The following is a 72,089-nucleotide window of genomic DNA, read 5'->3' on the forward strand; positions in this document are numbered from 1 at the left end:
GCACCCTTATAGAGCAGTTACGCACATACAGAAAAAACTCATACATATAAAATAAAAATCTCAATTAAAAATAAGTAAATAGTGGGAATGGTAAAACCTCTCTCCTTGCCAAAATGTCACAAACCTTAAGCGGCACCCTTGAACACTCTATGCAGTGTGCAAGAGCCCAGAAGTCTATCCAAAAGAGTCCCAACAACGGCAGGCCCTGCTGCCCCCTTCAGTTCTTCCCAGATTTCCAAACCCATAATTCTACCCTGAAAGATCCGACCCAGATCCCTTTACTGCTGCTGCAGGCCGCTAAAGATAATTATCACAAGAGTTCTGGGGACCAAAATGTTATTAATCCGCACTTCTTTACAGCCCAGCTCAAAGGTCAGTTCTTAACAATTAACGGTGCCTGGGGGGCAGATTCTGACTTACTCATTAAGGTAGAAAATCAGCCCCTAGCCACTGTCCACTTAGAGTTTTAAATGCCAATGATTACAGCTTGCACGGTCCACACCCACCTGCTGACCAGCGGTATTAATTATTTACAGAACGACACTAGTGGCCGTGTCTCTCCTTGAATTCTCAAATTCCCTGCAACGATCTTTGTTTGTACCGCTCATTAGCGGCTCCGCGTAGCAACAACCTGCTGGGGGGGGGGGGAATGCTGGGGGGGGGCGCTTGCTACAAAACAGGTTTCCCTTTGCCAGGAAATTGAGGAAAATCCAGGCGGTTTTCAAAGCATCGTGCTCCCTCTCGTGGCTATAATGTGAACTGCAACGCCAGGATCCAGGGACCCAGGATGCCGCAACTGGCTTTGGAGACATGCAGATGAACTTTAACCCTACAAGGGTTAACCCGACACATGACTTTTATTAAGTTCTTTGTGGGAAGGGGGTAATGTGCATAAACTCTTAAAATAACAAGAATTAGGGTTTGTGCCAAAATAAGGCTACACCTAAATCCTTTCCCTTGGATTTCAAAGCCAACTTGTGCCTCCAGGGGAAGGGGAGGTAGGTGGGGGAGTACTGGGGTTTGTTTACACTGGGGAAGAAAGGTTTTCCTGCTGTAGAAGACCGGATCTGAGCTCCGAGCCTCCTCTGGCTGCCAACATTTTCTTAAGCAACCTCCTTTGATGAGGCTGCAGCCAATTAATGGAAACACACGGAACACACGGGGGTGATTTCCACAGAAATCCACCAGTCCTGAGAACGAAGGGAAGCTTGGCGCTTGGGGCAGAAAACAGAGGCTGCCAAGTCGAAGAGAGAGAGCCTCAGTTCCTCGTGTGCGTGGGCAACCACCTAGGGCCGGGAGTCATTAGGAAGAGGCTCCTAGAGAGACCCACTAAGTTTGAGACCCTCCACAACTTTTTCAATGAACCTGTGTCCCACCGAAACGTCGTCCCGCCCATCTTCCTCGCTAACGCTAATGTTGTTTCCAAGACTTAAAATTCCCCAGCTCTCTTTGGGAGCAGCAGCTGGGTTCCTGGGTTCAACTCTCTGGCGTCCCTTACAGTCCAAAGGGACGCCCTGCTGACCCTAAGCAGAGGAGAACTAGGCAGTGAGCTGAAGTTTGTCTGTGAGAGCGTCAATCTGAAGATTTCATACCCCAGAGTAGAAAAGAGTGTAAGGACAGGTCACAGCCTGGAGGAGTGGCCATGGGTACAGTTGGGGGTGGGGAGAAAATGGAATTGTGGGGAGGACTCCCCAAGCCCCTCTTCCATCATTCCACTCCCACAAGTGGGTATTTGGTTTGTAATATAAACACAAACAGAAACGCTCACTTGGACAATTAACAGTAGCTGCTTCAGGAGGCTGGCGGGGGAGCTTGGCGCTTTCTCCTCCCACTTTAAGAAGGTTAAGAAGTTGGGAAGGTAGCTCAGTGGTGGAGCCTTTGTCTAGCGGACTCGAAGTCCTGAGTTTGATCCCCAGAACCGCCACAATGAATTAATCAATAACTGCAAGAAGAGGCAATCCTTGTGTGGGGCACCTTCTCGAAGCCACTCTCTCTTCCTGTGCTTGGTCCCATAAGTTGGTCATTAGTGTGGATGACGCTCAGCTCTTACTCGCTCCCTAGATTTTGACCCCATGTAAGGAAAGAAGAAATGTCTTTAGTTGCTAGACTCTCTTAGAAGCTCAGAAATAGGGGGATTCACTTCCCCAAGGATCGAAGGACAAATCCCTCACAGCCGGAAATGGGAAGTGAATGAGCAGTTCAAACTCAACGTAAACAAAAGGGCTCCGTGTGCAGAACGAAAACGGCAGCGCAGCGATTGCCTTTGACAACGTGGTCAGCAACAGGAGCCTCTGGGGGGCTTGTTAATCACAGGGCACAGAGCCTCCTAGGATGGCTGCCAGTGGGGCTTCACTGGGACCTAGGATAAAGGGTCTCACATCCTGTAGGCACCTACAGGATGAAGCTGAAGATACCATTTCCATTCTGGAACCACACACTGGACAGGTGACCACTGGTCCTGCAGTACCTACTGCACTTCAGATAAAGGAGGAAACTGAACACGGAAGACAGGTCGGTTCAATAGATCCCAGCTGTGAACCCCCATCCTAAATTTCTGGTAAACAACTCGTAATGCTTACAGCTGCTCTGAGCACGAGACCCTCAGGAGTTCCTGATGGCAGGGGAGTGGTTTCTGGTGCTTTTGGCTGGGGCGTAGCTATCAGTTAAGGATCACTATATAAGCTGCCCCTGGCCACAATAAAGGGGGGTATCCTGGCATCAAGGATGACCTGTGTCTCTGTCTGTGAGTCTTTGTGTATTTCAATCTCCAGCCCCTTGCCGGGTTCCGGTTCATGAACTCTATGGTAGCACATAGAGCGCAGATGGGCGTGGTGCCCTACACCAGACCTGGCTGTGCCTCAGAATGCCTTGCGCCCTGATTGTTAGAATGAAGGTTCTCAGCCGGGTGGTGGTGGCCCTCACCTTTAATACCAGCACTTAGCAGGCAGACGCAGGAGGATCCCTGTGAGTTCGAGGCCAGCCTGGGCCGTGCAGTAAGAGCCTATCTTAAAACTAAAGGGGGCGGGAGTGCAGTAGAAAGCCAAGTAGCCAGTCAGCTTAAAGAGCTGCTCAAGGTGCTAGGAGTTAAGAGCGCCCTCTGGCGGAAGGGACACGAGCACACTGTAGCATGGGACTCTGGCCGGCCTTGCCCATCTCCCCCATTTCCCCTGCCTTGCTAAAAACATTCCTAAAGCCAGCCACCAAGGTCTGTTCCCTTATTTGGCCACTTCCTCCTCCTGCGGCTGACTACCAAAGTCCAACAGCCAAAATTCCTCTTTGGCTCACCTAATTAACACACCTAATTAAAATTAAACACCTCACCCTAACACAGGGTTTCCCCTTTACCTTTATAAACCGCCATTTTCCTGTGGGCCACATCTGTCCCCCATTTATCCAGAGCTGTCCTTTGTTCCTCTGAGACAAATATCCCTGCCACCTTTCCTTTGTCCCCTTCTTCCTGGTCCCCTATCTCCTTTACCACCGCATCTTAGCCCATTCTCACAGAGACCTCCCCTTTTTCTCTTCTTAAGAATGATACCTGCAAGGTTTGCTGCTGATTTTCTGCCTAAGTCAGAAAGCAGCCACTTCAACTTTTCTTTCCCTCTTCATAAAGGGTCTCTCCATTGCAAACAGGGTGTGGTTTGTGCCATCTGGAATCTGGAAGGGAGCCCCAAGCTAAGCCAGAGTACACTTTGTCGGCTGCTTTTCCTGATACCTGGGTTCAGTTCCCAGCACCCACATAACAGCTCACAACAGTCTATTAGCTCATCTATAGAGGATACAGCACACGTTTCTGGTGTCCTTGGGCACTGCATGTTATCATTCATAATGCAGTGACCTGAGGCCTCCGCTGTAAGAGACAGACAGATACACCATGCTGAGACAGTTTGAGTATAGAGTTTATTTAGTGGGTAATGGGAGGGGGTAGAAGGCAGGGAAAGGGAGGAAGAGGCAGAAGCTGCCTCTCCAGAAGAAGGGGGGTGGCGGTAGAGAGCGCAAGGGAGATCTTCTTGCCTGGGGTGAGGGGCTTGGGGGAAGCTTGGCTTGTCTCTTAAAAGGGACAGGGTACCCAGGTGACAATCCAAGCCAGCAGATTGCAACACTGCGTTCATATGCTGCCGCAGAATCCTGTAGGCAAAACACTTGTGTGGGGGCTGGAGAGATGGCTCAGAGGTTAAGAGCACTGTCTGCTCTTCCAAAGGTCCTGAGTTCAATTCCCAGCAACCACATGGTGGCTCACAACCATCTGTAATGGGGTCTGGTGCCCTCTTCTGGCCTGCAGGTGTACACACAGACAGAATATTGTATACATAATAAATAAATAAATAAATATTTTTTTTAAAAAAAAAAAAAAGCACTTGTGTGTTTTTGTTTTTGATTTTTTGGTTTTCCAAGACAGGGTTTCTCTATGTAGCCCAGGTTTTCCTAGAACTCGCTCTGTAAACCATACTAATCTTAAACTCACAGAGATCTGCCTGCCTCTGCCTCCTCTGAGTGCTGGGATAAAAGGCAACACTCTTAAAACATAAAATTAAATAAATATTTAGAGGCTGGGAAATGGCTCAGCGCTGGCAGCTCTTTCTAAGGTCCTGAGTTCAATTCCCAGCACCCTCGTGGTGGCTCACAACCATCTGTAATGAGATCTGGTGCCCTCTTCTGGTGTGCAGGCATACATGCAGGCAGAACACTATATACATAATAAATAAATCTTTTAAATAAATAAATATTTAAAGAGCTGCTCAAATGTTTAAAAAAATTTAATTTCCCCCAGAGTGAGATAGAAAAAGATTTTCAAACACAATTGCTCTATCGTGGCCCAATACAGGTTACTCATGAGCGCCTCTGGGACACTCACAGGGGAATGTCCTGATCCAGTAGTTCCTAGAGGGCCTCTCCCTCACCCACACGTGGTCCTCGCACGGTTTCTGGACCTGCCTCTGCCTGCCCACAGCGTGCACACTGCCCACCACTCCCTATCGCCTTCCGTTCCCCTCTGCCACCCCCACCAGCTTCCTCAATACTCCTGCGCTGACGGCACTAACAACCCACCTGGTGTGTCATTCCACCACCGTGAGAAAGCGCTCTTCCCTGGGGAAAAAGAAGCTTGGGACAGCTTACAAGGCAACAGCAAGTGGCAGACCCACAAGGGAACTCCGGCAAGGCACAAATTCCCCCTCACCCCAACAACACGGGGTCTCACAGCCCAGGACGGCCTAGAGCTCACTGTCTAATCCTGCTCCAGACGGCCGCTGTATAAGAACTCCTCTGTACTGGAAACAGCACCTGTGAGAGAGAGTAGGGTTCAGACCCAGCTTGGGCCGCCCCTCCCTGAGAACACGAGCTCTACTGCCATATCCAGTCCCTGCTGGCGCAAATGCAAATACGGGCTGTGAATGGACCCCCACACAGCACTGTGGGTTCACAATCCCCGCATGGCACCGTGCAAGCGATCAGGAGCTACTGGCCCTGCCTGGGTCACGCCGAGTGAAGATGTCAGTGAAGATGGTTTCCCGCTGAGGTCTCCAGGCCTTCTGAAACAAAAGCCGGGATTTCACCCCTGATGTAACTCCAGATCTGGAGTTACCCTGCTCCACATGCTAAGGGTGAAATCCCTGAAGGTTTAACCAAGTCTGTTCTGCCGCTGTGAGGACAGCCATGAGCTGTATATGTGGAGCCTGTGGTCAAAGGAACCTGGGCAGGAGCTGTGTTTTCCCACCGGGCTGCCGCTCAGACTCCTGAGAAGCCGCCTCTGTGCCCAGGTGTGTTGGCTGAAGGTGTGAGAAAGCGGAAGGCAGACTGGCACAGCAGGCAGGGAAACTCATCCACAGACCTTCAGAATGCTCCAGGCAGGCCCAGCACACGCCCGTGCTGGGATCCTTTTCCCTCACACAGAATAGCTAGGGTCGCCTGACTGAAACACACTTTCTCGTACCTGGGCACAGGATACTGAGGGAAATTCAAAGTTCATACAGATAAGGTGTTTGGTTTGGTTTTGTGTTTTGTTTGTTGAGTTTGTCTTTTTAAAACAGGGTTTCTCTGTGTAACCCCTGGCCATCCTGGAGCTAGCTGTGCAAGCCAGGCTGCTCTCGAACTCACAGAGATCCGCCTGCCTCTGCCTTTTGAGTGCTGGGATTAAAGGCATACACCACCACTGCCTGGTGATAAGGAGTTTTAAATAGTATTTTAATTAATTCTTTGAGAATTTCATACATTTGTTTTTATTTTATGCGTATGTTTTGTCTGCATGCTTGTCTGTGCACCATATGCATGCAGTGCCCGAGGAAGCCACAAGGGGGCATTAGATCCTTTGGATCCAGATGATTGTGAGCCACCCTGTGGGTGTTGGTAACCAAAGCCCACAGGTGGAGGTGTTGAAACTACCTTTCCAATGCGTTTTTCTCCATGTCCATGTCTCGGTCTCCCACTGTGATGGTGGACGTGAGGGTTAAACACATTGTGTACGTTGTCTCGCTTAATTCTCTTAGCAATCACCCCAGTTATCCCACTGCTCCTGGGCCACAGAAGCAACCTGAGCTCAGGGTCAAAAACTTCTCTAAACCCAAGTTCATGGCGTGCGTGCGTGCGTCCGTGTGTGCGTGCGGCGGCCCTGGAGGCCCAAAGCAGAATTTAGCTTTGCTTTGTAAAATTTGTTTCCTCCTCAGGGACCCCTAGGAGTCAAGGGTGGCATTACGAAGTTGTGAAATGGATGCCCAGCAGACTCATGCCTGCACTCAGGACTGGGTCCTATCCTTTCTCTGGTCCTCCTTTTCCTTGTCTTCACACTGCCCAGAATCCAACACACAGCAAAGCCACAAGCAGTGGGATCTTCGCATCCCATCATTCTGCATAGATGCAGTTACCATGATAACAACATCCCCCTCCCCCCAAATGGCTCAGAGCATGAGGTCCTAGCATGTTCCTGTTGTCCTCTGGTCAACGGGTTCCTTCCGTCCCCTCAGTCCCCTCCTTTCTGCAAAACACTCCAGGCCATCCAGGAACTTGACACACACCTTCCTTCTAGAAGGACCCAGCCTGGTAGCACGGGAATATAAACTGCAGTCATTCCTGTCTTTGCCTTAGGATATCCCTGTCCCCTACCCCGGGCGGCTGCTGTGCAGAATATACTCTAAGGATGTCAACAGGTAAGCCATGTGTCAGGAAAAGTGTTGGCACCAGGAACTCTGTGGCTCGCCAGCTCACCCATCCTGTCAGCCACGCATTCGCAGGCTCCGTAGGTTTCCCTTTCTACACCTCACTCGGCGAGGTGGCCTCACTTAACGTCCTTCACATCCCCATACTCGGTCGCTCAAGTCAAACATCTTAGGGTCGGGGATGCAGAGATGGCTCAGTGGTTAAGAGCACTTGCTACTCTTTCAGAGGACCTGGGCCTGGTTCCCAGCACCCATGGGACTGCCTACAATTGTCTATAACTCCAGTTCCAGGGCATCAAATACCATTTCCTGACACTCCTGCATTGCTGGTGGGAATGCAAGCTGGTACAGCCCCTTTGGATGTCAGTATAGTGATTTCTCAGAAAATTAGGGATCAACATTCCTCAGGACCCAGTAATATCACTGTTAGGTATATATCCGAAGGAGGCTCAATTGTGCTACAAGGACATGTGCTCAACTATGTTCATAGCAGCATTGTTTGTCATAGCCAGAACCTGGAAACAACCTAAATGCCCCTCGATAGAAGAATGGATAAGGAAAATGTGGTACATTTACACAATGGAGTACTACACAGCAGAAAAAAATAATGACAGCTTGAATTTTGCAGGCAAATGGATGTTATTATTCTGAGTGAGGTAACCCAGACACAGAAAGACAATTATCACATGTACTCACTCCTAGGTGGTTTTTAAACATAAAGCAAAGAAAACCAGCCAACAAATCACAATCCCAGAGAACCTAGACAACAATGAGGACCCTAAGAGAAACATACATAGATCTAATCTATATGGGAAGTAGAAAAAGACAAGATATCCTGAGTAAATTGGGAGCATGGGGACCTTGGGAGAGGGTTGAAGGGGAGGGAAGAGGCAGGGAAGGGAACAGAGAAAAATGTGGAGCTAAAAAAAATCAAAATAGATAGATAGATAGATAGATAGATAGATAGATAGATAGATAGATAGATAGATAGATAGATAAAAAACAAATACCTTTCCTGGCCTCCTCAGGCACCACGCACACACTGGTATGCATACATATATTCAGGTACACATAATTTTTTTTCTTAATTCAATGTAAGTCTTCATTATGGTCGTTGCTGGGAGTACAACTCTGTTGGTAGAGAGCTTGCCCAGCATGTAGGAAGCCCTGGAAGTTTTCACTGTATAAACCTTAGACATGCTGGTACATGCCTGTCACCTCAGCACTCAAGAGAGAGAGGTTCAGGAGTTTGGACCCATCCTAGACTACATAGTGAGTTTGAAGCCAGCCAGGGCTACATGAGACCAAAAACAACACCAAAAAAATGGGCTGGGCGGTGGTGGTGCACGCCTTTAATCCTACCACTTGGGAGGCAGAGGCAGGCGGATCTATGCGAGTTCGAGGCCAGCCTGGTCTACAAGAGCTAGTTCCAGGACAGGCTCTAGAAACTACAGTGAAACCCTGACTCGAAAAACAAAAACAAAAACAAACAAAAAAAAGGAGCATCTTGATTCATTGTTTCCTCATGGTCCATCTACATGGGGTCTTGAACGGAGTCAACTCTTCTGTGGAGACCTCTCCTCTCCCGCACTACCCATCAGTAACTTCACCCATTGTCACCGCTTCAGTGTGCCCGATCTTCTCCACGGCATGTGCCCTCCTGAAACTATCATTACTCTGTACTATCATTACTCTGTGTGTTTTGCCTACCTGTGTTCCTCTCCCTTTGACATCTGCTCCCTGTGGTAGCAGAGGCCCTGTGCTGTCTCCACCTCCCCTCTGGCGCCCTGGGTCCAGGCTCTAGTTCTCACACGGGAGCGCAGGATTTACCCAGCTTCCTTCCCTTCCCTAGCTCATTGTTGCCTTTCAAAATATTTTGGCATCTCTCGCTGTCAGGCCGGTGGAGAAGGCTGAGAAATGAAGTGGTTAGTTTAAAGTTAGATGAATTGTATTGTTTTGACGGCACTGTTGCATCTTTAAACGTGCTAACAGAAATCGTGTGCCGGTCCTCGGTTCCCTTCCTTCCTTCCCTCTCGTCTCTCTCCTCTCTCTCTGTCTTCCTCTTCCTCTCTCCCTCTCCCTCTCGCTCTCTCTCCTCTCCTCTCTTTCAGAAAAACCGCCGCCACCCACTTGCAAATAAACTTAGGACCACAAGGGGGCACCACCAGGCCATGCGTCTGCTCCGTCTGAGAAATGTGGTTTGGCAAACAGGCGATTTTTAAAGTCATTTCAGTCTGAGACATAAAACTCGAAGTGGGAACACCTATTTGGGGAGGCAAGCCAGGAAGTTACATATCGGGACAGTGACAATATAACAAAGATATATGATTTTTTTTTCTTGGTGGCTGAGGCTCTGTTACGACCATTCTTTGTCCTAAGTTTTTTAAGTCACAGTTGGATGAGCAACAGCAGCGCGCAGCATCGAAGAAACTGAACGTCTTGTTACCTACGGCCTCCAGAAGGTCTTTCTTCATAACAGGGTCTTCAGGAGTCTGAAGACAGGCTGTGCTCATGTGTGCTTGAGCGTTGGTAAACACTCACTGGGAAAGCACAGCACTTGAGATCAGATCCCCAGCGCCTTAGTAAACACAGGCGCAGCACCTGTAATCTCAACTTTGGGACCTGGTGGAGACAGGAAGATCCTTGGGTTTGCCTTCAAGGCATGGCAGCAAGCGCCAGGTATGCCTATACAGAGAAGGAGGAAGGCGAGGAGGGTGGGAGAGGGGGAGGAGGGAGGGGGAGAGAGAGGGAGAGAGGGGGAGTGAGAGAGAGAGTGAGGGGGGGAAAGAAGAGTGGGGAGTGGGGAGACATCTAAACTCTACCCACTTTTACATACTGATTACTTCCAAGGGGATTTCTTGGAAGTTTAATGCCATCCCTAAGTCAGTTGAATGAATTTAGAAGTAAGGAAAAGAGACTGGAAAAGGAATTTTAACGAACATGTCATTGTTACAGATATCCCTTGTGCAGGCAAGGGGAATTAGGCAATTGACATCATAAAAATCCTATTCAGTGTTCACACAGCTATGTGTCATTTAAGAAATGAATCAACTTTTTTTTTTTTTTTTTTGGTTTTTCGTGACGGGGCTTCTCTGTAGCTTTAGAGCTTATCCTGAAACTCACTCTGCAGACCAGGCTGGCCTCAAACTCACAGAAATCAGCCTGCCTCTGCCTCCCGAGTAAATGGATTAAGGGCGTGGGCCGCCCCCACCCCCAGCTGCTGTTGCCCTCCTTATCTCTGCAATAGAGACCCTGGCATCTACTTCCTGAAGCTGAGGTGGTGAGGTGCAGGAAATTGTTGCCTCACCCTGCTCATGCAAAACAGCTGCTGTACGACCTTTATTTCAGGCTCTGTGACTTGGGGAGTGACACCACTTGCTGTCAGTTTTAAAAGTGAGATGACTCCCTATCTGTGGACTATAAGAGGGTCCTTTCATATTCCTCAAAAGGTGCCAGGAAAGCTTGCAGATGATTTGTTCCATTTGTGACAGGTCTCCCTACAGAGCCCAGGCTGACCTCGAACCATCAACCTTCCTGCCTCAGCCTCCCAAGTTCCAGATTTCCATGCCCAGCTTTAATAGAACACTTCCCAAGTGAACCAAGGAAATATTTATCATTTGTGATTACTGCCATTCAGTCCAGGCCTCGTTCCCCTGGGGGTGGATTTAAGAACCAACTTTGGCCGGATGGTGGTGGTGTACACCTTTATTCCCAGGATTTGGGAGGCAGAGGCAGCTGGATCTCTAAATTCAAGGCCAGCCTGGTTTACAGAGCTTGTTCCAGGAAAGCTAGGGCCGCTGCTACACAAAGAAACCCAGGGAGGGGGGACGCAGATACAGGCCTACCCAGAGAAACCCTGCCTCAAAACAAACAAACAAACAAAAAAACAAAACAAAACAAAAAAGGGGATGAAGGAGAAAAAAGAAGAGAAAAAGGGAAAGTCTTCACCTGGAAGAAAACAGACTTCACGTCCTGATTGGTGAAATGGCAGGTTACTCCCCACCAGAGAAAGCCCAGCTGTGCCCTGGTTGTTAAGTTTTAAATCCCCTGTTATTAGATATCCACCACGGCTGATCTAATAAGTCAATCAAACCGAATTAATAAATCCAGAGTTAATGAACAGAGCAAAGCGACCCAGGTGACCCTCAGGGGGGCAGGAGAGGAATCACAGGGCAAATATGGCAGCCAGATCTTAAGTAGCCCATAGGTGTGGTCTTGGGCAGCCAGCCCCTGGGAGAGGAGCTTGGTGGGCTTTCTGAGGGGGTGGGGTTTGGAATGGGAGGCATGAGACCTGAGCATAGAATGGGGCCCCAAGCTGGAGATTCCCAACATCCCAACTTCTTTGGGTACATATGAACTCCAATTGGGCTTCCCCCTAAACACTGGTGGTGGAGGCCCTCTCAGATCCCCACCTTTTTCCTCTCATCTTTATCAGGTTCTGGATTTGGGGGTTCAGGGTAAACATGAGCGGCTTCACATTTCATGAAGAAATCATTTTACATTTTCTTTTTTTTTTAACTTATGTATGTAAGTGCTCTAGATGGATATACAACTTTGTGCCAGAAGAGGGCATCAGATCCCACTATAGATGGTTGTGAGCCACCATGTGGTTGCTGGGAATTGAACTCAGGACCTCTGGAAGAGCAGCCAGTGCTCTTAAACGCTGAGTGTTCGCGAACTGAGACAACCACTGCTTAATGAGTATGGCTGTGTTCGAAAATTAAAAACACTTATTGGGACTGGTGAGATGGCTCAGCAGTTAAGAACACTGGCTGCTTTTACAGAAGACCCAGGTTCAAGTCCCACCACCTACAACTAGTTAGATCCCTAACTAAAGGGTTATCTCCATTGCACTGGCCTGTAAACAAATCTGGAGCATTTTTAGAAATTGCTAATTGATGAGGAGAGTCTGGCCCACTGTGGGCAATGCCATCCCTATGCAGTTGGGCCTAAGCTGTATAACAAATTGGCTGAACAGGCTGGGGTAGCAGGAGCCAGTCAGCAGTGTTCCTTCCTGTGCTCTGCTTTAGTTCCTCCTTGGCTTCCCTTGATGATGGACTGTTACCTGTAAACAGAATAAATCCCCTCCCCCCATGCTACTTTTAGCTAGTTGGTTTTTGTGTGTGTGTGTGTGTGTGCGTGTGCGTGTGCGTGTGTGCCTGTCCTGGAACTAGTTCTTGTAGACCAGACTGGCCTCGAACTCACGGTGATCCACCTGCCTCTGCCTCCCGAGTGCAGGGATTAGTGTTTCATCATAGCAATAGAGAAGCAAACTAGGACTAGCTGTTAGAAATCCTACAGCCAGTAGCCTCTAAGTACCCGCCCACTTGGGTGTGGCCTCTCTATAAATGCTGATGTAAAGGTGCCTCCGGCCTCTCTGGGCTTCGGGATTCCTTTGCAGTTCCCGGGTCGGGTAGAGGACTGAAATCTAAGTCTACCCCTAAATAAATTATCTATCTATTATACTCAATTCTGAGCTAGTGTGGCATTTAAGCGTCCGTCTTCAAGGACATATACTTTACACTTAAATACAGGTGTATGACTTGAAATAGAACATGGCATTATCCAGTACTTCCCTCCTCCACCACAGACCCAGCGATAACTACCACGCCCTGCCTAACCATTTTTTAAGTAATTTAAGTTTACTAGCTTGTTTGGTTTTGCAGGAAATGGGGGGACTGGTTTGAACTATTAAGCTGCTTCAACTGGCAAGTTGAAATACCACAAAGCCACTGTGTATATGAGGAAGCTAAAGGGCAGCTAATAAGACAGGGGAGGCAGCTTTTAAGGTATCAATTCAGAAACTTCACAAAGATCTGCTTGGTAAACAATGGGGGGGGGGTCTCAATGTGTGAGCCACATTCACTATGCTGAGTGCCTTGTATTTGCAAAAATACAACTTTATCTGTGGACACAGGACAAAGCTGCACAGAACTGGGGCCTGACCCCGTGTGCATGTAACCAACTAACACCTACTAGAGCCTGTTGTGGTTCCTAACAGATTGTCCTCTTGTTTTGCAACAAGTGGCAGTTAGGATTCAAACCCAAGGAATCAGAGATTTTCCTTGCCAATGGTGCTACGCTCCATGGGAAAGGGCACTAGAAGGGGAAGGGTGTGACTGAGGGATGTGGAGACAAGAGCACTGGGCAGAAACAGTGCCCTAATTTGTGCTTTTGCTGGGTGTAAATGATCTTTTCCCCCTTTGGGGTGTTTGCTATTCAGAACTGGAGGATGAGAGGGGCACAAAGTCCACACCACACACCTGGAAACTGGGCAGGACAGGTTTGCCAGACTTCATCACCAGAAATCCAATAATTTAAATTTTGCCTTTCTTTTTATGTGCCTAGATGTTTTTGTCTTTCCACCACATGCTTGCAGTACCCAAGGAGGCCAGAAGAGGAAGTCAGATCCCTTGGGAATGCAGTACAGACAACTACCACATGGGTGTTGAGAATCAAACCCACAATTAAACTGAATAAACACTCAAAAATATACTTTACTAAATTTCTGAGTAGTGATGAACCCAAAGACCATAAACTCTAAACTAAAGCCTGTTTCACTATCTACACCTTAGCCAGAAAAATAGCCAGAGAAGCCCAGTCCTGGTAGTACACTCAACTCTACTGGCTGCAGCATTTAGCAGCTGAATCCTACCTGCACGTATAAAGCCACAAAATAAAGGAACTGTAAACCCCCTCTCCAGACAATCATACTTACCATACAGGTGCCTCAAGGTAGGGTTTCTCAAATGATATCAATATGCAGATCAATGCATGCAGACTAATGCCAAACCATGCCAACAGAATCTGCAGACCCGACAAGACCCCGCTGTCCATGCAACTCTGTGTTCTCCTGCTGGCACCCTCAAGCTCGGGTACTTAAGGCATGCATTAAGCTTCTATCCTGTGGATCCTCTCAACTGAGGAAAAATGGGGAAGAGGCAGGAGTGCTAGAATAGTAAATAAAGTAATTCCACACATGAAGACATTCTTCTATTTTACATTTTATTGCATTATGAAAATAATACATTTATTTGGCAAAGTGATCTAGACTCCAAGTTGAAATAAAGGAGAATTCTGGTGTCCGGATTTTTTAAATGTGAAATATATGTATTCTAGCCAATACATACTAGCATCCTTGTTAGGCCAATAACCCAGTCAAGCTAATTTTCATAATTCCATATGAAATTACAAGGTGTTTTTGCATCCATTCATCTTATGGTTAGCATAAAACTCAAGAACTGACCTTCATTTTTGTCAAAACCAATAGATCTTCCAAACTCCTGCTCAGAAGACAATTTGAAACACTACTCAAAATAATCTGCTTTGGCTCTGCAGGTACATTTCCGTCCTCTCAGTACAGTTTTCACATTCAAACATTGCAGCAGCTTTAGGCTCTGCCCAAGTACCGTTAAGTAAACTAGTACATTACATACATTATTTGAAAATTGATTTTACAAATGCATAAATACATGCCTATCTACACTGCAAAATAAAACATTGGGACCTCAATGCTCTAACAGGCAAGCCAGACTTTCTGATCCAGACTTCTGGGATAGCTTTCCCAAGCCGGGTTATAGCTCCCTGACTAATTCCACTGCCCTGGCCACACGTGGGAAATGCTGTAGTTGTGACAAGCAGTAAGTGGATTGAGTTTAATCAAAACTCAAAATATATTTTGACTACTCACTTCTGTTTTGCCACATTCTCAGAACTGAAGACATTTTTCAAAAATGTTCATTTTTTAAAGGGGGAAAAAGGCAAAAACAAGTCACATGTATTGTTTCCTCATTGGCATCACCCAATTACAGTCAAGGTTGGGAATGGAGAAATGGATTAAGAATTCCTTCAATTATCTGAGGGCCAGCTACTTCAGTCATCAAAGCCTTGATGCTCCTGGATCTTCCCATAGGACTCTGCTGGGTACGTCAAGGAAAAATGCCTAAAACTTGCCTTTTGAACAACAAATGACTCAGTTCATGTTAGAACTGACGCTTTCTTTGCACCTAACACTTGTGGAAATGGGCTTCCAAGGGGCAATGCATCTGCAGCCTACTGAATGGCTTCCCAATGTACTGAGTACTGCAGCTGCCCGAGACCCTCCACCAGTATCCTACATGAATCTGTATAAACAGCAACAACTTTCATCTATGATCAACATAGGCATTGCTAATAAATATTAAAACTATTAAACTATAGGTTAAAATGCAGACCTCTCATAGAATTGAGTGATGTGATTTTGGTACATTCACCATTATTGTACTTTATTTAATAAAGAAATACATTTTCCCTTGCAAAGATAGCAATTGCAAGTTTACAAATAAAACCACAGACCTCCACTCACGATGCTAAATCTTCAACTTTTAACCAGCAGCAAACTGATTTGTTTACAAATAGTCTGTGGCACCGTAAAGAAAGACTATCAAAGGTCACAGAAGCTTAGAGAACAGGTTTATTGACAACAATCTCATAAATACCCTAAGGAAAAATCTCAAAATTTCTAAACCTAAAATGTTTAAAATCTGCTCTCACTGGCAATCCCTCAACAAAATAGAGTAACAGGTCACTACATATGAATGTCACATTCAAAATTTGCTTCATTTTAACATTTTTGCCAATTTTTAAAAATTTACACTTGACTTTTTACCCCTTTGGGTGCAGTTAAGTCAACATTCAATTTTATTACAGATCCATAAACATATCGTCTAGCTGCTGTGAACCTGTAGGCTGTCAGTCAGTAGTATATTACTCTATGAACAAACTGAGCCAAATATCTTTATTTTTAGGCATAGTAATGTCTAAGTAGTCAAAATGCAAACGTTGTGGTTTCCCTCCAAATCCCCCAAAGCTTATGATACAGTGTGAGAAATTGTTTGCATCTACTACAAGTCCATCTGTACCTCAGGTGTCTGAAACTAAAAGGGATTCTTTAGTATTTTGATAAAAATGTACTCGAATATTTCATAACATTAATATTTATTGCTTTATATGAATACTGTATTGAAAGCCCAAGCATTCAGTTTACACACGAAATTATACAATTATACCGCTTCACAAAGGCAGTGAACACATTACAGTCTACAAAATCTACTTTACAGAAATTTAAAAATTCTAAATATCAAAAGGTACAGCTGAAGAAACAGGTATAAATTTGGCAGCCAGTAATTTTGACAGGGAGTTGCAGCTTGCATGACTTTAAATACGTGACTTTGAAAATAGTGAGTTTAGAGTAGTAACCATTGTGCTTTGTGTTGATCTGAAAAATAGAACACTGGCTGTCGAAGAAGCATGTTCAAAAATATTAATTCACTTCAAAATGTTATACAAATCATGGTGGTTTCTGTGTACCCCTAAAGCTCTAGTCATTTTAGCTCAGGTACATTACTGAAATGATCCAAGAATTCTTCCAGTACAGTGCTGTTCCACACCAGTGCCATGTGCATATAAGGTAATTTAGAAAGAAAGGTGTAATGTTCACAATGTTCAGAAAAGCAAGTGAAACGTCACAGGACCTGTGGGCGCTTTTGAGATGGTTTCCTGTCAGGCTCCTAAGCACTCATTCTACCAAATGGTGAGCTAATGTTCCTACACAACTCCCAAGATAAAGCACATTTTCTCATAAATAACCAAGTCTTTTTTTTTTTTTTTCAGGCACCGTAGAAGTATACAAAAGAATTTTAGTTTGCACAGATCTCTTGGAATGTGTTTAACCTGGTATTTCAACAGACTTAAAGATTCCCAGGGTTTTTCAGGGGCCAGATTTTATCTCAATTACTCAGAAGAAAAGAAAATGTCTTCTTAAAGAAGTGAACTCAGTCATTACCAATAAAAAAGTATCCACTGTATTCATCTCTTATAGAAACAGAAAAATATAACATCCCCCTTAGAATAATCTATATATGTATATATGACTTAAAGTCCCATTGTACAGTTGAACAATAAAATCTGAAACCACATGAAACCCTATAATTCACATGTTAACATGTTCAAACTATGACTGAAATATGGAAACCGCTAGACACAAGACAAAATCTTCCTTGCGCATGTATAAACCAAATGTGATCATCTTTAAAAAGTTTTCAAAATTATAATTATCTTCCAGTTTAAAAACTTTAATTCTAAATTAAAAAAAAAATCTATACACAAACCACTGATTTGAGTACACCAGGAAAAAAAAACAAACAAAAACCCAACAAAACAAGAAAATCAGCAATAAGCAGGACCCAGAGGAGCCAGTATCCACAGCTCTTCCTCTCACAACTGTCAGGGTTTATTCTTAAGGTTCTTTATTTTACAGCCTGTTTCTCTTGTAAAACTAAAGGTCCATTTATTACTTAAAAGTTCTCTACAGTGTAAAACCAGTACTGTATGTAAAATACTGCCTCTAAGTGTTTCTAAGTAGTTAAGTCTTGCTCCACTGGTTCGTCTGTGACTTCTGTGGATTCGTCACTCTCCATGGATGACACTGAGACACTTTCTCCCGTTTTCCTGGAAGTGGGCCCTCCTGACTCTTCTGTCTCAAGGCAGTCAGAACCACTACTCACAGCCCCTGCACTGTCACTCCGTTCCGAGCGAGGATCTCTCTGAGCTGCAGACCCGTCAGAGTCCTCCATGTGAGTACCCTCCTCTGAAAGCTCTTCATTCACAGCTAAAGCGTCATCAGATTCTTTTTCTTGATTTTTTCTTTCTGGGACCATTTCTCGTGGTGTCATAAAAGATTCTAGAAATAAGCAAATAAAATTTACTTTCAAATTACATGCAGTTGTTTTATAAAATCAGTTATCTATGGCTTGTAACTTCTCAAACCTAGTAACACACAGGTGGTACAAGAGCCCAGTATCAGCATGGTAAGAAGAGCCGCAGTATACTCAGGGGACTCTCTCCTCTCACCTTCCTCCTCCTCTTCCTCCTCGTCCTCGTCGTCTTCTGTACAGTGTTGCCTGCTGCGATTTTCTCTATCCTTCTCCGGAGGGGAAGATGCTGTTTCTGCTTCCTCTGCTCTCTCTGAGCCTTCACTGGACACCGTCTGGCTAGCTGTCTCTCGGACGTCACCTTCTTTGTCAAACCGCAGCCTTTTCACCTCATGCTCCTCGGCTTCCGCAGTATCATCATCTGGATGTTTATTTTTAACAGGGCTCAGTGAAGAAACTTCTGATTCGGAAGCTGGAGAATCACTGCCGATGGTTTTTAAAGTGTTATTAATAAAATTATTTTCCCCGTAATCTACATTCTCATCTGTAAATTGAAATACTTAAACTGCACTGTCAAATTAAATGGAAGTACCGGTGCTGAGGAAAACACAGAACAACCCTAAAGCAATCTAAACCGGTTTCTGGATGTTCCCACTGGGGCCTACTTGACAAGTTCTACCTTTCTAGGAAATTCTAGAAAAGCTGTCTACATTCACCATCATCTGGGCTGAAGAGAAGTCATAGCTCCTACAGCCACATTAAGGCCTGTTCTGTCCCTCAGAACAGTAAACAGGTCCCACAGAAGTTCCAGGACCTGCAGGACACGAAGATCCGAAGACCTCAAGCTGCATGTATGAAAAGCACAGGATGTGCACAGAGCCTCCCACCGCTAGGTGACCTAACACTCAAGGCATGCAAACACCATGGGCACAGAGGACAAAGTCCATACCTAACCAGTACAAAAGCAATCTTTTTCTCAATTACTTTTGATCTTTACTGGTTGAATCTACCAAACCCAGACACGGAACCCAAGATATAGAAGGTCCATGTACCCTGTAAATAGTAAATAGTGCTAAAATAACAGCAATAGCTGTTAAATTTCTATGTGCATCTTTCTGTCTCTTTAAATATGAAACACAAACCTGTGGGCTTTCTCTTCATTTGAATGCAGGTCTGATTCTTTGCTATCAGTACTCTCAGGCAAACCATTTGTTGTCAAGGGGGTTGACAAAGAAAGCTTTGGTCGATTAAGTGGCCTGGGTGTTCCAGGCCCATTTATATTAGACCTATAATGAGATAAACAAACATTATTTTGCACTTTTGGGAAAAATTATATACCTATATACACATCACCCATTCCAAAGTATAGATCACAAGTATGTGCATTAATTCTGGTTTTCAGAGTCTTGTCCTAATTAGCAAATGTAGCCTGGTAGAACATACAACATAAATCTTGTATCCTCCCCATAAAATGTTCAATTAAAAAAAAGTATACTGAGCCTGCTACCTCAAGCACTACCAAGAAACTTGGAACATTCTGGATGGTTTACAAAAAACAAACCACAATATACTCACCTGTCAGTATAGTTTGGTGAGTTTCCAGGAAACATAACACCATTCATTCGGCTTAAGCTATTAGAACTGTTCTTCCTGTAATAAAAGAAAACACTTCAGCTGGGCATGGTGGCACATGACTTTAATCCCAACACTGGGAGGCAGAGGCAAGTAGAGATCTGTGTGTTCAAGGCCAGCACTGACAACACAGCAAGTTCTAGGACAGCCAGGGTCACAGAGTGAGATCCTGTCTCAAAATAAAAGAAATACTTCTTGCCGGGCGGTGGTGGCGCACGCCTCTAATCCCAGCACTCAGGAGGCAGAGGCAGGTGGATTTCTGAGAGTTCGAGACCAGCCTGGTCTACAAGAGCTAGTTCTAGGACAGTCTCCAAAGCTGCAGAAAAAACCCTGCTTCGGGAAAAAAAAGAAAAGAAAAGAGAAGAGGGGAGGGGAGGGGAGGGGAGGGGAGGGGAAGGGAGGGGAGAAGAGAGAAGAGAAGAGAAGAGAAGAGAGAGAAGAGAGAGAAGAGAAGAGAAGAGAGAGTAAAGGAATAGAGAAGAGAGTTTCTTTAGTTTCTTTTGGGGGGGTTTTTCTTTGGCGTCTTTTCTCGAGGTCCCGCTCGTTCCTTTCGTTGGGAGGGGTCTCTTGTTCCTCTCCTCTCCTCCCTCTTACTCCCTCCCTCCTCTCCTTCCTCTCCGAGAAGAGAAGAGAACGGTAAGAAAGAAAGCGAACAGACTTCTTTAATTTTGGGACTAATCTGGGTGTAGGACTGGGGAGATGGCTTGATGGCTTAACAGTTAAGACCACAGGCTGCTCTTCCAAGACCTGGGTTCTGTTCCCAGCACCTGCACATTGGCTCACAAGCATCCATAATTCCAATTCCGAAGAACTGATGCCCCCTTCTGAGCTCCATGGTGTGTACAAGGTATACATTACATCCAGGCAAAAACACAGATAGGAAGCAAAATAACACATTTAAAAGAAGAACTTGTTTTTTTTAAAGCCATTTTGTAACAGGGTTGTCAAATTCAAACACAGATATTGGGGAAATTAGCATGAACATACACACAAGTATGGGGAAAAACTATTAGTGACGCGTCCTTTCGAACATCTTGGAATGTTTTTCAAATATTTTCATATTCATCAAAAAAGCAAAACATTAAATTCAAAAGGAAATCAATTCAGCATCATATTTAACCAAGAAGCAAAGAATTATCTCACTATCTGATTTAACAAGAAAAGTTAAAAACTCTAAAAACAAAATTGTCTAAGAAACAAATGAAACTTAAGATTAAGTCATCGGATCCATGGGAGTAGCAGCCTCTTTTTCCCCACCCTTCACACACCCCAGGGTACTGTGTGTGCGCCTGAGTGCATGCATGGGCTCTCGTGCAATTTCCATGACATCCACACATAACAAAGAATTATACACATGGTCTAAATGATAATAGTACCATGCTTAAACTGATGCCTGGAACCAAATCTTTAATTTAGTCTAAAAATCCTGACAACCAGCAGCAATACTTGTCCATCCTGAAGAACCACCAAAGTATCTTATTCCAAAACTAACTGGCAGCCCTGGAAAAGCATCTAGGTGGCCACAGCTCAGCAGTTAACCCATCTCTAGTCCACATCTCTCTACTGGAAACACTTGCACAGTATTCTGGCAAACTTTCCACCTCAGGGACCAGGTGGCAGATTTCATAATGTATAGAAGTATGTTTAGGTACATATAAAATAAATGTACTACTTTACCAAAATAGTAAAACAACTAGAATATAGTAATTGATATCAAAAGCAGAAAAACATTATATACTTACTCTGAAGAAGGACAAACACAGCTAACAACCATCACATTCTGAAATAACAAAAAATGATGACTCATGAGTGAAGGAAAGGCACAGTAACACAACAGCTAATACCTCGTTTCAAACTCTCAGAATCACCCACACGGGTTAAGCGGGCATTTATTGCAACTGAAAGCAACTGGATAAAAACAAACCAACAACAACAAAAACAAAACTAAGAGCAGTAAGACTTCAGGAGGGTCTGTGTGTCTTAGTTCAAGTCAGAACCCTGCACCACACTGGTCTCAGGATTAGGCCTGGGAGATAGGTGATTTGATGAGCAGAGCCACCTCAAAGGGTCTGACTCCCACGTCCACTCCTCACCCCTCCTCCTTCCTTTTAAGCCCTGGCTGGTCTGGAATTTATCACTATGTAGACCAGGCTGGCCAAGAACTCAAGAGAAGAACTTGCCTCTGACTCCCAAATGCTGTACTACCACGAGAGCCTGAAGTGTTTTCTTAATTCCAATAGTTCTGATAATTTAAATCTGATAAATAGTATTACAATTCCTGGAAACTCACCAAGCTATACTGTGAGAATGTTGGTTCACTTTTAATTTCTTCTCACTAGTTTTTTTTTTTTTTTAAAACCATACTGGAACCCAGGCACTGTGGAGTATGTGTAAAAGTACAGCCTGTTTTCCATTTTCCTGTGCATACAAGCACTTAGATATGCAGAATCCAAATGCTTTTTTTTTAAGATTTATTTATTCATTTATTGTGTATATAGTATTCTGCCTGCATGTACATGTACAGGACAGAAGAGGGCACCACATCTCATTACAGATGGTTGTGAGCCACCTTGGGAACTGAACTCAGGACCTCTGGAAGAACAGCCAGTGCTCTTAACCACTGAGCTATCTCTCCAGCCCTGACCCAAATCTCTTACACCTCATTGTACAAGACAGAACCTGTTAAACCCAGAGCTGATAGCCAGCTTGCTCTGTGGATTCCCTGCCTCTATCTTTCAAAACTGAAATTCATTACAAGCAGGACAATGAACTGAAATGTGATGGCTTGTATGTGCCAAATCCCCAGTCTCTTCTAAAACCATTTTGAAATTCAAATATTTAGTCCAAGTGTATCTATAAAGCAATATTCAACCCAATGAGAGACCAAACCCATTCTTTGGAAATTATACAAGAGTACTTTTAAAGAAGGTCTCCTCACAGCCCGATCACTCCAATTCCAGAGAAAACATTTTGTTTAAATCCCTGGCTCACAGCACTGAGCTGGCAAACGCAGGCAGTGATAACCTGTCTGTCCATCAAAAACTTCCAAAACACAATTACTAAGGGTCCTTAAGTTGCAGTACTGACGAACCCTGCAGCTTCCTGCCCTTCTGAATCTCACTAAATAGACAACATAAAGGATCAACAAAACATAAGACCCAAGAACTATGCCAAAAATTCCAGAGTTAATGGTCTTGGACTCCCGTTCCCAGAATAAAAGGAGTGATTTTAAAACAAAAAATCGTAATATTTACTATGCTTTAGGGTCAACTACTCTAAGAATTAGCCATCTGTCCAAATATAGTTGATCCAATTACTTTTCTAGCGGTGATTCAACATTTTGATAATTCAAACACTTTGACACTTTTGTGTATTACTTCATTCTCCAGAATGTTCTTTCTTTAGTACCAGTACCCCACCAACCACAATGTGGATTAGATCTTTCACTAACATGGTTTACACACAAGTTTACAAGGTCGTGTGCCTCTGAATTCCAGTGACATTTACAACGTACTGCTAACACATCTTTCTGGTGGGTTTTTGTTGTTTTGTTTCTAAATGCTTAACAACAACAACAAAATGTTTGGAAAAAAAAGCAGGAAGTGGTGGCACAAGCCTTAAATTCCAGCACTCATGAGGCAGAGGCAGATCTCCAGGTTTGAGGTCTGCCGGGTCTACAGAATGAGTTCCAAACCAGCCAGGGCTACACAGAGAAACCCTGTCTCAGGAAGAAAATTTAAAATAATAATAATAATAATAATAATAATAATAATAATAATAATAATAATAATAATAATAATAATTTAGTTAATTTAAACATTTTAATAGAAAAATGAAACTGGCTAAGTAGCTTCCCTGAAACTTAAAATAATGGCTGTCTGGGGCCTCTTGGGCCTTTTTCTGGCCCTGCCTATAAATTTCTCTCTGAAACATAGAATGTAATTTAGAAAAGAAAACAATTCAGTAAATAGTCTATGAGACAACTCTTGTAACACTTTAATTCTTGTGATAGAATACATACCTTTTCTACTCCTCTGAGAAATTTGTCTGTTCCTGTATAATTTCTTCTTGGATCTGTTAGCAATTCACATAGTCGTTGAATAGTAAAAGGGATACTGCAAAAGAATAATTTTATAGTTGAGGTTATAAGTGTAAGAAGCTAGGAGCTATGCTTCACAGTGAAAGCTTTATGGAATGAGTCACCCTGTGTCAAGTCACAAAGAATAAATGCAGGAGTCACTTAAAGCAATATCAAGGAACACCGAAAACAATGTGTCAAAACTAATTCTGGAAAAAATTTAGTGAAATAAATTCTGACTGCTCAATTTGCACTTTACCAGAGGTAACACAAATAATGCTTGTCAGTTTATTTACAAACAGGATGTTTCTTCAAGCATTCTAATGCACCCAAACATTTTACCAAACAACTTTGTTACTGAGATCAAGTATGACAAATTAGTCTAGCACTAAAGTATTTTAAATATGACTCTGCTCTTACAACCACTTTAAAGAGAACCTATAAATTTAGTCAAACTTATATTATTTTGGTAAGAATATTGGGGTTAACTATACCAAACACTTTTAACCAGAATGTAGTTTTCCCTTAATCACAGCAAATATAAAAGAGTAAAAATCTTGGAACAGTAATCAAAGAGTTTTGAAGAAACCAGAAAGATGGTTCAACAGTTAAGAGCACTGGCTGCTCTTCCAGGACTTAGGTTTGATTCCCAGGACCGGATCGAAGACCATCATCTGGTCTCCATGGGAACCAGGCACACAGGGGGTAATAAAGACATGAATGCAGGCAAAACAACCACACATTAACAAAAATACATTTTGGGGCTAGAGAGATGGCTCAGAGATTAAGAGCACTGCCCACTCTTCCAAAGGTCCTGAGTTCAATTCCCAGCAACCACATGGTGGCTCACAACCATCTGTAATGGGGTCTGGTGCCCTCTTCTGGCCTGCAGGCAGACACAGAAACAGAATATTGTATACATAATGAATATTTTTTAAAAAATACATTTTAAAAGAAGGGTTTTGGCTCAGAGTAGTTAGCAATCATCAGAATTACAGCTAAGTGTAATGTAGTAAACACTAGATGTGACAAATGCTGAGAAAATACACATGGAGTGAGTCTTTGAATATCAGTGTTTTCCATTAAAATCTACTTATGCAGCTTATGAAGAGAACTGCAAAGCCTCAGATTCACATAGAATATCACAGGGCCTTCATTTTCATACAACAGTCCACCCTACAGCAATGTAGCTAGTGTGTAGCACACATATCTGATGGAAATCACAGTAGTTTCTTACTGGAAAAACTACTTAAAGCCGACTTTTTTGGGGGGGCCTCTGGAACTCACTCTGTAGACTAGGCTGACCTTGAATTCAAGAAGATCCACCTGTCTCTGTCTCCCAAGCGCTTGGCTTAAATCTCACTTTTTAAAAAGAGAAGACAAGGTCTCATTTTTGTAGATCACTGTGACCTCGAAGCTACTTATTCCTGTCCAGTTCTAAGATTAAAGATAAGTGACACCACACTCAGCAAATCTCACATTCTTAGCACAACAAACACTATTCCTGCATTCTTACATCAGTGAAAAATTTTAAAAATGTGTAAAGGAAATGTTGTTCATAATAAAACAAATGTTTTCTGATTTAGATCCAAGGCTCTAAAAGCGAAGAGTATTCTGCTAAGGAATGTAAAATAAAAGGTGCAGCATCTGCCTGATATATTCAGAAACAAAACCCACAAAACAATGCTATGTACAGCAAAGATACAACCTGAATAAAGCTAAACAGACATCCTATTAGAAAACACCAATAATAGTAACAGACATGTAAATCTGTGGGACAAATCAAAAGACTAAACCGTGCACATGTAATTACAGCCATCCTATAACTGACAAAGATGCCAAAAAGTACACAATAAAAATGAAAGATAGCATATTCAACAAATGATACTGGGAAAACTGGATACCCCCATGTAAAAGAATAAAATTAGACCCATTATTTATTACCCTGCTCAAAAATCAGTTCCAAATGGACCAATGACCTCAATGTGAAGCCTGAAATGCTAAAACAACTAGAAGAAAACATAGGGATGTCTACAAGATATAGGTGTAAGCTAAGATCTTTCACTCAGAAATTCAGGCCAGTAACTGATAAATGGGACAAAATCAAGTAGCTTCTATACAGCAAAGAAGAAGCCCATAGGGTGAGAGAGAATTTTTATCAGCTACACATCTGATGGAGAATATCCAGAATATATGGGGGGGGGGGGAGCCCAACACAATAAAACCCCAAAGAATCAAGAAAAATGGATCACGATCTGAGTAGAGGTCTCAATAGAAAAACTAAAATGTTTAGAAATATCTTTAAATGTCTTCAATATCTTTAGCAACTAGGGAAATGCAAATTAAAAGAATTTTGAGTTTAATCTCACCCCAGTCAAAATGGCTATGGTTAAGAAAACCACTAACAAATGCTGGCATGGATGTGGGGAAAGGGAAATCCTTGCTCAGTGTGGGTGGGGGATTGTTAACTGGTACAGCCTCTATGGAAATCAACATGGAGGAATTTCGTAAGCTAAAAGTAGATCTCCACATGATCCAGCTATTCTACTCCCCTTGCCTATGTTCAGAGGATGCAGCATCCTATGCCGAAGTGAAAAACACCAAATGATATCCCTTCACTGATGAACGGATTAACAAAGATGTAGTTAAGCATACACAATGGTATTCTCTTGGGTTGTACAGAAAAAATAAAATCACAACCTTTGGAGATAAATGGAACTAGAAAATACAATACTGCATGGGTTAATACAGAGAAAGGCAGATGTCTAATTTATATTTATGGATCCTAACTCTTTAGATGTGAGTATATAAACTGGAATAACCACAGAACCAGGAAAGGGGACCACGAGTGGGGTGAGGAGGAGCTCAGGGGAGCACACTAGGACACAGGTGCTATGAAGAAGGAAAAGGGAAGCATGGAAGTGGCTGGGATAATGTGACTTTAAAGGAGAGGGGGTGGAAAGGCTACACAGAAGGAGAGGGAATAAAGAGGGATGAGTAACACTAAGAATGCTCAAAAGAGACATGAAATCATTTTATTTACTTAAAATTACAAGTAACCAGTCATCAAGATCTATTTGAAATGAGAGAAGTAGAGCTGGAGAGATGGCTCAGTGGTTAAGAGCACTGTCTGTTCTTCCAGAGGTCCTGAGTTCAAGTCCCAAAACCACATGGTAGATCACAACCATCTGTAATAAGATCTGGTGCCCTCTTCTAGTCTGTGGGCTTACATGCAGGCAGAACACTGCATACATAATAAATAAATCTTAAAAAAAAAATCTATGCAGGGTGGTGGTGGCACATACATTTAATCCCAGCACTCAGGAAACAGAGAAAGGCAGATCTTTGTGAGTTCAAGGGCAGCCTGGTCTACAGAGGGAATTTCAGGGCAGGCTCCAAAACTACAGAGAAACCCTGTCTTGGAAAACAATAAATAAATAAATAAATAAATAAATAAATAAATAAATAAATAAATAAAATTGAATAAAAATGAGATGAGTATACTAATGAGAAGATCCTCAACTAATGAACAGAGCTGGGGAGATAACTCATAAAGCGTTTGCTGTACCCCGACACTTGGACCTGAATTTAAATGCCTAGCATCCTTATAAAAGCTTGGATAAAACAGCACACATCTGTATCCCAAATGCTGGGAGGCAGAGACAAGTGTATCCCTGGGACTTGAACACTGGCTAGCCAATCTAGTAAATTAATGAACTCCAGGGCCAGAAAGCAATGGAAGAAAGACAGTATGACAGAATGTTTGGTTAGCACAGGCACTGCACAGATGAGCACGTGGCACATACTACACACAAAATGTAATTTAAAAATAAAACTGAATGGAAAGGAAAAAGTATGATTTTAAAAAAAAAGTATAAAAAAACCAACAAAATCTTTATTCAGAACTTGAAAACAAAGACGGTCACGTTTCAAATCAGCATATATAATAATAGACCAAAAAGGAAGATATGAGAATACCTAATGTATCACTAATTAAATTTCAATTCTGCCTAATTAGAGTAAATAATCTAAACAGCCATTCTGAACTGGAATTGAAATACTTATGGCTCAAAGATGAAAAACACCTTAAGAGCAATTATATTTAAGTGTGCTTAGGCATTTAATGACTGTTCAAATCACTTAAAGGAGATAAACACGTTTTAGCCGGTTAAGAAATTATAAATATTAACTTTATCTAATAACCTACTTATCTGATATCTAGTCTAGTAGAATTAATTATGAATATTTGTTCTTACTAACTTATAAATTAGCTCAATATTCAATATGCAGTGGTATAAATCATTTTAACTTCTATACATTTGGAATATCTACTCCGTATGTTTGTATACTATATACAAGTATTCTACAAAGGAAATCTGTTTATGCTGCATACATCCAGTTCATAAATAAATTTTATGCAGCATATAACACGTGGCTTCTTTCCCATATGTGTTTTTAAAGAGCCTTTGCTGGGTGGTGGTGGCATACACCTTTAATCCCAGCACTTGGGAGGCAGACACAGGTGGATCTCTGTGAATCTGAGGCCATCCTGGTCTACAGAGTGAGATCCAGGAAAGGCTCCAAAGGTACAAAGAGAAATCCTGTCTCGAAAAACAAAACAAAACGAAACAAAAAAGAAGTCTCAACTAAACTCATAATGAACAAGCATATGGTTAAATAACTAACGGGACAAGGAAGTATCTTCCCAGACAAAAGTTTCAGTAATAGACCTCATGCCAGAGCATAAACTTCTGATTATTGTAGGCAAATTCCTAAGCTTAAAATGAGAATAATACGCTGAGAATGGTGGTGCACACATCAACAGGAACCAAAAGGCTGGGGATCTCTGTGCATTCAAGGCCAGCCAGAGCTACATAGTAACACCCTGTCTCAAACTGCAGCCCCCCCCCCCAAAGAATATGGTTTATGGCATAAAAGCATACAATTAGGGCTGGAGGGATGGCTCAGCAGTTAAGAGCAATGACTGCCTATCCAGAAGACCAAGGTTCAATTCCCAGCACCCACATGGCAACTCACAACTGTCTGTAATTCAAGCATCCAACACCCTCACAGACATACATGCAGGCAAAATGCTAATACACATTAAAAAACAAAACAACAAAAAACCATACAATTAAAACCTCTTCACTCGGCTCGATAGCGGCGTAGGCCTTTAATCCTAGCACTCTTTGGCAAAGGCAGGTGGATCTCTGTGAGTTCAAGGCCAGAGTGGTCTACAAAAGCTAGTTCCAGGACAGGACAGGCTCCAAAGCAGAGAAAGCCTGTCTCGAAAAACCAAAACACCCTCTTCACTTAACACCTACCATTAAATAGGAATCTTATTACTAGAAACCCAATTCACTGTATTTCATAATGCTGTCTCATTCCTAGTGCCAAATGCAATACTCAACAAGTCAATTTCACAAACGCATCACTCCTTCAGTAAATACAAAGTTCTAAATTAGAACTTAATGACTAATAGGAAGCACAGCAACATTTTTAAAGTAACACATTATTTAGTGTTCCTGGTGTTTTCAATGTTTTACAAAAGATTAAGAATGTTTAGTTACTGGGGAAAAGGCAGGTTCAAACTCTAAAATATATAAACCTCTTACATATAATTAAGTCTTCAACAAATATCAAAAACAAAAAAAACAAAGTATCTTCTGATAATGAATGTCGCTTCTACCTTGATAAATGCATGTATAAAGTATGAATACCCCTGAAACTCATAAAACCAATTCAACTTTTTTAAATGAAGACTGTAAACATTTAAAAATAACTATAAGCCAAAATTTGGCAAGTACAGCAAGGCAGGCCATGGTAGCTCATGCCTTTAATCCCAGAGCTCGGAAAGCAGAGGCAGGCGAATCTCTGTGAGTTCAAGGTCTGATGTAGGAGAGTCTTCTGTCTGTGTTGATTTCATTCGTTAATAAAGAAACTGCCTTGGCCCATTTAATAGGCCAGCCCTTAGGTGGGTGGAATAGACAGAACAGGAAGAAGGAAGTGAGATAGATGGCTTAGTCAAATGCCATGCCTCTCCTCAGTGAGACAGATGCGATGGAGCCAGCCACCAGGTCAGACATGCTGAATCTTTCCGGGTAAGACACCACTTGGTGGTGTTACAGATTATTCGATATGGGTTAGTCAAGATGTGAGTAAGAGGCTGAAACTAATGGGCCAGGCAGTGTTTAAATGAATATAGTTTGTGTGTTGTTATTTCGGGGCATAAGCTAGCCAGACAGCCGGGAGCCAGGTAGGACAAAAAGCAGGCCTGCCCACATCTCATTACTACAAAGGTCAGCCTGGTCTACAAACAGAGTTCCAAAACAGCCAGAGCTGTTACACAGAGAAACCTTGTGTGTGTGTGTGTGTGGGGGGGGGGGGGGGGGGGAGAGAACAGCAGGCAGGCAAGCACTAGAGATACAAGAGTTAATTATCAACCAGACATAGCAAAACTTAAAGAAATAGCATCTACAATGTTAAAATTAAACCTTTAAAATATTATTAAGTGCATACCCATTAAATCCAGTGACAATTTTCAGTATTCTTTCCTTCATTTCATCAAAGGGAATATATTCAACATTAGGATTGGGAGGACCTCTTGGTTCAGGAGCCGAAGTTCTGAAATCATCCATCACTTTCTCCAGTTTGAAAATAAAATAACCTTTAAATTGGGACCACTGAATCCTATAAAAGAAAAAAGTCAGAAAACATTAATAATTACCCTTGCAATTACTTAACACTAAGCACAAACACAGATATTATAAAAATGCTTCATAATTTCCACATTATAATGCTTATGTGGACTAGGAAAGTCTTTTACCATTTAAAATACAGAATAAGACAGGCAGTGATAGTGCACATGATAAAACCCAGCACTCAAGAGGCAGAGGCAAGAGGATCTCTGTGAGTTCAAGGCCAGCCTGGTCTACAAGAGCTAGTTCCAGGACAGGCTCCAAAGCTACAGAGAAACCTTTTGAAACCCGCCCCCCCCCCAAAAAGGAGGAGTGATGTAGGTGTGTCTTCTATCTATCTGATGATTTCATTGGTTAATTAATAAAGAAACTGCTTGGCCTAATAGGTTAGAACATAGGTGGGTGGAGTAGACAGAACAGAATGCTGGGAAGAGGGAAGTGAGGCAGATGCCTAGGGCAATCGCCATGCCTCTCCTCTCTGGGACAGTCGCCATGAAGCCAGCCACCAGGTCAGACATGCTGAATCTTTCCCGGTTAAGACACCACTCGTTGTGTTACACAGATTATTAGATATGGGTTAGTCAAGATGTTAGTAAGAGGCTGAAACTAATGGGCCAGGCAGTGTTTAAATGAATACAGTTTGTGTGTTGTTATTTCGGATGTAAAGCTAGGTTTCTATTGCTGTGAACAAACACCATGACCACAGCAACTCTTATAAAGACAAACATTCAATTGTAGTGGCTCACTTACTCAAGAGGTTTAGTCTGTAAAGGAAACAAGGTAGTTGATGCAGGCAGACATGGTGCTGGAGAGGGAGCTGAAAGTACTACAGCTTTTGCAGGCAACAGTAGTGGTCTGAGTAAAGCTTGCACATCTGAGAACTCAAAGCCTGTATCCATAGTGATACACTTTCTTCAACAAGGCCTCATCTCCTAATGATGCCACCCCTTATGATCTTATGGGGGGGGGGGGGGGTTACATTCAAACTACTAAACCAAGGCAGGATCTCTGTTAGTTTAAGGCCAGTCCTGTCTACAAAGTTCTAAGCCAATCAGGGACCACAGAGTGAGATCTTGTCCCCCAAAATAAAAAACAAACAAACCCAAAATAACTAAGCTCTTTTCCTCCTTTCCTTTTCAGTCATTGTCATTTGAGGTATTCAGAGTACTGCTACCAGTCTATCACTAAACAAGTAAGGTGGAGAAAGAAATAAATTCCAACATAATCCTTTGAATGCAAAGAAAAAGCTACACATATACACAGGTATACAAACATGCACACACACGAGAAAAAATAACAAAGTACCCTACTTTTTTTAATCTCTATTCAGTGCTGGATAGCAATTTTCTCCAAGATAAAAAGCTAACACCGACCAGCTCACTGCAACCCATCTTCCCCAAGCTCACATAAACAGTAAGAACTGCTGGTCTGTTTTTTTTTTTTTTTTTCCAGTGTGTGGGTGTTTTGCCTGAATGCTTTTGGTCAAAGAGGCCACAAGAGTGTGGTGTTTCAGACAGTTGTGAGTTGGAATATGGGTATGGGAATCAAAACCCAAGTCCTGTGGAAGAACAAGTGCTCTTAACCACTGAGCCATCACTCCAACTCCCTCCCACCCACAGATACTTACTAAAAAATTACAGAAAACAGAGTATTAATTTGCTTTATAGCAGCCCTATAAACCGAGAGTAGTTCCCAATTGCGATTCAAGAGATCAGGTTTGAATCAGAAGTCAGGAATCTTCACAGTGATGGCAGCTGTGCTAGCAGCACTGAAAGCAATGGTAGATGGAAATAATGATAACCTAGCAGCAATCCAGAAGCAGCACCAAATCACACTAACATTACTATCAGAACCTCAGTTTGTTTTGCTCTGTGTTTTAAATCTGGAGCTAGAGATGTAACCCAGTTGGTAAAATGCTCACCTAGCATAGATAGTGTGTCCTGGAGCTTGATCCCTAGCACCACATAAATTGGGCATGGTGATTTTATGACTGTAATCTAAGCAGTTGTGAGAGACAGATCAAAATTCAACAAGGTCAGCATGGGCTAACATGAGATAAGCCCCTCCACCCTTTTTCATTTTAACAACCCACAACATCAAGTTCAAGAGCAATTAAAAGGTTCTGAGGAAGAATAAGTGATTGATTCCAGCTACTCAGAGGCTGACACACTGGAGGACCACTTGGACCCAGTTCCAGATCACTGTCTCAACATAAAATTTCCTGAAGAAAGAGGAAGATCCATGATCAACAAAATTAGTTTCAAAAGACTTTGGATAGTAAATAGAAAATTTATGACCAAGATTTTTGTTTATATACAAAACCTACAGGACAACCAGTTCAGAACTGTTGACAGGAGGACTCCAGGACAAAGATGGCAAAGTTGAAATAAGCTAGACCTGAAAAAGGATAAAGCCAGCAGTACAAGAAGAAAAATGTCAACAAAGAAAATTTCTCATACTCAGCATCATGGGACACAGAATCATGTCTTGTGGCAAGCTGCTCTATGTGCTTTAAATTTTCTGCAGCATGGCCAACCACTATCCACGTGTGCCAGGAGCACCAGCCACACTCCTCAGAAGGAACAATCAACAGTACCTCCAGATATTACCAAAATGAACTGCCACTAGGTAAGAAACACAACTCTTTAATCCCTTCTGCTGAGGACTGCAATAAAAAATGAAACTAGAAAACCTAGAACCTCAAACCAGAATCTCACAATGAGACATAAGGTTTACTTAAACTCAGTCTAGCACTGTGACCGTGGAAGGTAAACATCCAGGTTAGTCTTGTTAGCAGCTGTGCCTTTGGCAACACCACAAGCAGTGTCACTATGAAACTGTAACCCAAAATAAATCCCTTTTCCTTCCAGTTGCCTGTGTCAGGACATTTTATCACAGTAATAAGGAGTCACCAAGACAAACAGCACACAGGAAGATGTCTACAGGTTGAACATAATAAATATTAAGGAACTTAAGCATGACTTGGGATCAGGAGGGCTTCTATATACATATCCTGAAAGCAACAAGGGATGACTATTATTTTGCAAATTCAAAGAGCTCACAAGGGTAACTGAAAGCAGCCATCCTAAGAATTGACAAGACAGATCTGTATCAAGGTATAATATAGAGGAAGTGCATCAACTGAGCAGTGGTAGCACAAGCCTTTAATCCCAGCACTCAGGGAGACAGACATAGGTGGGTCTCTGCGAGTTCGGGGCCAGTCTGGTCTACACAGTGAATTCCATGACAACCAGAAATGCAGAGAAACCCTACCTCAAAAGACAAAAATAAATAAATAAAAATTTAAAAAGGAGAAAGCACATAATCTCAGAACCAAAGAGAAACACATCAGATTTATTAAAGTCGGTATCATAAGAGCAATAGGAAAACATCTTTAAAATCTGAAGGATGAGAATTTAACTATATGCCCAAACTATTCATCAAGTAGGAGACAGCGACAGTAACACATTTTCAAACAAAAAAAGCAAAATTAACCAGTTTGTTGCCCAGCCTTCCCTTACCCCATGAAATCAAGCAAACCAAGAAAGGATGGCACAGTGTCTAGAAAATGAAGATCACAAATAAATCAGAATTAGAAAGAGGAAGATCCCTCATTAAAAGAACTACGATCTTGGTGGTAAGATGTGAAGACTCCTATCTTTATAACATGGTAAAATTAAAAATCTATGGGCAATCAATTTAGAATAAACAATCAAGAATGGCTCCCTGGGCTAGGAGGACGACTCAATAGGAGAAGGAGCTTATTGCTAAACCTGATGACCTGAGTTCAATCCATGAAACCCACACTGTAGGAGAAACAAACTTGTGCAAGTTGTCCTCTGACCTCCACGGGCACTGATATATTATGTCCATCATAAAGTACTTTTATGGTTGGGGTCACCACAACATAAGGAAGTGTATCAAAGGGTTACAGTATTAGGAAGGTTGAGGATCACTGCACTGCTCTAAGGAGATATATATGCACCCTTTTTTAGCTGTCACACTATTTGACACTTGCTATTCTTGCACTCACATTTATGCTCACAACCACCTGTAAATCCAGTTCTAGGAGATTTGATATGCTCTTCTGACCTCCAAAGGCCTCTTCTGACTTCAGAAGTACCAGGAATGCATGTGGTATACATATATACATACAGGCAAAACACCCCACATGTTACTTCCCAACATTTCTATTTATTTAAAAATAAAGAAAATATGACAATCAGTATAGAAAATAAGGGGGGAAATGATCACTCAGCTTTGTCAAACTCTAGTGCGAGTTATTATTACAGTACTTGATGAGGGAAAGACATTTATGTAACTCACATTCCCAAAAGTCTGACTCCCCCAGGATTTCCACCAAACTCACCCTTATTCTTCACTCTCTTCAATATAACAATGTCACATCAATGACCTCACTTCCTATTTCTTTTCTAAAACTGAAGCATAGGGGGAGAATGCCCAGCTACTTTCTCATATTTTCTCATACCTCCTGATGAACAATCTATATGCTCATGCTCACCTACACACAATAATGAACAATCTACATACACATCTTCCTGGTACATTATCCCACCTCGTATTTTTCCCATCTTCATGATTTTTTTTATTCCTCCCCTTTTCTAGATCTAACCTCATTTCTTCACTGTCCTATACAGTAAAAGTCCTAGTGATAGCTCCCAATCAGACTTTTAGTTCTATCACTAAATATAATTGTCCCTATCAAGATCATCTGTGACCTCCATGCTGCTGCATCCAGTGGTCAACTCTTCTCACACCTTAACTTCCCCCAGGAGCATTCTGAAATGTTACCATTCTTCATTTTCAACTGCTCAATTCGGCAACTCAGAAGTTCAACCTACCTCTTCTCTATGTACAGCCAGTGGTTTCACCCACTGTCATTTTTACACCTCTGTATGTCAATTAGATCTTAGACTCATTTATTCAACCATGTACTTCATGTTTACATTTGGCTAACAATATCCAATACTGAACTAATTTATTCCAACAATAGTTCCTGCCAGATTTTTCCTGGCCCCTGCCAAAATATCTGTGATGTGATGAAATTCCTCCCCCACATCTTCCTGTCAATAAAAAATTCTATTGTATCTTTAATATATATAAAGAATAACAGCTGGGAGCCAGGCATGATAGTGCAGGCCTTTAATCCCAGCCCTAAGAAGGCAGGAAGGATTTCTGTGAGTTCAAGGCCAGCCTGGCCTAGTATAAGATCCTGTTTCAAAAATAAAACCAAAAGCTGGGTGTGGTAGTACACACCTTTTAAGCCCAGCACAGACAGACAAGAAAGACAAGGCCTCCAAGAGTTTGAGGACTGGACTACACAGCGAGTTCCAAGGCATACAGTAAAATCCTGTCCCAAAATAAATTACTAGTTATTCCAAAGCACCACTATTCCTTAGCCTGAACTAAAGCTATGCCTCCATGGGGCTTAATGTGTAAGCATGGGTTAATGGTGGAGCTGTACTTGAGTGCTGGGCTGAATCATCCATTCCAATGAAGAAAAAAAATAAGAAAAAACTGCACCCAACTCTCCCTTACAATGCCCAAAAGATTTCAGCACAGTTACCCACAGAACAATTCCACTGGCAATCTATCGTTATCTCTGCTTCAAACCTGGGTTTCACCAAGAGTAAAGACTAAAGTTTTCAAAAGGGCCAAAATAATTCATACGGAGAGATGCATCTGGTTCCCTTGTCACCTACCTCTTCCAGTCCTTTGTCATCCAGTCATCCCACTCCAGCCCCTCCCTAGTGTGAAAATGCTACACACCCCACTACTGTTTAAGTACCAGGAGAACGTCAAAACAAAACATTAACTAAAGTATGTACTACATTACCATGTGACGACAGAAAGGTCAAAGGGTCCATCTAACTCCATGGAACTCCAAATTACACAAGACTAAGGAAGTCATCAAGTGTCATAAGCACATTTAACATGGGAATGAAGATTTTTCCAGAGGGGTATTAGAAAGTCTTTAGAGGAACATGAAGTCACCATGACGAGGGAACATTATCTACTAGAGAACTAATGAATGAAGTGAGCAGAAAAACAGGGCCACAGCTTAATCAGACATATATGTTCACAGACGCTGAAACTTCACTGGACCTTACTTTTTAAATTCAACAGTAGAAGCACATGAGAATTTTCAGTATGTCTAAAGAGAGCAAATAAAACTGTAATTCATAAAAAGTCTACAATGAAATCCAAAAATAATGAGAATAGTATGTAGATAATGAACCCAGATAGAAAACTCAAAATTGTCTGAGAATCTTATAACCCCTATTCCAAGTTTCATTTCCTCAAACTTACACACCACAGTAGTTTCCTGAGGGATTTTCCTAGCACTCCTGAAGTTTGCTGGATTTCGCAAGGGTAAATCTATGATTTATCCCTCTTGTATAAAATCCTTAAGTAACCACTTCCCATCTTTCTACACTGAAACATTCCACATCTTGCCAGGCAGTGGTGGCTCATGCCTTTAATCCCAGCACTCCGGAGGTAGGCAGATCTCTGAGTTCAAGGCCAGCATGGTCTACAAGAACGAGTTCCAAGACAGGCTACAAAGCTACATCAAAACCCTGTCTCAAAAAACCCAAAAATTCCACATCTTAAGTAGTTTCTGATTCCCACAGCAACCAGTAGTCTTGAATTTCATGACTTCCTTTGATCACTGTAATACCCCCCCTTTCCTTGTACAACTAATAAAAACTGCTAATCCCTTCCTAGGCACTTGATCTAATTTACTTATTAAAACATACTTTGTAACTCTGTTAAAGCATCAGATACCTTGATGCTAAAACGTATAAATGAGAAATTACCTTTCTTAGTTATTCCCAGTGCTAGGAAGGCAGAAAGAGGGGCTGGCGGAGCTCTGATTTCCAGGCCAGCAAGGTCTACATACTGAGTTACAGAACAGCCAGAGCTATATAGTGAAACCCTGTCTACAAGGGGGATGAGGGAGAAAGAGGGAGAAAATACCTTTCTTTTTAGGGGGTAACATCCTTGTCCTGCAAACAAGTACACAATGTATCTAGATGCAATGCAGAAGCTGTCCCCCACCCCCAGCAGAGTTGTAATTGCAACCTACTATTGGAGTTTACTTAGTAACCAACTGAGCAGACTTCACGGCTTGCTGGCTACAGTGTATAGGTAAAGGAACTGGTTCCCTAATTCTTTTGTACTCACCACTTTTCCAGAAAAGACTTCAATACGGGGATGGCCTCTCCAGCTGTTTCTATTTTCTTTTGGTAGGATGGAGCCCACCAGGACCGCTCAAAAAAGTAGATTAATCCAAGTGGATCAGCAATACACTCTCCCTCCCTCAAAAACATAGAACAGAGAGGAAACTGGAGAGGAAAGCAATGAAGCCCACATAACTAGTGAGCCTTTCCACAACAGCCCAAGGAGCAGCGTCAGCAATTTCGGCAGTTTAGTCTTCCACAGGTGCCTTATCCTCCTACCCAAAGGCCAACTGGGTTATTAACTCAACATCTTTCCCACAAATGGATCCTTTTGTTTCCTTTTGGGTTTAAAGCAACATCAGTTGCACAAAAGACATTAAACATATACTTTCTAAACCCAAATACCCTTTTAGAATGAAATCTAGAATGCATGTTTCAAACAGAAACTAGAGATAAAGGGGTCTCTTCCTAATTTCCCATTATAATTTAAATCTTTCATCTTATAGCGTAAATGTTATGGGACTAGTACATTAATGCAGGTCTTTGAGAACACTCCCAAAAAGCTATTTAAATATCCATCCTAGCAGATTATCCAATACTTAAAGGTTTGCTTCAGCATTTAGAGAAATCTGGGCTTTAATGTAGTACTCTATAAATTCCTCATAAACTAGTAACAAATTAAGATGATTTTCCCATAAGCTCTATTAACACAAAACAGTACACATATTTTGAACACCCCTAAACAAATAAAAATGCCCTAAAATCTGAAAAATTTGACTATCCTGTCAGCTTTAGATTTTAGAGCATTTTGGGATTTGGAGTTTCACATTAAGGAAACTTAACTGGTAAAGTCCAGAAACTTTTTGGACAAGGAATGTTGGATTATAACAACTATCCATTTCATACCTTTTTTGTTCATTTGTTTTTCAAGACTGTGTAGCAGTTCTGGCTGCCCTGGAACTCACTCTGTAGACCAGGCTGGCCTCAAACTCACTAAGATCCACCTGCCTCTGCCTCTGGAATGCCGGATTACACCACCATAGACACTTTTCATACTTAAAATAAGCTAAGCCCAGGGAGATGGCTCAGCAGCAAAGGCACTCACCCTATAAGCTGACAACCAAGTTCAATCCCCCCAAGACCTACATGGTGGAACCCTCCCGCAAGCTGCCTTTTGTGAGGTACATGATAGAGTCCTGAGAGTATGTATTGTTGACATAATCATGGTCAGGCTCACAAAAAATGTCAAAGTCTTTGGCCTTTAGCTAAAAGCAGTGTGTCCAGACCTCCTGCTGAGATTGGCTTAAGCTGCCCAGCGGGCTGGAACTGTGGTAGCATGCCTATCAGAGCACCCTCCACCTGATCCCAGCTAGCTTGCAGGTATGCTTGTCTGTGGGGCTGTCCTTTCTTCATTTCTAGTCATCCCAGTCAGGTTTCCAGGACCCAGCTCACTGCACACACAAAAAATATCCTTTAAGAGCGAATGCTCTTTTAAGCTCTAGAGCTATCAACAGTACAACTAAATACATGCTTCTGGGCTGGAGATATGGCTCAGAGGTTAAGAGCATTGCCTGCTCTTCCAAAGGTTCAAACCACATGGTGGCTCGCAACCATCTATAATGGGGTCTGGTGCCCTCTTCTGGCCTGCAGAGGACTGTTATCTAGGACAGTGATCTGTAAGTCTCCCCTAAATAAATAACCCTTTAGAACACTTCTGCATTGCTGGTGGGAATGCAAGCTGGTACAGCCCCTTTGGATGTCAGTGTGGCGATTTCTCAGAAAATTAGGAAATAACCTTCCTCAAGACCCAGCTATACCACTTTTGGGTATATATCCAAAGGATGCTCAATTGTGCCACAAGGACATGTGCTCAACTATGTTCATAGCAGCTTTGTTTGTTATATCCAGAACCTGGCAACAACCTAAATGCCCCTCGACTGAAGAATGGATAAGGAAAATGTGGTACATTACACAATGGACTACTACACAGCAGAAAAAAAAGACAGCTGAATTTTGCAGGAAAATGAATGGTGCTAGAAAACATTATTTTGAGTAAGGTAACCCAGACACAGAAAGACAATTATCACATGTACTCATTCCTAGGTGTTTTTTTAAAATATTTATTTATTTATTATGTATACAATACTCTGTCTGTGTGTATGTCTGCAGGCCAGAAGAGGGCACCAGACCTCATTACAGATGGTTGTGAGCCACCATGTGGTTGCCAGGAATTGAACTCAGGACCTTTGGAAGAGCAGGCAATGCTCTTAACCACTGAGCCATCTCTCCAGCCCCTCCTAGGTGGTTTTTAAACAAAGCAAAGAAAGCCAGCCTACAAACCACAATCCCAGAGAACTTAGACAACAGTGAGGACACTAAGAGAGACTTACATAGATCTAATCTACATGGAAAGTAGAAAGTAGAAAAAGACAAGATCTCCTGAATAAACTGGGAGCATGGGGACCCTGGGGGAGGATTGAAGGAGGGAGGGGAGAGGAAGGGAGGGAAGCAGAGAAAAATGTAGAGCTCAATAAACATAAAAAAAAAAGCTGGTCTAGATTGGAGTACATGGAACCCTGCCCCCCCCCCAAAAAAAAAGAAAAAAGAAAGGGAGAGAGAAGGAGAGGACAGGGAGGAAGAAAGGGAGAAAGAGAAGGAAGAGACAGTGTTGGAGATTTCTGAGTGCTTGTGAGAAAACTCCAAGAAACCAAAAGAAAAAAAAAGAGTTGCCGTGGGTGTCTCTTCAGTGATAAACCCTAAGACACATCCATACTTCAATTTAATGAGTAAACCTGAGATTCATTTACTGCACAAATCTGTGGAAAGTATCAACTCAATTTGATCTTAAAATATTCATAATTTGAAACCCTCAACTTCAATGCAATGACTAGTGGAGATGGTGCCTTTCAAAGGTAATTATGGCTACATGAGGTCATCTACATGGAACCTTCATGATAGGTTAGAGAAGCTGACATTCTCTCAAGTGTAATGAAATATTAATAAGGCAGACAAAGTTTCAGCATCGCAGGGCCTTAATGATACCTGCCGTAGGAATTTAGCAGTCACTGTATTTGGGGTAAACATGAAAGTGAATAGTTGTTTTCTACAAGCACTCTGACCTTGAAGAATCGTTGTCGAAAACAGTGATTGCCTGTTTTCTGTAATGTGCAGAATTGTTTTTCTGAGGGCGCTTTACAGTCGTTGCATGCCTTTGGTCACAATATGATTCTGGCACACCTGAGGCGCTTGGATTATTGTGAACTATGCACAGTACACAATAAAGGAATAAAGTCATGTTGGCATTTGATGCTTTCCTTTAGAGAGACATATAAATTAGATTACAGATCTTGGTATGAGGAAATACTGTACAAAAACTTTGTATAACAATCAATAAATAAACCTTTGTACATCTGTTTGAGGTTCTGTTCAGTTCAGTGAAGTTCATCAAAGGCTAGACTTTCCTGCTGCCACATAAGCCTTAAAATTCCATCTTGGAGTGACCTCTTTCTTTTACCAACCCATACAGAACACCCCAACAGATACTCTCACTTTAAGACTTCCCAGTCTGAAAAATAGGGAGAAAAGACCTGCTCACTAAGCCACATACATAGTCTCTATATTATAACAGCAGCCCAAGCAAAAATAGTTAAGAACCAATGATACAAAATGCATGATCCCAGGTAGTTGTGGCAGTGTGTGCCTATAATTCCAGCATTTGAGAGACAGCAACAAAAGCATAAGTTCCAGGCCAGCCTGGCAGAAACGTAACAGGTGCCAGGACTGCTGGGCCTACAAAACGAGTCCTCATCCCAAATAAATACACATGCAAATAAAGTGGGGCTGGAGAGATGGTTCAGAGGTTAAGAGTGCTGCCTGCTCTTCCAGAGGCTCTAAGTTCAATTTCCAGCAACCACAGGGTGGCTCACAACCATCTATGAGATCTGGTTCCCTCTTCTGCCATGCAGGCAGAACACTGTACACAGGATGGATGGATGGATGGATGGACGGAGCGAGCGAGCGAGCGAGCGAGCAAGCAGATGTGGTTGCTCAGGCCTATAGTATTTGGAAGCTGAAGACAGACTACAGGTGCAAATAAGGACAAAAAGTTCAAGCTCTTCCTGGGCTAGAGACCTGTGTCCAATTAAAATTTTTTAAAAACTAAGCAAGGCAGTGCATGCCTTTAATCTCAGCAGCACTTGTTAAGCAGAGGTAAAATCTCTGTGAGTTCCAGGCTAGTCAGAACTAGATACTCCAAAATAATAATAATAATAATAAACAAACACACAGAAGACAGAGAGAGACAGATGATATGTTCAGATAACCAAAGGTGCCTGGCTTGGCATGACACCTGTTTTTAACAAAATATTCATAATACAGAATAAAAAATAATAGTAAAGTAAGATTTTAAAAGTCAAGATCACTGTTTTCTTTGACAATCTAAGGTCTAAATGGCAGCTATTCTGACAAATAATGGACAGATTCTGGACATACAGAAATTAAAAAGTAAACAAGTCGAACTTATCTCCAAATAATTACATACACATAGTCAAGGTTCACATATTTTCTAAAGTTAAGAGTATTGTCAAAGCAGGGCAGCGGTGGTACTCGGGAGGCAGAGGTAGGTAGATCTCTGTGAGTTCAAGGCTAGCCTGGTCTACAGTGTGAGTTCCAGGACAGGCTCCAGAACTACTAGGAAATCCTATCTCAGGGAAGGGGGAGTGGGGGATAGAGAGTTGTCTTGTGTCTGGAGAAAAATCTAGGCACGGTGATGTGTATCTGTAATCCCAGTGTGTATAGGTGAAGACACGATTCCTAGGATTTGTGGTCAGTAACCTAACTTAATTGTTGAGTCCAGGGTCCCAGTAAGAACTTGTCTCAAAAATCAAGGTGGCCAAGTGTAATGGCACAGACTTTTAATACCAGCACTTAGAAGAGAGAACCAGATAATGCTTTTTGATTTAGGCCAGCTTGGTCAACATACTGAGTTCCAGTCCAGGTTGAAGAAGAGAACCTTACTATACCTATATCTATCTACCTCTTTCTCTACCTACCTACCTACCTACCATCCATGAATAGCTACTGAAGACCACCTGCCCCAACCCCTCCCCCTACCTATCTGCACTAGCATGCACATAAAATGAGTTTTTGTTGTAAATAAAAGCTTTTCCTTTTGTCTTTCAACCTAGCTCTTTGTGTGCCACAGTGGGGAATAAGTCTAGTTCTGCCCACTCAGCTACAAAACTGAGTAAAAACAAAGCATACATAAAACATCAGTTTCTATGGAGAAAGACATGAAATCATGAAAATTTTGCATATAAAATATTCATTCTACAGTACATAACTATATTTTGGCCAGCAACAGAACACTAAGAGAATACAATGGAAATAAAAAAACTCCTATTGCCTAGTTTGATGGCACAGCCACACCATCAAAATAACGTGCTGCAACAAACATTATGGTATGTACCTTGTGAGTATCCCCCAACAACCCACCACACTGTGTATTTTAGAAAAGCAAAGCATATGCAGTTCACAATACTTGGTATGAACATGTGACTCACTGATCTACGTACATTTTACTGCTGGAGAACATCTAGCTAAAGCAAAGTCGACTGTGTAACAGCAAAGTGCATGGCGTCAGTTGCAGCCTCAGACACCAAGAGGACCCACTGACTGCAATCACCAATGTTTGCAAATAATATCAACTTTCAACAATGTTCTCCAAAATATCCCTATTTTGTAGTGACGTAGAAAGCCCTTTGAACAGTCTAAAAATGACAAAAACTGAAATTACCCTATGAAGAAAAACGTAAAATATTATCAGCATACATTTTTAATTTTTTAAAAAAGTTTTATCAGTATAAATGTTTTTTGTTTGGTTAGTTTTGTTTTGGTTTTCCCACATAGGGTTTTTGTCTGTGTGTAGGCTTGGCTGTCTTCTATGGAACTCACTGTACAAACCAGGTAGGCCTCGAACTCAGAGATTCAACTGCTTCTTGCCTCCTGAATTCTGGGGTTAAGGGTGTGTACCACCACTGCCTTACAGTATGAATATTTTATCTGCATGTATGTAAGTGCACCGTGAGCATGCAGTGCCCACGGAGGTCAGAAGAGAGTGTCAGTTCCTCTGGAACTGGAGTTACACAGATGGTTTAAGCCACCATGTGGGCGCTTAGAAGCAAACACAAGTCTTCTTAACCACTGAAACATCTCTTCAACCCCATCAACAATGTTTTTAAAGTTGCCACACTTGGGCTGGGCCACTGATTTCCTACAGTGAATACGACAGCAAGACCATAGACCACAGAAAAAACAAGAAAGGCAAGCAACAAGGTAGTTATGAACCTACTAAAATAAACAGGGGCAAAGACTAAAAAAAAAAAAAAAAACAACAAAAAAAAAACAAGAAAAATCAAAATCTTTGAATGAAGACAGGAAAGACAACAAACCTTTAATCCGAACACTACACTGCTGAAAGCAGGAGAACCAATCATTAGTTGAATGCCATCCTCAGCTACATATAGAGTTCAAGGCCAGTCTGAACTACAAGATACTAAACAATGAGACCAGTCTCCATGACAAGAACCAGTAAAAAAGAATGTAGTAAATTCAGAAAAGAAAAAAAAAAACTGCAAATCACTATGAAAAGAGCCCTACAACCGAACCAGAATAAAACAATCTAGAAAAACAAATTTCATTTAGCATGAAAAATTTAGAGACAGCTTGATAACTCAGATACTAGAATAGTGTAAAACCCAAGTACCAGTAAAACCTCTCATACCCCTCAAATTTCAAATACTTCTACAATATATGCCTTTTTCATATAATAAAGAAAAGGCCAAGTTTATGTACTACAAACCAAAATTGAAGCTCTAGCACATTCCAGCATGGTAAACATGGCTCTGGCCAGTCTTGCCCTTCCCAATTCCCTCTTCCTAAAACCATTACATTACACTCTTAAAGCTAGCTACCAAGATCCATTCCCTTTGGAATCCACTCCATTTGGCCACTTCCTCCTTCAGAGACTACCAAGGTCCAGCTATCAAAAAGTCCAGCAACCAAAATCCCTTTAACATGTCTGTCCAATCAAAATACACTACTGCCTCCTAGTCCATTCTAACCCAGACCCCTCCCTTTTTTCTTCTTAAAAATTACACCTGCAAGGTCATTTGCTGTTTTTCAGCCTGGGTCAGAAATCAGTTACTGGGTCTTCCCTGCTTAATAAAGGATCTCTGTGTGAAAAAAGATCCTTGGGTGTGGCTTATGCCTAACTTAGGGTCCAGGAGGGAACACTCTGAGGTGTGCAGGTCCCTTCAAAAATAATATGTATTGACCACGCCCAACCATAACTGCATCATTTACCATCTGTATACTCCTAAGCTTTGTAAGTCTTGCCCCACTTTAAACAGAATATATACTTCACAGAGAACAGTGACAAGGATTAAAGCAGGGTATGAATAGGAAATATTTGACATCTTATACAAAATACATTCTTATCTGTCTCTCTTGGGGTTTAGTGGGAGACAGTTAACAATCCAAAGCAAAAGTTCACATGTGAGCCAGCCATATGCACATCTGCAATTTCAGTACTAAGAAGACTAAAGACGACTAAGGGCAGGCAGCCTGAGCTACAGAGCAAGATTTTATCTAAAAAAATTTTGCCAGGCAGAGGTGATGGCACATGCCTTTAATCCCACCACTTGGGAGGCAGAGGAGGGCAGATATCTGAGTTCAAAGTCAGTCTGATATACATAATTAATTCCAGGTCAGCAGACCTACACAGCAAGATCCTGCACACATAAACCTCATATTGAAGCCAAGCATGGTAGAGCACACATTTAATCCCAGCACTCCAGAGGCAGAGGCAGGTGAATCTGAGTTCGAGGCTAGCCTGGTCTACATATAAAGTTCCAGGAGAGTCAAGGCTACACAAAAAAAAATCCTACCTTTGAAAAAAAAAGTACTGAAATCCATCCATTGTGTATTAATATATGCTAATAAGAAAACCTTGGGGGGGGGGAGAAGGAGATACTAGGGAGATATGAAGGTAAGAGTGTTTAAAGGACCTAAATTTGAATTCTCAGCATCCACGTAAGAAGCAGGGTGTGGCTTTTCATGCCCGTAACCCCAGCATTACAGGGTGGAGATGGGGGATCCTGAGAGCTCCAATCAACCCCACTTAGCCAAAAAGGTGAGCTTCCAATTCTGGCATCCACGCGTGTGCGCACAGGCATGCTCCCAAAGTTCATACACACAAACAACAACACAAAAGCAGTATTACTTTAGGGGTTATAAGTACAGACAGTGAAATTAACTTACAAAACTAAAGCTCATACAACAGACCAAGTTTCAGATGCTACACCCTTAAAATTAAAGGAGAAATCAGCAGTAGTTAGACCTGGGGAAGGGGGGAAAAAGTCTTTAATCTGTAGCTTCCACCATTAAAAAAAAGAAAACAAAACAAAACAAAAAACACCTGGGGCTAGTAAGATGGCACACAACCTGACCTGAGTTTGAATCTGGGACCAATGGTGGAAGGAGATAAGTCCTGCCAGGTGTCCTGAGCTCCACACCTGTACCCAGACACACAAAAGTAAGAAATAAACATGTGCTCCGGGCTTCCCGGATTTTGTGAACTGACACCCATGCGGAGGCGGGCTTTGGTGATGCAATTGTCTCTTGAGTCATCTCCACTCCTATAAACAACTCCTCACTCATATCCCTATAAGTATCCCCAATAAAACTCATTAGCTCACCAAGTCCCATACTTTGGTCAGTCATGGGCTCCCTATCTGGGGTGAGTGGATGAGTGGAGAGTGGAAAAAGACTACACAGCACTGGTCTAGCAAGGATTTAAGTTTTTCTTTAAAAATGGAAATCAGAAAGAATGGTATTCTTGGTTTTAGGTCATTTCTCAAAGCACCATCAGACAGACTAGACAATAAAATAAAAAGCCCAAGCAAATTCCCCAAAGGGTGAGGAAAAGCTGATCACTGGGACCTACCTGTTCAAGAGGAAATAACAGTATAGAGGTCAAGGCCCTAAACTAAAAATCACCACAAAAAAAAAAAAAAAAAAAAAACCCACCAGGAAGCATGGCAGCTCAACTTGAGAGCAGCAGTTAAAAATGAAATGCTCTTGGCCACTGTGCCAGTGAGTGAAGAGAAGATCTGAAGGGACCACTCAGCTCACACTGAGCTCCTGAATGTGGCACAACAGAGATTATGTCTAGAAACCAAACCCCCATAAGGAGACAGCTATGGCTACAAAATGAGACTCAAAACAGGGGTGAGCACTACAAATTAGGTAATTTTATTTAAAAAAAAAAATTTCTTAAGGGTCACATTGAACTACTGCTGCTCCAGGGCAGTCTTTAGGAGTCTGCACCATGGCTGAAGACATCAAGACCAAAATCAAGAACTACAAAACTGCCCCCTTTGACAGCCGCTTCCCAAACCAGAACCAGACTGCTGGCAGAACTATCTGGACTTCCACCGCTGCGAGAAGGCAATGACCGCCAAGGGGGGTGACGTCTCCGTGTGTGAATGGTACCGGCATGCGTACAAGTCCCTCTGCCCCGTATCATGGGTCTCAGCCTGCTCAGCCTGGGATGACCGCAGAGCAGAAGGCACATTCCCTGGGAAGACCTGATCTGGCTCCACCCACCTCTCCTGATGGTCCCTACTCTGGGACCCTAAATCATGATGCAACACCTAATAAAATTTCACTGAAAAGTTAAAAAAAAAATTTCTTGGGGCTGAACCTTGAGATACTTCAACAGTTAAGGGTACTACTAATAGCTCTTCCACTAGGCCTTTTCTAAACACAAGACAACTCACTACCGTAATTTCACACAGGCTTCTGATCCTGGCAGGCATGGCATTCACACAGTGCACAGACATATATGCAGGCAAAATACCCATACACATAAAAAACTTAACATAAGCATTATATCCACCTTCGCGAGTATGTAATGATAGATCCATGTAATAATTTCGGGCTATACTAATCCAATCATTTCATCTCCAAAACCAGGGATTTTTGTTGTGGAAAAAGTTCACTAAAAAACTCCACATATTGGACTGGGGATGTAGATGAGGAGTGAAGCACCTACCTAGCACACAGAAAGGTCTGGATGTGATCTCCAGCACCAGGAAAACAAAGTAATCACTATCTGGTTCTGCAGCTGTGACTCAATGGCTGAGCATGGAGCAAGGCCCAGGTTCTACTCTAGGACCAGGGAAAAACAAGCAAGCAAAGGCCACACCTAATTTGGGGGGGGGGGGGGGGGAATCATCCAAACTTCACCAAATGTAAAAAAAAAGAATATAAAAGCACCAATCATTTAATACAGAACATCTAAATATACAACATCTAAATGTAGTAAGCAGAGGATTCAAAATCTGGTGACCCAGTAGGACAGGATAAGACAGGACATTAAAGTTACCTTTCAGAAACTTTCACTACAGCAACGTGCTTAACAAAAAGGCAGCCGGGCGGTGGTGGCGCATGCCTTTAATCCCAGCAATCGGAAGGCAGAGGCAGGAGAATCTCGTGAGTTCGAGGCCAGCCTGGTCTACAAGAGCTTGTTCCAGGACAGGCTCTAAAAAAGCTGCAGAGAAACCCTGTCTCGAAAAACCAAAAAAAAAAAGGTTAAGGCAATTTGTATACACCAGACTAATAAGCAACACAGTCTCTAAAATACCCGCCCTCTTTTCCAAGAAAGGGTTTCTTTGCATAACTTTGGCTGTCCTGGAACTTACTCTGTAGACCAGGCTAGCCTTAAACTCAAGAGACCTGCCTGCCTTTCCCTTTCAAATTCTGGGATTAAAAGCATGTACCACTAACACCCAGCTAAAACAATCTTGCAAAAAAAAAAAAAAAAAAAAAAAAAAAACCCCAAAACTTGAGGAATTAAAATGCTTTTCTTCTAGTAATACAGAAATAGCTTAGTTCTGTCAACAACACAAGCAAAAGAGGCAATGATATTTTAGGTAGTCATTTATTTTTAAAAGATGGCACCTAGTCATTTTTAAGCTTTTCTAAATAAGTAAAACTAGTGATTTGCATCCATTTGGGGTGTTCTGCCTAAATATAATGTGCACATAACATATAAATGTGCACCTGTGCCCATGGAGGCAGAAGAGGCCATCAGCTCCCCTGGACCTGGAGTTACAGAGAGTCGTGAGCCTACAAATGGGTACAAGAAATCAGAACTGAGTCCTCTGGAACCACTGAGCTATCTATCTCTCCAGCACAGCAAATAATTTTTGTTTTTTAAGAAAGGTACTTACTGTGTAGCCTTGGCTGTCCTGGAACTGGTTATGTACACCAAGCTATTCTCCAACTCAGAGATCTGCCTGTCTCTGCCTTTAGCCCTCTGCTGGGCCCCACCATGCCTGGCAAAGATTCCATTCTTAGCCCTGAACTCACAGTGATCCACCTGCCTCTGCCTCCTGAGATTAAAGGCAAGCACCACCACACTCAGCTGTTTCTGTTTCTGAGGTTTTTTTTTTTTTTTCCCCCTTTGGAGCCTGTCCTGGAACTAGCTCTTGTAGATCAGGCTGGCCTTGAACTCACAGAGATCCAACTGCCTCTGCCTCCCGAGTGCTGGTATTAAAGGCATGCTAAAGGCATGCGCCACCGCCACCACCACCGCCTGGCTCTGAGGGGTTTTTTTTTTGAGACAGGGTTTCTCCCGCAGCTTTGGAGGTGTCCTGGAACAAGCTCTTGTAGACCAGGCTGGCCTTGAACTTCTGCCTTCTGAGTGTTGGGCTGGGATTAAAGATGTGCACCACCACCACTGCCCGACTGTTTTCGTTTTTTTAAGACAGACCATCCAAAAACACACTGGATCAGGCTGGCCTTGAATACGGAGATCCACCAACCTCCCAAATCCTGGGATTAAAGGTGTGAGCCACTTACCTCCCGGCCATGATGGATGTATTTTAATAGACCACTGAAGAGGTTCTGCTTGTATAGCTACTAAATTATGCACTACACCAGGTATTTTTCCTTCCTGAAATCCAGCTACTTATTAGAAAGTTAAACTATAGTCATAAGCAAATCTTGTAAGAAATGGAACACTTGTTAACAAAGAGCTGAGCATGTTGGGGCCTGCATGTAAACCCTGCACTACATAGATGAAAGCAGAAAGAACCTAAATTCAGAGTCAGTGTAGGTACCTTAAAGAGACATCAGCTCAAAATTTTTAAGGGAGCTGAGAATGTAGCTCAGTGGAAGAGCTCTTGTCTAGCACATGAGATACTAGGTTCCAGCTCCAGTGCCAATAGTAATAACAACAACAATATGACGTCAACAACAACGAGGAATGCTGAGGGTTCAGCTCCCATCTGTAACCCCAGTACTTGGTGGCTGAGATAGGACTGTCTAGAGTTTGAGGTCAGTCTAGGCTACCTAATAATTCAGAGCCATCTGAGCTGGAGCTTGAACCTGCCTTAAAAAATAAAAGTAAAAACTGCCTGGCTCAGCTGCCCAAAACTTTAATCCTGAAAGGCAGGGACAGTAAGAATTACTGAGTTCAAATTCAACCATGGCTACAGAATGAGACCATGTCTGAAAAATGATAACGGCAGAGAAGATACATAATTATGTGCTGAATGTAACTAAAACTAAGCAGAGCTCACTAACACTGAACCCAAAATACCCTTTCCTCTTGCCTGCTCCTCACCTGACCATCCTCAGTTTACAAAGACAGGCTGTCTTACACAACGTACCTGAGCCAGAGAGTGAAAGCAACTTCTAGTACACCAACTACAGAACAATAAACCACATTTTTCCTTTTGAAAAATACAGTATAAGTTCAGATTAACAACATTTAGAAACAAGCCTAGTAAGATATTGGGTATATGTAGTTAAGTTAGCTAACTTAGATTCTGTCAGGACAGAGACAACATCTGGAATGTGTCATGTAATCACCCTAATAAATACAAGTTAGACGTCAAACAACCACAAGGGTAAGTATGACAACAAAAGACTGGATACAGGACAGCACCAAAAAAATGCCAACAACTCTCTAATAGTATCAAAGCCACAAAACTGTGGGAATAAACCTGTTTTCTATAATCAAGAACACCATATTGAAACATTCTTTTCTATGGTTCTTTCAAGCTAGCAGGTTCTCCCTGTGCCAAAGCAGATAGCCAGAAAACTGATAGATTCTTAACAACTGTTAGGCTACACACCAGGAGTCTTGCCTTCACTGTGATCTTTAACTAAGGCATCTCCAATTTTTTACTAAACTTATTGATTTATTCTTATGTATGAGTTCGAAGATAACGCATACATAAGTCAGTTCTCGCCTTTCATTAAGTGGGACTCCCTAAGTGGAATTTCCAGACAAAGCATGTCTTCAGGCCTGGTAGCAAACACCTAAACCAGTTGGGCTGTCTCACCCACCCCCAGGGTCGCCTATTATGTGAGCGTTCTGAAATCCTCTTTTCCCACCTTCTTAAACAACTCTAAACATGAACCCATGCTTCAACTTACATGGTTTCTCCAGTCTTGGCTACGTGACAGAGAAACTGATCCAGGACAGGACAAACTTCCTTTTTCCCCCTCTTCTCAAAATCTAGATGAGGGAAAGAAGAGAAAGGTTATCGGTACGTCCTCTCCAAGAACACTTCATTCACAAAGTCACAAACTCTTTCTCTACATTAGAAAACAATTAAGAAAATTGGTCTCTGCTGGGCGTGGAGGCGCACGCCTTTAATTCTAATATTCAGGAGGCAGAGGCAGGCGGATCCCTGAGTTCGAGCCCAACCCGGTCTACAGAGTGAGCTCCAGGACAGCCAAGTGTACAGAGAGAAACCTTGTCTCGAAAAACAAAAACAAAACAAAAACGAAAGAAAATCTGCCTCTCATCCGAATACCCGCAGCCACCCGAGTTCCTACCTCCGTGTCACCATTTTCCACCGACAACGCGAATTCTCCTAAAGGGGGCACTCCACCTCACTAAACCATCCTTCACAGTGTTTCCCCAAGAGCGGTGCAGGGGAGCCCCAGCATCCGATCCCAGCCCCGATCCCCGCAGCATACATCTGAATGCAGCTACTCCCAAGTCACCCCACTAAAGCCACCATCACCCAAATGCTCCTGGATGTCAAAAGGGGGTTCTCAGGACGCCAGGACCCCGCAGTTCCAAGTTTGGGAAGCAGTGTTCTCGAGCCTGTTGCTCGCCAAGCCTCGGTCCCGGCGTGGTGAGGGCGAGCGGGGCTTCCCAGGCCCAGAGGCCGCCGCCGCCGCACGACGAGGCCGCGCCGGTGCCAGGCGCTCCCCTCCCCCCATCCCCGCGGCCCACACAAAGCCCGGCGCGGGGGCCGAGGGGAGACGCGGGCGGCCTCCGCCCGAGCGCGCGGCCGGCAGCGCGGCGACCCCCACCTTTCAGCGCCTCCTGCAGCCTCTCGACGTCCATGGCGCCGCGGAGTCCCTCGCCGCCGGCGCCTCCCTCGGCCGCCGTCCCGGGGGCCGCGGCGCCCGCCCCCACCCCCCCGACGCCCGCCCCCGCCCTCGCACACACTCCGCCACACGCCGGCGACCGGGCAGGGGGGGTCCCGGAGGGAGCCGGGGGGGAAGCGAGAGACGGAGCGAGACCAACAGAGCGAGAACCTCCCCGAGCCGCTACCACCAGCCCTCCAACATGGCGCCCGGCACGTCAGCGCGCGCACGCTCCCCCGCCCCCCCAGCTGTCGTCCTCGCTCCCGCCACGCGCGCGCGCGACTTCGCACACGCCCGTGTGTGCGCGCGCTCGGCCCGGCCCAGTGCGCGTGCGCTGCGGGAGGCGCGAGTTCGGAGCCCGCGGCTGCCTTGCGCTCTGGAGACTCAGCTGAAGCCATGGAGTGCGTGTGATGTGTCATTTCGCCTCTCTGAACCTCGGTTTCCCCATCCGTACACTGACAGCACTGGTGCCAATCAGTGTACTACTACAATGATCACTGGAGCTCAGAGAATACGTTTTTCCAATTTTGGGCTGGTTGTTGTTGTTGTTGGTAGTGGGAGAGGTGGTTTTTCAAGACAGGGTTTTTCTGTGCCTCCCTGGCTGTCTACTCGCTCTGTAGACCAGGCTGGCTTCGAACTGCCTCCCAAGTGCTTAAAGAGATTAAAGACATGGGCCACCACCACCAGGCTTCATTGTGTTTTGTTTTTATTTCCAAGGATCTATGTTTCCCAAACTAGAAGATGACTTTATGCTATTCATTCTTTTGACTTCCCCTCCCAAGTGTTAGGGGGATAGAGGTGTGCCATCATTCCTGGTTTTATGGGTGCTAGGATACAAACCCAGGATTAGCAGGCATTTTACCAACCGAACCACATTCCAGCCCAGTATGCCTTTTCTTTTTTAAATATATAGTCTACTGACTTCTGTACTCGGGAGGGAGTGTGTCACAGCGTGCATGTGGAGGTCAGAGAACAACTTTTTTCTTTTTACCCCTTCCATGGATGAAACACAGACCCCTCAGGCTTCCTGGTAAATGCCTTTACCTGCTGGGACCTCTCCCTGGCCCCTATGCATTTTCAAAACAAAACAGACTTACTATTGCCTGCCTGAGCCCAACTTTGATATTTGGTGAGAAGTGATGGCTACAACGGAGTGACCAAAAGCCTGAAAATCTAGACACTGGATTTTTATCTCATCTCTTCTCCCTGTGTGAGCTTGGGCTAGTAACCTAAACTCAAGAAATTCCGCAGGCCTCAGTGTATATGTGAGCACCCCAGAGCCCTGCACATGCTGGGTAAGGCTCTACCACTGAGCTAAGTCTTCAACCCTTGAAGCCTTGCTTTTTTCATTGTAAGTAAGGTCAGGAAGATGGTTCACAGGTAAAGGCACTTCCTACCAAGCTAAGACCTAAGTTGATTTTCTGGGGCCTCGCATGGTGGAAGGCGAGAACTGACTCCCACAAGTTGTCCCCTGATGCTTAGACGTGCCCACTGCCACAAACACACAATGGAAAGGAAGGAAGGAGGGAGGGAGGAAGGGAGGGAGGGAGGGAGGGAGGGAGGGAGGGAGGGAGGGAGGGAGAGAGGGAGGGAGGGAAGGAAGGAAAAAAGGAAGGAAAAAAGGAAGGAAAAAAGGAAGGTGGATATGAGGCAATCAACACATTGGCTACGATTCTGAAGTGTTCAGGCAGCTGCTGTTTTATTGTCATAGGCATCAGTTCTTACAGGACAAGGAAGGAGAGGACAGGAATCTGGGAGGGGCTCTTCAGCCCTGACCAAAGGAGACAAAGTACATCAAAACAGTTCCCTGAACTCAGAACCTAATACATCTGGCTCTTACCAGCATGAGCTGTTTTATACTTTTACCTTCGGCCTTTTTAAAAGGTAGGACCAGCAAGCTGATGCTTGGAGCCAGAGTTTGATCCATGGTACCCATGTGGCAGAAAGAGAAAAGCTGACTCCCTCTGGTTGTCCTCTGACTTCCACGATGCACACGCACATACACGTACAATAAAATAAAAATGATTGCTGATTCAAGCTTCTTTTCCCAAGGCCCACTGACGACGTTGTCAACAAAGAAGGGAAGAAGCCTGTTGCTTGTCTTGTCTGAGACAAGAGACAGAATCTGGACACAGCCATTACAAAGTTGATCTTAAACAAGCATGGCTCAAACACTTAACCCTAGGCAGTAGACACAAGCAAAATACTCCCATACCCAGAATACCCCTGTCAATTTTGCTGACAAGTTGTCTGCATCTTTAGGCCACCACCGATCAGAATATGCATCCAATCTCAAGAAGGTTTTGGGGGAGGTCAATGTTGAAACCGTTGGCCGTCCCTGCCATATGTCGTGTGTCCCTGCAGCTCCGAATGGACCACTAACTCCACAATGAAATTTAACTTCTCCTTTCTGCCACCCTAACTACCGTAGAGCTGAGTCTCTGACATCAAAGCATTCTGCACTGCACAATATAGCTGCCATGATCCATGGGCAGATATTTAAATCTGAGTCAAACTCAATGAAATTTAAAATTCAGTTCCTGGATTCGTCAATAGAAACCAGTTCCTCGGGAGCCAGCCGCGTTTCAGGTGCTCAGAACCAGAAGTGGCCAGTGCCTCTTGTATTCCACTGTTACAAGGTTACAGGGAGTTCTACTGGAACCTTCCTCTGGAGAACAAGCCAAGTCCATTCCTGTCACACTGCTTTGTCCCTTGCATCACTCTCGACTTGGGTCAAATGGAACATTTTTTTGTGGCTCTTCAGAATTCACGTAGCTCTTTCTTTTCTGTGTGCTGGGGATGGAACCCAAGGCCTCTGGCATGCTAGGCAAGCGCTCTCCTGCTGAGCCCCACCCCCTCTATTTATTAACTTGCTGTCCTATTCCTTCCTCCTTCTCTCCCCTTCCCTCCTTTCTCTCTCTCTCTCCCTTCCTTCCCTCCTTTCTTCTTCCCTCTCCTGTCCTCATCTTCTCTCTCCAGTCTTCCTCTAGCTCCTTTTTCTCTCCCCTTCTTTTCTTCCCTCTCTCTCCACTTCTTCCTCCCTTCCCTCTTTTTTCTCTCCCTTCCCATTTCTTGTCTGCCTTTTCCCTCCCTTTCTTCCTCCTTCCTCTCTCCACTTCTCTCTTTTCCCCTCTTCTCATTTTTCTCCTCCTCCCTCTTTTTCTCTCCCTTCTGCCCTCCCTCACCTGTCCTATTCTCTCTCTCCTCCTTCTCCCTTTTCTTCCCCAACACCTCAAAATTTTATGGACAAAATTGCACTCTGTAGACCAGGCTGGCCTGGAACTGGCTATGTGGCCCATACTGACTGCCAGCTCACTACCCTCCTGCCTTCTTAGCCTACCGAGTGTTGAGATTACAGGCCTTAATCACCATGCCCAGCCGCCACGGGCCGTTTCTCCAGCTTTCTCCTTTAGGGTTTTCTGTTTAAGGCTCCTCCCCTGTAGTAGTTCACTGTGCAGCCTTCCTCATACATACATTTCTGGTCTTGTGTTAAACTCCACTTCCCCCTGTTCCCTTAGGCTGGCCTTGCTGCATGCACTTCTCTTCTGTCTTGTGTCCTATCTGGAGGTCAGGCTTGCAAAGAGAATAGAGGCAAAGAGGAGCCCGTGTTTCCTTTGGTTCCTACATCCTCCTGGATTTCTTGACTTGCCAGCCTGCAAACTCCCTGGGAAGAAAGCAGGACCAAGATGTGACCGCCGATCACAGAACTCCCCAAGATTCTTGGGATCTCGCCTATGTAAGATCTCTCTCTACATTGAATCAATGTGCGTGGTAGAGGGCATGGCCTGTACCATAGAAGACCCTGGGGACTTCTGCCTGGGGGGCTTGATGGCAGAAGTCAGTTGTCACTCATGAGAACATAGGTTAGACTATCCCAGCACTCAAGGAGGCAGAGGCAGATGGATCTCTGAGTTCAAGGCCAGCCTGATCTACATAGTGAGAGTTCAGGACAACCAGGACTACACAGAGAGAACCTGTCTCAAAAATTAAGTAAATAAATAATAATGGGCCTGTAGAGAGTTCACTGAGAGGGCTCCTGTCCTCACCTGGGTTCCTCAGACTTCAACCCCCTTCTACTCCACAACTGATCCTGATCACGAGGCTGTCAGGCAGTGGTGGTGCATGCTTTTACTCCCAGCACTAGGGAGGCAGAGGCAGAGGCAGGCAATGGATCTTTGAGTTCAAGGCCAGCCTGGTCTATAGAGTGAGTTCCAGGACAGCCAAGGCTACACAGAGAAATCCTATCTTTTTTTTAAAAGATAGATAGATAGATAAACTAAATAAATAATGCTAGAAAAAATAATTAGAATCTTCACCATAAAGAAATGATAAATGTTGCCAGGAGATAGCGGTTCACACACCTTTACTCTCAGCAGTTTAATCCCAGCCAGAGCGGGCAGATTTCTGAGTTCGAGGCCAGCCTGGTCTATAGAGTGAATTCCAGGGCAGCTAGGGATGTACAGAGAAACTCTGTCTCAAACAAACAAACAAACAAAAACAAATAAAAAAGATAAATGTTTGTGAAGATTGATAAGATTATGTTGATTTAACTATCATACAAAAGTCAGGTACAGTGCCACAGGCCTTTAATCTCAATAACTGGGAGGTAGAGGCTGATGAATCTCTGAGTTCAAGGCCAGCCTGGTCCAGTGAGTTTCTGGACAGCAAGATCTAAATAAAGATTCCCTGTTTCTAAATAAATAAATAAATGGCATGATATGTAGATTATACCCATAAATGTATATAATTTTTATATCTTTATGTGTCTGTTAAAAATGAATTAAAATTAAAATGCACTGTATAAAGTCTTAGAAGTCCTGTGATTTCTGTAGAATTTATTTATGCCTTTGAGTCCTTACTTATAGCTCATAAATGATATGAAGATAGATCTGAAAGCAAACTGAATACAATGTTCTAAATAAGTATGAAGGATACTTCACAAACTCACTGGGTTTCCTGTCCTTTCTTCAGACTCTCAAAAGCTAACAGGTTTTAGTGAAAAGACAGGTAACGTAGGATCTGTTGTTAAGACCCTAGGCTGTGCTCTGTGGTGTCGTGACCACCATGATCATCACATGCGGTTGGTGCTCGCATGTGGTTGCAGCTAGGGAGTATGTTGAGAAACAATGGACAGACTGGATAAAGGTCTGTCTTCATTCAGCCATTGTGGAAGTGGACTTCCAGAAGTTTGGAAAAACACAAAACCGGAGGTTGCTGGGAGAGGGCAGCGTTCTATGAGCTCAGGACATCCTCTCTACCCAGCCATGCATTGCCCCAGCCCCGTCCCTCTTGTCCTTTTTACCTCTTTATTTTTCTCTCTGAATCACCCTCCCTGGCTCAGAAGCACACACCTTCATTCTCATTGGCTTGCTAAGGACAACTGCCGGTGCAACTCAGTTACAAAGTATCTGATTGGTTGACTCAGGTCAAGCCTTCATACCACTCTACCTAGGCACCAAGGCCTTGTAGGCTTCTGGCTGTTGCTGGCCGCTAAAGCAGACAGGCCAGGGGTGGAAGTTCCCAGAGAAGGGAGGATGGTAGACTTCAAGCACATCTGCAAGTGAGTTTCTACATTGGATGTCTGAGAACAGCTGGCCTTCCTCAATGTGGGTGGGCCTCCTGCAGCCAGGCTACGGCCTCAATACAGCAAAGTCTTCCTCTTTCCCAAAATGAGAGCAAACATTTTCTATCTGATTGCTTCTGCAGGGGACCTGACTTGTTAAGTCACCCAGTAGATTTTAGGATGGGCAGCATCCATAATCATAAGAGCCAATACTGGCAATACTTATAATAATTCTCAACCTTTCTCCTCCCTCTCCTTCTTGTCCTCTTACCCTTTCCCCCTCTGTGTGTGTGTGTGTGTGTGTGTGTGTGTGTGTGTTTGTGTGTACAGCACACTTCTAGGGACACATGTGGGTGTGCTGGAAAAATGGACAGGAAGATCTTTGGGGCTCACTGGAATCACTGGGTTCAGGCTTAGTGAGAGACTGTGTCTCTCTTTCTCTCTTCCATACACACACACACACACACACACACACACACACACACACACACACATTATTTCTGTTTCTTTGAAAATTCTCAGACATACACATGTAAACGTACAGATACACATACACTGTCAGTAATATGATAAAATTGAATGTGCTGGTTTAGACAAAGGTCTCAAACCTGACACCTAGGTTTAACTCTCAGCTTCTCACTTCCTGATTATGTAAGCTCAGGTAAATCATTAATGTTTAAAATGCCTGTTTCTTCAGCTGTGACCTGAAGCCAACACAGGTGACTTAACCAGTTAAGCGGGTGACTTGCCTCAGTGACTATAACCTGATGTTCTTATTTAGGCTAACTGATAAGAATATCTGTGATTTTGCTTCCTTTGTCTTTTGAATAATTTCAAATGCAAAGAGTTACAGCACTAATACAAGAACACTTTCTCTGAGCTGCCTAAGACCAAGGTGCTTGAGGTACCACAGGCTCCTGAAATTTTACTGTAAATTCCTACCACAAAAACAACTTATTACTATTCATTTTATCAAGAAATGAACACTGATATACCTCCATCCGACAAAGTCCTTCATAAAAATGGACCTTGCTCAACATCATTCAGAAGTACCTGGCAGGAATGCCGTGAAGAGATGCTGTCTTCCCTTTCCACCCTATAGCATGGTAAAGCGTCAAGTGTGTCCATCGTTGTGACATTCAATTTAATGGTGGCATCAAGGGAATGCCGCAGATTTTTCCTGTGTGCAGTCCCCTTCCCTCACGCCTTGATTGTATCTGTTTTCTATAAACTGCAGAGGCAATTTACTAACTCATTGATGGAAATGTAGCCTTCTGCAGTTCTGGGGCAGGGAGGAGAGGGCAGGTCTGGTCACTGCGGTGGAGCTGAGTCCTCTGAAAGCTCTCAGGTCAATTTCAGGCCATGTTCCTTTCAAATAAGGCTTCTCCCTGCCTCTGTCTATCTCTGTCTCTCCCTGTCTCTCATCTCATCTCATGTAGCTCAGGCTGACCTCAAACTCATGAATGAGAAGATGACCTGGAGTTTCTGATTATTCTGACTCCTCCTCCAAAGCGTGGGAGCACACCACACGCCCTGGTTTGTGGGTTTCGTGAAAGCAAGCATTTCATCAACTGACCTTACCCCTCTTTGGAGTCTTAATATTTTTTAAAGATTTATTTATTATGCATACAGTGTTCTGCCTACATGTATTTCTGCATGCCAGAAGAGGACACCAGATCTCATTATAGATGGTTGTGAGTCACCATGTGGTTGCTGGGAATAGAACTCAGGACCTCTGGAAGAGCAGCCAGTGCTCTTAACCTTCGAGTCATCTCTCCAGCCCCTTCTTTTGATTCTTTTTTACAATCTTGTGTACCTCAAGCTGGCTTCAAGCTTTATACATAGCCCAGGATAACCCTGAACCCCTAACTCCTATCTCTACCTTTCTCACAGGCTTATTCCCTGACTGGTTTGGAACCCTCACCCTTATTCTTTAAAGAAAAAATTTTAAATTGTGTGTGTGTGTGTGTGTGTGTGTGTGAGAGAGAGAGAGAGAGAGAGAGAGAGAGAGAGAGAGAGAGAGAGAGAGAGAGAGAGAGAGAGAGAGAGAGAGAGAACGGCATGCATTGCCACTACACACCTTGGTGTTCAGGGCACACTTGCAGGCATCAGTTCTCTCCTTCTACCATGTGAGCCCTGGGGTCAAGCTCAGATCCCCAGGCTTGACAGCAAGTGCCTTTGCCAGCTGAGTAATCTCACCAGACCCACCCTTAGCCTTAAAAGAACACTAGTTGGGGGCTGGGGATATGGTCAGTTGCTAAAACTGAACTGTTGTGGTTGCAGACATGGAAGAAAGGTTGGTGACTGATGTGTGAGGGAAAAGAGGAGACAGTGCAGCTAAGGCATGCCTGTGAAGCCATGCTAAAGAATTTAATTCTCAACTCTCACTGGACATAAAATGAAAAGTTTGTTTATTTAGGTGTGTGGGTGGGTAGGTGGTGGGGGAGAGACTGCTTGTTGGTTCCCGGCTGCCCAGCCCCGAAATAATCACACAGAAACTGTATTAATTAAATCACTGCTTGGCCCATTAGCTGTAGCTTCTTATTGGCTAACTCTTACATATTAATTTAACCCATTTCTCTTAATCTGTGTCTCGCCACAAGTCTGTGGCTTACCGGGAAAAGTTCCAGTGTCTATCTCGGCCCCAGGATAAATGGCTTTTCTTTAACTCTACCTTTTTTCTCCCAGCATGACATTTAGTTTCCCCGCCTACCTAAATTCTGCCCTATCAACAGGCCAAGGCAGTTTCTTTATTCTTTAATGTTAATCACAGCACACAGAGGGGACTCCCCACGTGTGTGTGTGTGTGTGTGTGTGTGTGTATGTGTGTGTTTGAATGAGTGCCTGCACCCAAGCATGCAAATGCAGAGGTCAGAGCAGAGCCTGGCGTGTCTTCTTTTCTTAGCCTAGTGACTTGAGACAGGGTTTTTCAGCGAGCCACTGGGCTCAGGAAATACACCTGCTCTCGCCTCAGAGCAGGGATTACAACTACATGCAACTAAGCTTTCTGGCATGAGTGCTGAGGAATTCCATCTTGGGTCCTTGTAGTGTCAGAGCCAGGCATCTTACCCACTGAGCTGTTCCCAGCCTCCACAGTAGAATGGGTTTTGTTCTGATTGGTGGGGGTTTTGTTTGTTTGTTTGCTTTAGATAAGATTTTACCATGTAATCTGGGTGACTTTGAACTCATTGAGATCTGCTTGCCTTTGCTTCCTGAGTGCTGGGATTAAAAGGCACGTGCCATCACGTCCAGTGACAGTGGAATGTTTTACACAATCAAATGACAAAATCACAGACACTGATTTATGTTTGTTAAAATTCCCAGTGTTCAACCAGGTGGTGGCGCCTTTAATCCCAGCACTCAGGAGGCAGAGGCAAGTGGATCTCTGTGAGTTCAAGGCCAGCCTTGTCTACAGAGCGAGTCCCAGGACAGCTAGGGCTGTTACACAAAGAAATCCTGTCTCAAAAAAAAAAAAAAATCCCAGTGTTCTTATTGAATCTTCTTTTCCTGGACTCCGAAGAGAATACTCATCTTTTTATTGTTGTTTTTGTTTTTTGAGACAGGGTTTCTCTGTATGACAACTCTGGCTGTTCTAGAACTCACTCTGTAGACCACAATGGCCTCGAACTCACAAAGATCCACCTGACTCTGCCTCCCGAGTGCTGGGATGAAAGGTGAGTACCATCACTGCCGGCCTGAGAACACTCATCTTTCAGAGATGCCCAGGTCCTGACACATTCTAAAATCTGCCATTGGTCACACACCAGACTGATAATTCTCAAATTGCAGAGAGATATAGAATTGCCTGGAGAAGCTTGAGGAAAGCCAACATTTTGAATCTTAACCCCTAAGATTCTCAGACAAAAGGCCTCAGAACTGAGTAGGATAGAGGATTTCCATTTCAGTAAGTGTCTACATCAGTGATTCTTGAGTTACCCGAAGGGTTTGTTTAAACACGGAATGTGGCCATTTGATGGAGTTTTGAGGCAGAGAGCTTCGGAATGCCTGAGGCTGTAGTCTTGACTTTCAGCACTACTAAAGCCAGCACCACTCAAAGCCAGCTGTAGAAGTCCACATGCAGGTTTGAGATTCAGTTAAATCTAAGGCAGGATCCCAAGGATGATCAATCATTGCTATCAAGTTATTGGTAATTCTGGTGAGCTGGATCAAAATACACACTGTAGGAACTATGGTCCAAGTGGGGCGGGGGGGGGGGGGAATACTAACAAATGTGGCCTCTGAGACCACAATTGGAGAAATATAAACTCTGACAGTAAGTGGTTTGCCAGAAGTAGCCGATACACATGTTTAATCCCAGCATTCCAGAGACAGAAGCAGGTGGATCTCTGTGAATTCAAGGTCAGCCTGATCTGCACAGTGAGTTCCAGGCCTACTAAGCAGACAAAGTGAGCTGCTAGCTGTTCAAAATAATAATTAAAAACAAAACAAAACAAAGGTGTTACCCATGGCAGATGATAAAACAAAGATTTGCATAAGTGTTTTCCCTGGGGTCCAAGACTGCGGAACTGTGGGTTGAAAGATTAGGGTAAAACAGAAAAGCAAGGAGGCCAATAAAGCACCTACAATCAAGGATGTTCCTATTGCTGGCTCTTTGGACTTCTTCCACTGGGGGACTCTCGGGTCAAATTGTGGAGCAGAAAATTCCATTACCCACCTGCCAAGAGTCAGCCAGGGTATAGACACACCACTCCAGTCAGGCTATTTAGAAGAGTATACCCAGGAAACGTTCATATTTCGGCACCTTCAGCATGCCATAAAGCACCTGAAAAACAGGTGGGTGGCAGAGGTTAGCCTTCAGGCAGCCAGGGCTGGGAAGTGGAATGGGAAGTGCTTTGCAGGCAGCTCGTGTGTGTGTGTGTGTGTGTGTGTGTGTGTGTGTGTGTGTGGTGGAGAACAACACAGAAAGCTCAGTGATAGCTGTATGCACAGAAACTGTGAGAGAGAGAGAGAGCAACTTTAGAAAGTTTCAATCCTAATGTACAACAAACCAACTCCTTTAATTCTTTTGCTTGCTTGTTTATTTTTTTGTTTGCTTGATTTTTCAAGACAGGGTTTGTCTATGTAGTTCTGTAGGCTGTCCTGGACTGGATGGAACTCACTCTGTAGACCAAGCTGGCCTTGAACTCAGAGATCTACCTGCCTCTGCCTCCTTGAGTGCTGGGATTAAAGTTGTGTGCTGCCACCACCTGGCCAATTCTTTCCTTTTTTTTCAACCTATATTTTTTATTAATGTGTAAGGGTAATATGCCTGTATGTATGTATATATCTTCAGAATATGTTCTACCTCTTAATTCCCCCTGGTTGTGAGCTGTCATGCAGGTGCTGGGAATCAATGGTCCTCTGGAAGAGCAGAGCCATCTCTCCAGCCTCCTAATTAAAACTTGACTTTAAACATTTTCCCATTTGAATGTATCTCAGTTTTGTTAACTGTTGCGTACAGTATCACACATGTGACAGTGTTATGTCCAGATCACGGTGTTCCCCCCAAACCAACTAGGAGACTGAGTCCTGTATGTAAAAGCAAAGAGCCTTTATTCTTTCACAAGTTTGCAAACTCAGACTCTCCATGTGCCCAATGTATTAGATTGATTGGAGAGCCACAAGCTCAGTTAGGGTTAGATTTTTATAGTAGCAAACGTGGGGGTGTGTGTGAAAGATTTCTAAGGTTCAGGACCCCTGATTGGCTGACATTTGTCTAGGGATGTCCAGATGAAAAAATAATGGGCATGTGTAGTAAGAGGAGCAGGTCATTTGTTCCGTCCTGCCCGGCTCCTGGTCGCCTGGCTAGCTTATAGGCGAAATAACCACACGAAAATTGTATTAATTAAATTACTGCCTGGCACATTATTTCTAGCCTCTTGTTGGCTAACTCTCACATCTTGATCTAACCCATTTCTAATAATTTGTGTGTCACCACGAGGTCATGGCTTACTGGGAGAGATTCTAACCTATGTCCATCTTGGGCTGGTGATTCATGATGTCTACCTGTCTCTGCTTTCTTCCTCCCAGAATTCTGTTCTGTCTTCTCCGCCCACTTAAGGGCTGCCCTATCAAAAGGCCAAGGCAATCTCTTTATTCAACCAATGAAAGCAACACACAAACAGAAGAACCTCCTACACCAGGTGTGTGCTGGCAGGTGATCCTATCTATAATGGTTGGAATGTTAGGGATTTCCTTTGGATGGTCTGTTCCTGGGTGGTGCCTGGGTGGTCTCAGTTTGTGGTCTTTCCTGGAACCAGGTATTGTGTTAGGGTAACCACTGAGACTCAGGTCTCTTTTGAGCTTGTCATGGCTGGGTCCTACATCAGCAATAGCAAACCATCCGAGTGTTAGTTATTGCCTATATTACCACACATGTGCCAGCAATAGCAAACCATCAGAGGACCTGTTCTAATCACTGATCAGGTTTCCAAATGATGCCAAGGGAAATGTATCTCTTTCTTCAATGCCTTTGTCAACACTGGTATAGTCAAAATGTTATAATTTCTTAATTTTTTTAACTCTGTATTCTTGAAAAAAATCCTAATTACAACTTAAATGAAAAATCCAGTTTCTAAGGCAATGAGATGGCTCAGCATGCAAGGGCATTGCTGCCAAACCTGATTACCTAAATTTGATCCCCTGGGGCCCACATAATGGAAGGAAAAACTGATTCCTACAAGTTGACCTCAAGTTCCACAAGTGTACTGTAATACGTGTGTGTGTGTGTGTGTGTGTTACATGCAGATAAAAATAATTTGTAGAAGAATCCAATTTTCTAACATGTCATTTAACCCAACATGGCAATCCCAGAGAAGGGGAATGTTATTGTGTGTTCAGTAAGAACAAGTGTTCCCACAAGTTCCTCTATAGTCACACTCTCCGTACCCTAGATGACATACACACTGCAGAAGTGAGGAAGATACACTGACACTCGTGACTTTGCCTACAACTGTAGGGGACTTCTAAACTGCTCTTGTCTAACAGATAAGGCTTATAACAAGATACCTCTATTGTCTATTTGGTTAGATTACTGAATTATTTCTGAGGAGGTCTCTATGTGGCCAATGGTTGTTCACCATTCAGGGAAAATGAGTTTTTTTAATTATTTAAAAACAAACACTAGGAGAATAATCTTCTTGGTGCTTTGGCCCAGCTTGGCAATGTCATTTTGTCATCTGGACATGGAGACAGTTTCTGCAGATGGAAAGATGCTATTGAAAGGACATGAAAATTTGATGGCTGGAATCCTAGAAGGATGTCCAATGGTTTTCAATAAAATATTCATGACAAAGGCATTGAAGAAAGAGATCCATTTCCCTTGGCATCATTTGGGCCTTTGAATATACACAGATTTTTTTTCGGGGGAGTGGGGGTGGGAGACAGGTACCTTTTCACTTACCAAACCAATCCAAGTTCATATTTTGTCTCCTTGTCTCTCTCTCTCTCTCTCTCTCTCTCTCTCTCTCTCTCTCTCTCTCTCTCTCTCTCTCTCTCTCTCTCTCTCTCTCTCTCTCTCTCACATACACACACACACACACACACCTCCACACTAAATGAGCTATGTTTGCTGTCATTTACTATTTAAATAGTTAATGATGAAATAAATCGGTACCAGGAATAGGGTGGTTTTCAGGAAAAAGCCCTCCATACAGTCATACAGAACAGTCTGTGGAAAGAGTGAAAAATTAAGCAAGCAGAAAATAATTAAAAATGGTCTCTGCCTTAGTCTTATCTTCTTTTTAATTTTATTTTATTTTAAAAAGGAAACAAACTATCTTTTTTTCATTTTACATACCAATCCTAGTTCCCACTCCCTTCCCTCCCCCACCACACCCCCCATCCAGTCCTCAGAGAGGTTAAGGCATATTGCTTTGGGGAAGGTAACTTTATCTTCTTATGGGTAAATAAATCCCTAAGAAATGAAACAACTCAATAAACTTTCAGTGAATAGGACTTTCTACTTCTGCACCACAAAGATGTATGCCACCACTGCCCAACTTAGGTAAAACCGTTTTTAAGGGTAACCAAAATCAATGTTCTGATGTTTTGTTGATAGGACTGGGTCCCAGATGAGCATGTAACCAAATAATTTGTTTCTTCAATTAACTGTGATGAGGAGTGTATGTGTTCATCATCAATGTCCAGGACAGAGAACAGGATAGAATGGATTGTTCCTTTAAGGTGTATCTCTACTGGGGAAGGTAGTCAATAAACTAAGTATGACACTAGTATTGTATTGTTACCATTTCTTTCTTTTGATTTTTTTTGAGACCAAATTATATAGAACAAAGTATTCTGGAGCTCACAGACATCCACCTGCCTCTGCCTCCTAAGTGCTTGGAGTAAAGGTGTGCATCACCACGCCTGGATTACTGTCATTATTTCAATAGACAGACATGACAATGTACAGGGTGACACACACAAATGAGTGTACAAGAAGGCCTGGCCATCCTTGGGGGATCACGGGAAGCTGTTAAAAAGAAATGCCTCTTTCATTAAGATCTGAACAGCGAGGCAAAGGGGATGCTAGATGGAAAGGGCTTGGAGAGAAGAATGGATGTTAGAAAAGAAGTGGGGAAAGAGAGCCAGGAGGAAACCCGGGGATGGATGGCACAGAGACTGCTTGGGATCTGAAAAGCGGCTTGGGCATTATTCTAAGAGCAAAAAGGAGAAGTAAAGGAGCTTCCCAGGGAGGAGTGGGGCTGGGAGGAAATCAGAGCCAAAACAGGCAGGAGGGTGAAGATCTGGATCAGAGGACTTGGATGCAGGAAGTAATAATGTTTTGCATGGAAGTAGCAGGGAAGATAAACAGAGGAAGCTAACTCAGTATCAGGATCTTGATACAACTCTGTGTGTCTTACACACACACACACACACACACACACACACACACACGACATGGTCTCACTAGCTTCAAACTCAAGATCCTCTTACAGCCTCTTGAGAGCTGGAATTACAGGCATGCTCTGTGGTGCTTGACCTAGAATGTATCCTTTTTTAATTTTTATTTTACTTTATGATTTTTTAAAATTCTATTTTAAAAATAATCTTCTTTTACATATCAATCCGAGTTCCCTCTCCCTCCCGTCCTCCCGCTTCCACCATCTCTTCCCCACCCTACCTCTCATCATTCAGAGAAGGTGAGGCCTCCTATGGGAAGTCAACAAAAAGTCTGTCATATCACCTGATGCAGGACCAATGCCCTCCTCTCTCTATCTAGGCTGAACAAGGTATAAAAACCATCCTAAGTGAGGTAACTCAATTCCAGAAAGACAAACACGGTATGTACTCATGCATAAAAGGATATTATATATAAAGCAAAGGATGACCAGTCTACAGTCTACAACCCCAGAAAAGACAGGAAATAAGGAAAACCCTACGAGAGACTGCTGTGGGACAATGGTCTGTACCCTGTCACTTGTATTTTAAATAAACGCTGATTGGCCAGTAGCCAGGCAGGAAGTAGAGTCAGGACAACCAGGCAGGAAGTAGAGGTGGGGCAATGAGAATTATGGGAAGAGGGAAGTTTCAGTCTGCAATTGTCACCCAGACACACAGGAAGCCAGATACAGAGCAAGCAAGATGTGACTGCCTCAGCAAAAAAGGTAGCAAGCCACGTGGCTAACACAGACAAGTATTATCAGCTAATTATGTTATAAAGTTAATAAGAAGCATGAGCTACTAGGCCAATCAGTTTATAATTAATGTAGAACTCTGTGTGTTTTCTTTGGGGGTGAACAACTGCGAGACCAGGCAGGACAGAAACCTCAGTCAACAAGAGAGAGACATGGATCACCCCAGAAGGGGAAGTAGAATGTATCTTTAAACATTATTGTTTATTACTTTCTATCATAGCATCTTTCTTTCCTTTTTCCTTTCCCTCCTTTTTTTCTCCTCTTCCCCTCTTTATTTGGGGATCAGAGGCTGGGGATCGAAACCAGGACCTTGAGCATGCTAGGCCAGTGTCCTACCCTAAGTTACACCCCCAACTTCAAGTAGCACTTTATTTAGTATAGTTTCCAAATCCTCAGAATGAGACCTTGGGAAGACATGCCAGACTTGTTTCATGGTCTGAACTTCCATCTCCTTCCTAACTGTATGGCATCATAAAGGAAACATATTCTGAAAAACATCCACTCGTTCAATAAACATCAAGAACCACGTAGGTATTGTGGTTCTACTGGTCTGGGTCCTCACACCTTTGCTTTCACCCCCCTTAATATTTTGGCCTTATACTACCTTAATATTCACCGACTAAAATGAGTTTAAAGGCACTTTCATGAACTCTCAGATGATGACAAGTGAGATGTACACAAGTCAACATCCCATCCCATGCTATGTAGGTCAAAGGCCAGCCTTTGTTTGGATTTGGGTTGGTACAATCGAGCTGGGTTTTTTGTATCACAAGTTCCTACTTCAGTACCCAGGTCCCTGGTAGCAGCATTAGTTAGTGTTTACATAGAGACCAAGTGTTTATCATGTGCCAAGTACTTAATGTACATTTCTTCAGTTATTCCTCGGAACATTACATAATAGGAGAGTCACCTCTTATTCTCTTAACACAAAGAGGCTGGCAAGGTGCAGAGAATTATGGTCTATTATCAGATGATGGTGCCACAATTTAAGGATCCAACGCCCTCTTTTATCCTCCACAGCCAATAGGCACAAAATAATAAAAAGCCAATAAACAGTGTGCACAAATAATAGCTTTTAAAAATTAAAAGAATAATAATATGTTAAAGACAGACAAACTTGGAGAGAATAAAGGTCAGTGAACCACAGTCAAGATTAGATTAGACATAATCCTACCAACCCCTGGAAAAGGTTGTCACCATTGTAATGGATTTCTTTCCAGACTCTTTGAGACTTCCCTGACTTTTGTGTTTCCATTGTAACACATTTAAAACATGCGTCCTCGGTAAAGACCAGCCTCTGTGCTAAGGTTTCACCTAGGAGACTAAAAAGCCAGACGAGATAATTACGAGATAATTTTGAGGGGCTGGAGCCTCTGCTCTTGCAGAGGACTAAATTTGGTTCCCAACAACCATATTGGGCTGCTCACAACAGCCTATAGCTCCAGCTTCAGGGAATCTGACTCCATCTTCTGGCCCCCACAGGCACTCTACTCATGTGCACATACCCACAAACGTACACACATAAACACATTTTTAAACATTTTTTGGTTTCTTTTGTTTTGAGACAGGGTTTTTCTATATAACCCTGGCTGTCCTAAACTCACTCAGTAGACCAGGCTGGCCTTGAACCCAGAGATCTGACTGCCTCTGCCTCCTGAGTGCTGGAATCAAAGGCATGTGTTACCATGGAAGCAGTGCCTGGTCTACAGAGCTAGTTATAGGATAGCCAGGGCTACATAGAGAACCCTGTCTGGGGTAGGGGTGGACACTTAAAATATTTAGTCAAATATGAGGGGAAAAATTCATTAGATAAACTGAACACCTTGTGCTGATTTTAAAAAGAGATGACAGGAAAAATACTTCTATCAGCTTAAAACCTTTGAAGCATTTCGGTTCCTTTTGTATGTGCTATAGCCAAACAAGTCAAGCACAATTTTGCTAAATACAACAAGGGATTATGGAGAGATCATTCTTATATTCTTTAAATTCTGTTCATTATTTCTTGGACAAAGAAGACAACTAAAAAAAAAACTTGCTGGGTGGTGGTGGCGCACGCCTTCAATCCCAGCACTCCGGAGGCAGAGGCAGGCGGATTTCTGTGAGTTTGAGGCCAGCCTGGTCTACAGAGCGAGTTCCAGGACAGGCTCCATAGCTACTGAGAAATCCTGGCTCAAGAAACCAAACCAAAACAAACAAAAACTAAAAAAACAAACAACAACAATAACAACAAAAATCAAATAACTTATGACACTATCATAAGCACAGTAAATTTTTTTAATGATTTTTTAAAAATAAACTATGCTACTTATTAAATACTCTTTACTAGTTATACATACTTAAGATACACTTTTAGGCTTAACATCTTATAAAGAAAAACATACATACATACATAATTCAAAAGTAATATCAAATAACACATATTTAAAGCTTTTAGTTTAAAAAAGGTAAAATGAGAGATGACATTTAAAAAGATGAGATTGTTATTTCATCTTGGTACTCGTCTCCTACTTTACTCGTCGTAATAATTTTTTGTCTTTGGATTATTCTTTCTTAAATGCATTTCTTTGCAAACAAAACGTACAACCACAAAAACATCAGCATTTTCCAATAAAAAAATGCACTCAAGGACTCCTTAGGAGCTCTGAACAATGGACACAGTTTTTCAATGACAACACAAGCATGTCAACCCAGTGAAGCAAAACTGCACCTGATTCTCGTATGTTCACACATGTAGTGACACATAAGTTTTCTGTTGAAGTCTCGGGAGACTGTTTCCAGTTTTGACCTGTGAAAAACAAAAATGAGAACAAAGCGCTCTCTCTTGCCCGAGAAATCTTGTCGGAGTTAGATGGCAGCAGGGTTCTTAAGAAATGACCTAAGCGTTGACCATGTATAATTCTTCTGCTTACAGATACAGCCGAAGTTGGCATCTCTTTTAAAAGGCATGTGATGGCCGGGCAGTGGTGGTGCACGCCATTAATTCCAGCACTCTGGAGGCAGAGGCAGGCAGATCTCTGTGAGTTCAAGGCCAGCCTGGTCTACAAAAGGAGTTCCAGGACAGCCAAAGCTATACAGAGAAACCCTGTCTTGAAAAACCAAAACCAACCCCCCCCCCAAAAAAAGAGACATGTGATGTGTGTGCATGAGGCTTGTGATGTGCAGGTGTAGACTTTAAAAACGCCCAAAAGGTCCCATCTAGATGGACTTCTCTTCTGCCTACACAGGGTCCCCAAGTTCTGTCTCTTGGTCCACTAAAGCCCAGGTTCTATACCACCCAGATATTTATATCAGAGACAGAAAGAGGAAGACAACTATGAAAAAAGCAGCAAGAAGCCAGGTGGTGGTGGAGCATGCCTTTAATCCCAGCACTCGGAAGGCAGAGGCAGGCCAATCTCTGTGAGTTCGAGCCCAGCCTGGGCTACAAGAGTTCCAGGACAGGCTCCAAAGCTACAGAGAAACCCTGTCTCTAAAAAACAAAAAAAAAAAAAGAAAAGAAAAGAAAAAGAAAAAGAAAGTAAAAGCAGCAAGAAACAAAACTATAAGAATTCTTTGCTCTGTTCTATGACACAATTACACTAGCAGTGAATTTCTGAACGTGATCATAAAACAACGTCCATTTTGGTTCATCAAACATATGGCATTCATTCTTTATGAGCAAATGCCAAATAATATTTACTGTAATTCTACATTTGTGTCACAGGTGTCCTGTTCGCAGGGCAGGCTATGATTTTTAACTTACTGAGTCACTCCCATGATCAGTCACATAGCTGCACTCTGTTTGGAACAGTTCTCTCTCTCTCTCTCTCTCTCTCTCTCTCTCTCTCTCTCTCTCTCTCTCTCTCTCTCTCTCTCTCTCTCTCTGTGTGTGTGTGTGTGTGTGGTGTGTGTGTTGTTTTGTTTTTGAGAAAGGGTCTCACCATATAGTCCTGGCTGGTCTGGAACTCACTCTGTAGGCCAGACTGGCCTTAAACTCACAGAGATCCACCTGACTGTCTCTCAAGTGCTTGGATTAAAGACATGAGTTTTGAATTTTTAAAAATTGTATGTGTGGGTATTTTGCTTGCATGTATGTCTGTGAAACGCGTGCATGCCGGGCGGACATTAGATCCTCCTGGAACTAATTATTAATTATTAATTGGAGTTACAAGTGGTTGTAGACCACCACGTAGGTAGTAGAAATTAAACCCAGGTCCTCTGGAAAGTGCTGTCAGAGCTCTGAACCATGGAGCCATCTCTCCAGTCCCATCTGACCGGTCCCATTTTTGCCTGAGAAAGGCCTGGCTGACTTGGTACTCACCATGTAGTCCTGGCTGGCCTCTGAGCACAGCCATCTTCCCAAACACTGGGATGACAGATGTGAACCATCATGCCCAGAGCTACTGCTGGGAGCTACAACTGATTATTCATGGTTTGGTTTGCTTGCTTCTTTTTGCTTATGAGCACTAGAAGTGCAGTCGTAGAAATGCTGGCCAGCCCTTGGGAGTGTATAAATGCCCATTTCAGCAGCAGACAGTGGAAGCGCAGACGGCTCACAGCAGAGCACTGAATATGAGATCCAAATGTCATGAAAGGCTGAAGCTTAGAGTGTTGTACCCCAAACGCTAAAATGCAATTGTCAAAGTCAAGGAGACACTCAAAGTGATTTTGTCGACAGCACTTGTTCAAGTATTAGAATTTTCATGTAAGTTACAATTTCTCAGATTTATATTGGAAATAAACAGCAAGAAGTAATGCCAGCCTTTCTATGAACCCTGACATTGAAGCCTCACATGCCCAAAGCATGGCCACCGCTTGCTATTAGAGAGGGCTCTGACATTCTCCACAGAACCCATAGCTAAGAGAGAAGGCAGGAGAGGGAAGATGTGGTAGTCTGAATGAGAACACCCCCCATAGACTCATATTTGCATGCTTAGTCCCCAGTTGATGGAAGGTATGTTCTTGTTGGCCTTTGAGGCTTTGAAAGCCCACACTAGGTCCAG

General features: G+C 43.1%; 1 protein-coding gene and 1 pseudogene across 1 annotated transcript; one reads left to right on the plus strand and one right to left on the minus strand.

Annotated features, from left to right (window-relative positions):
• Window positions 1–14,139: 14,139 nt before the first annotated feature.
• Ppp4r2 (protein phosphatase 4 regulatory subunit 2) lies at window positions 14,140–52,004 on the minus strand. The gene is made up of 9 exons (XM_038319726.1): window positions 51,853–52,004; window positions 50,962–51,043; window positions 30,072–30,242; window positions 23,496–23,589; window positions 21,217–21,254; window positions 19,418–19,492; window positions 18,985–19,128; window positions 18,042–18,325; window positions 14,140–17,871 (listed from the first exon to the last, which is right to left on the minus strand). The coding sequence occupies exons 1-9, from the start codon at window positions 51,884–51,886 to the stop codon at window positions 17,546–17,548; spliced, it is 1,248 nt and encodes a 415-aa protein (XP_038175654.1). The 5' UTR covers window positions 51,887–52,004; the 3' UTR covers window positions 14,140–17,545.
• LOC119806416 lies at window positions 46,841–47,103 on the plus strand (annotated as a pseudogene).
• Window positions 52,005–72,089: the final 20,085 nt, after the last annotated feature.

The sequence above is a fragment of the Arvicola amphibius genome, chromosome 2 (assembly GCF_903992535.2).
Source record: "Arvicola amphibius chromosome 2, mArvAmp1.2, whole genome shotgun sequence".
Taxonomy (NCBI): Eukaryota; Metazoa; Chordata; class Mammalia; order Rodentia; family Cricetidae; genus Arvicola; species Arvicola amphibius.

Excerpts from the sequence above, each read along its gene's own strand:
- Ppp4r2 (XM_038319726.1), bottom strand. The coding sequence starts at position 51,886 with ATGGACGTCGAGAGGCTGCAGGAGGCGCTGAAAG. Across the intron at positions 23,590-30,071 it reads ATTGTCACTGGATTTAATGG|TATCCCTTTTACTATTCAAC; the intron begins GTATGCACTTAA and ends ATTCTTTTGCAG. Across the intron at positions 19,493-21,216 it reads TGTGTTTGTCCTTCTTCAGA|GAAGAACAGTTCTAATAGCT; the intron begins GTAAGTATATAA and ends CTTTTATTACAG.